General features: G+C 37.0%; 4 protein-coding genes across 5 annotated transcripts in view; 3 read left to right on the top strand and 1 right to left on the bottom strand.

The window, feature by feature from the left end:
- Positions 1–12,120: 12,120 nt before the first annotated feature.
- Positions 12,121–16,061, bottom strand: jund (JunD proto-oncogene, AP-1 transcription factor subunit). The gene has a single exon (XM_081373564.1). The coding sequence runs from the start codon at positions 15,914–15,916 to the stop codon at positions 15,077–15,079; it is 840 nt and encodes a 279-aa protein (XP_081229690.1). The 5' UTR covers positions 15,917–16,061; the 3' UTR covers positions 12,121–15,076.
- Positions 16,062–19,922: 3,861 nt separating this feature from the next.
- Positions 19,923–34,648, top strand: pgpep1 (pyroglutamyl-peptidase I). Of its 2 annotated transcripts, XR_014030722.1 has the most exons (6): positions 19,923–20,086; positions 21,308–21,360; positions 23,059–23,175; positions 26,516–26,748; positions 32,474–33,037; positions 33,281–34,647. XR_014030722.1 is itself a non-coding variant. In XM_081373743.1 (5 exons), the coding sequence occupies exons 1-5, from the start codon at positions 20,056–20,058 to the stop codon at positions 32,664–32,666; spliced, it is 627 nt and encodes a 208-aa protein (XP_081229869.1). In that variant the 5' UTR covers positions 19,923–20,055; the 3' UTR covers positions 32,667–34,648. The 2 variants fall into 2 exon arrangements, 1 of the variants encoding a protein (XP_081229869.1); XM_081373743.1 differs by having other exon boundaries at positions 32,474–34,648.
- A 745-nt stretch (positions 34,649–35,393) lies between these two features.
- upf1 (UPF1 RNA helicase and ATPase) lies at positions 35,394–68,241 on the top strand. Its single transcript, XM_081373404.1, has 24 exons — positions 35,394–35,833; positions 37,664–37,800; positions 38,825–38,914; positions 39,015–39,182; positions 40,204–40,384; positions 41,314–41,475; positions 45,491–45,578; positions 45,832–45,930; positions 46,562–46,670; positions 47,804–47,963; positions 50,179–50,297; positions 52,614–52,778; positions 53,007–53,121; positions 53,967–54,110; positions 55,300–55,513; positions 56,191–56,308; positions 56,900–57,056; positions 58,658–58,800; positions 58,894–59,068; positions 59,749–59,830; positions 60,185–60,346; positions 61,072–61,295; positions 63,109–63,231; positions 65,800–68,241. The coding sequence occupies exons 1-23, from the start codon at positions 35,663–35,665 to the stop codon at positions 63,226–63,228; spliced, it is 3,303 nt and encodes a 1,100-aa protein (XP_081229530.1). The 5' UTR covers positions 35,394–35,662; the 3' UTR covers positions 63,229–63,231; positions 65,800–68,241.
- Positions 68,242–71,900: 3,659 nt separating this feature from the next.
- Positions 71,901–72,089, top strand: part of LOC308695312 (homer protein homolog 3) — a 35,678-nt gene continuing 35,489 nt past the window's right edge. Inside the window, exon 1 of the mRNA XM_081373427.1 lies at positions 71,901–72,011. The gene's annotated coding sequence lies outside the window, so the exon portion shown is untranslated. The remainder of the gene's footprint in view (positions 72,012–72,089) is intronic.

The following is a 72,089-nucleotide window of genomic DNA, read 5'->3' as shown; positions in this document are numbered from 1 at the left end:
TCTCTCCGTTCCAGAATATTTGGTTCATAACGTCAATCTTTGTTTCAGGTGTTTGTGCAACCGTGCCCTGAAGATTTAACAAAAGTCTGGGTAACGTTAGGCCTAAGTAAAAAAAAAAAAAGTAAGTAGGAATTAGGAAAGTATGTGAGAAGTGAGATCAAAATTACCTTGCTTGCTTCTTTCCGCCATTTCACCTCAGTGCGAGAAAAAAATGCATCGCTTCTTCTGTATGGAAAACGAGCAATTTTAATTGGTCGTCAGTTCACTGTGAGTCTGTGTATCGTAGCAACGAGCACAAGACTGCTGTTATGAATACAGTGGGAAAATAGATCTCGTGTATTGTTTATATATTTCGTGTGTGTATGTCTCTATGTGATATAATTATTATTTGATGCAAATAATTCTAGCCGGCTCAGCCAAACTTTATCAGATGGCGGCTCAATTTGGCTTACGAAATTATTGGCTGGCGGCGGCTGAAATTCTAAATGGCGCAAATGGCGGCGCCTGGCGGCGGCTTGGGGATCTAGATCAGCGTAGCAGTCTATTTAATCGGGACAAATAAATTGGACCCAAAATACGGGACGTCCCGGCTAATTCGGGACAGTTCGCAACCCTACTTTCGACAGACCCTCCAATCATCACGCAGAAGGTCGGAGCCCAGGCCAGCCCACTCCTCGTTCTGTGGGCGGGACATAATCGCAGCATTTATCCAGTGACCGTCTAGTTTCGAAGCACAGAAAAAAACTGTTCAAAGACGCCCCACTGAAGTCAATGAACGCTGGGCTTCAACAGGGAAATGCACTGTGACGCTACAGGAATGTTTGAGAAGGAAATCGAGTCAGCCGACCTGCTATATGTAACTGATTCTGAACAAACTCGTCTTTGAGATGAACGTTTTCTAACGTATTTTTAGTCAATAAGATGTTACACAATAGTACATATTTGACCATTAATTTTTTGACATTATAAGGGAAGCCGAGCTTCCCTTGCAGTCTTAAAGAAATCCCCACTGGTTAGGAGATGTGCTGTATGTGACAAAAAATGTTTCGGCCTAAAAAAACGCGTGACATCGCTTAGAGCACCTTTAATAAGAATAGTTTTGAATGTTCCCAGGGTGTGTGTCCCGTTTGAGCCTGGAATGAACCAGCTCTGTACATTTTGTCTCCAGATCTAAAAGCTTTGCCTAAAGGCTTTTTTTTTGCATCATGTAGTTTTGCATCTTCCGCATGACTGAACTATAATCAAACTCTACTCCAAAAATCTGCTGTTTTTGCATGTCATATTTCCTTTCTAGCTAAATTGAAAGCATTTTCCCGACACAAAAGAGCATCTATAATTAATGGACTGTTACTCCAAACGTCGGTTATGACCATTTGTTCACCTCGACGTCTGAATGAGGTCGAATCAGCTGCCATTTCTCTTACTAATGCAGAGGCTTTTGTTAAAACTCTCTCCACGTATTCAGAATTAGTCCTGCTTTTGAGGTTATTTTTTGATCAGCCATTATGATTTCTTGAGTGTTACTGTGTTATTTCCACAGACTTATGTTCCTATGGAAACCAGATGAAGGATATTATGCACTGTGTCGTATTTTCCTCTGTTCATTGAGGTAGTCTAAGAGAAAAGATTTTAGCAAAGTAGTTTGACATTTTATATACATATATATATATATATATATATATATATATATATATATATATATATATATATATATATATAAAACAATACAAATTTTTAATTCATCCAAACCGGTAGTGTGTGTGTGTGTGTGTGTGTGTGTGTGTGTGTGTGTGTGTGTGTGTGTGTGTGTGTGTGTGAATTTCAGCATGGGATTGCATGTATTGCGCATAATTTCACTTTAAATTTCACATAAAATAATGTCAATATGCCGAGTTTAACGTAAACACAGTTAGTTCTTATGTTTTAAGTGAACGTAAACAGTTGAGAAAGAAAACGCACGTGTAACAGTATAATGGATCCGTGTGTCAGGTTTTAAAGTGACAGCAACCTATATTTTAATTTGTTCTTGATGAATGCAAGTATTAGCTACTTCTTATTACTTAAAGGTCCCATGACATGAAATTTTCACTTTCTGAGGTTTTTTAACATTAATATGAGTTCCCCTAGCCTGTATATGGTCCCCAAGTTTCTAGAAATTTCAATCGGTGTAAATCGAGCTTTTGCTATCTTTCTCTGCCTTTGAGAAAATGGAGGCTCAACCGCGCTGATCTTGAATCTCCTCCTTGTGACGTTATAAGGAGGAATGTTACCTCCCCTGTCTCTGCTTTGCCCGCCCAGAGAATATTTTCCGCCCATGAGAAAATGAGCTAGGAAGTAGGAACGCGCGCGCGATTTTAGTTTGTCCACGAGAGATATCATGGCTTTTGAGCAAGCGAAGCATAACAATTGCTCAATAATTGGATGTCAAATGAACACCGAAGGGTTAATACAGAGCTGGGCTTGCTGGACGTCTGAAACTAAAGTCTGGATCACTCTCTTTGGCTCAGCTACACACCTCGGACAAGTAAGTCAACTAATGATATATAAGTGTGTTGCTTTACTGTTTATGGTTGCCTAGAGACTGTTACACGTAGAATGTGGCTGTCACATTAGCTATGCAGCCATGCAGTTTATGTGTGTGAATACACACACTGTAACGCGAGTGTTGTACACTTCTTTGTTACTTGGATAACCGTTTTCCTGTTGGTTATACGGTGCGCGCGATATCCGCATTTCAAGATCGCAGAGCTTGATGATGTAATTGTAATAAGATAAATTACAGATGTTACAGATCTCTCATGAAAAAGCAACAGTAGGTTAGCGTTAGCTACATGATAATAACTGTAAACCATCCGAATAAAGTACCGTATCCAGACATAATATTTTAAACTAACCATTCGGAAACGTCCTGCTGGAACCGCTGAGTTGTTGCTTCTCCATCCGGATCAGATTCTGGGTCAAACTGAAATGCTTGAACGACTGCGTGTCTTCGTGCCATTAATATATCCAACGTAAACATGCACGGACCGGTACCGTTGCGCAAGATGGTCAAGGCCACACCCACCCTCCACCTTGCGCCGCCTTTATCCTCCTTATTAGTATTTAAAGCTACAGACACCGAAACGGCCTGTCTGAAGGAAGCTCATTCTGGGACTGGCTTATAGTGGCTATAATTCTACACCGAGGCTGAATTTTTGAAAAGAGATTTCAGATACAGTACTAGAGACCACTAAGGCCTATATTAAAGCCTACAAAAAGTAGCATGTCATGGGACCTTTAAAATATATTATATTTAAGATTTTGGTCCATATTGTCATGATATCATCCATGTTGTGAATCTCCCGTTCCTCCACATCCCAAAGCTCCTCTATTAGATTGAGATCTGTGGAGGCCGTTTGAGTTTAGTGAACATATATCCAGGGCTTGACATTCACTTTATTGCTCATCAGTCACTGTGGCTAGTGGTTTTCCAAAGTTACGAGCCACTCAGTATTTTCACTGGCCACAATTTTGACATCGATACCATGGGGAAAAACTGCCATATAGATATTTTTAATATCATCTCATAATTTTTCGCAGCCGGGATATTAGGCTACTGTCACTTTAAGACCTGACGCACAGATCCATTATACTGTTACACGTGTTTTCTTTCTCAACTGTTTACATTCACTTAAAACAGAACTGACTGTGTTTATGTGAAAACTCGCCAAGATCGACATTTTGACATTATTTTGTGTGTATTTGACTGTTTAAGTGCAATAAGCAGCGAAACTGAACTGAACTGAAGTGAAATTATGCACAATACACGCAATCCCACGCTGAAATTCTCTCTCACACACACACACACACACACACACACACACACACACACACACACACACTACCGGTTTGGAAGAATTAAAAATTTGTATTGTTTTGAAAGAGGTTCCAAATGTTCACCAAGGCTGCAATTATTTGACAAAATACAGTAAAAACATTAATATTGTTAAATATTATTACAATAAAAAACTGTTTTTGATGTGAATATATGTATCTATATCCTGTGATCAAAGCTGAATTTTCAGCATCATTACTCCAGTCTTCAGTGTCACATGATCCTTCAGAAATTATTCTAATATGATGATTTGAAGAAACATTTCTGATTATTATCAGTGATGAAAACGGTTTTGCTGCTTCAGATTTTTGTGCAAACCATCATACATTTATGTTTCACGATTCTTTGATGAATAGAAAGTTCAAAAGAACCGCATTTATTTGATATGTTTTATAAGTAATTTTTTCTAACATTATAAATGTTTATAGATTTTTTTTCTAAATAAAAAAAAACAACAAAACTATTTATATTTGCAAGATGATTTTAAAGAACAACAGTGAGGAGAAAAACAGGTTGAACAAATGACTGACCATTAGAAACAGATGATTGAGATGGAGATGATGAAGAACATGATGATGATGATGATGATAACTATAGCAGAATGTGAAGTACATCCGTCTCGTCTTGTGTGTCAATGATTGTTCTGTTCTGTTCGACTGAAAAGACCAGTGAAAGGACAAGATGTCACCTTTCTCTCTTCTGGTGGTGAACATCTCATGGGGACCGAGAGAGACAGGACATCTCTCAGCTTGATTCTCTATTGCATTTGATCCAGAGCACAAAATTATATATATATATATTTGAGAATAAAACCAGTGGAGACAAAAAAAGAGGGGAAAGAGCAGAACAGAAGTGAGTGGAGAAAAAAATCACTGAAGCAAATTAAATGACAAAAACGTCTTCATGCACTTGCAAGCATTAACCCTTTATGATATGCAGAATGTTCTGAAAATTAATATCTTTCCTCTTTGTGTATTTTTTTTAGCATTTTAACACTCCTCCATAGGATGAATCGCTTCTCTGTCCTTCAGCGAAAGTCATCTACTAAATTAATAAATGTAAGTGTTTTCCCTCATCACACTTTTTTGAGATTATTGATGAACAAATTGGCTAATATAAAATGGTCAACAAACAACAAACTGAGTGATTCATTTTCTTATTGATTTAATATTGCCTGTAGTTCATCATTGCTCTCCAAAGGGACACTCGTTTTCTTGCCGTTTTCGCATTTTGAAACATAAAACCAATCATAATTGTGTTCCTTCTGCATAAATACTCAAATATCCAGAGTAAAAATCGGGTTGTAATCATAATAGAATACAACAATACTGCACAAATAGTATCAATATAATATGTATAGGCCTACTGTACATGGTTAACTAAAACTGAAACTAAAACCATAAAAAATAAGATAAAATAAACGTTAACTGAAATAAAATATAAAAAACATAAGCTTTTTTAGCTCAGCTATAGTTGCCAAGTTAGGCTACATAATTAAGGTTAACTTGATGTACTAAAACAACAAAAAACTTAAATAATATTAATAGAAACTATATATACAGTATATTTTTTTAAACAGAAACACAGCCAAATTGATAATACTTAAAGGCACACTATGCAAGATTTGTAACTTAATATAACAGCTTCGAAATCATTTCGATGGTAAACGAACTCGTAAGCATAAGCATTGCGGTAAAGCGAATCGAATCGGGGGGGACGCCGCTGGCAAAACCAGCAATGCATGTTTGAGCGGTGGCGCTCCGCCAAATCTAGCGAGAATCACGACTTGTGTTACGCTACGACGTCACATACATCAACAACACATGAAGCAGCCTCTATGGAAAACACTAGCACGCATTTCAGACGTGAATCATGGCGACGAAGAAAATTCTGTCGAAAGAGTCATGGAAAAGAAAACGAGAAACTATTTACGACAATAACGTTAAATACAAGTACTCCACAGCGACTCTAGGGGTCGCTGTTTGACAAAAACGGAAATTGCATAGTTTGCCTTTAAAAAATGTAAATAATGAAACATATAAAAATGAAAACTGATTCAAAATAATAATAAAAACTAATAGTATTCAATGATACTAAATATATATATATATATATATATATATATATATATATATATATATATATATATATATATATATATATATATATAGTGCACATTTTCTGTATTGAATAACCAATTTCCAAAATGTAGAATTCTGTATCCCACAATACAGTGCATTATCTTACACCTCCTAAAGTTCATAATTTTATTAAAAATGTGAAATAACTGTTTTTTGAGGGAATAGCTGAACAGAGCATGTCAACATTTCCAACACAGAAAGTTTTTTTGAGTTTATGTCAGATGGATTCAGTCGGGTCCGACATGAGACGTGGTTCTCTCCAAAAAAATAATAGGATACTTTTAAATACATAATTTAATAAAGAACAGTGTGTCTCATTGAATTTATTATTAGAGACCGTCTTTCTAGATCAGTGTCTCTCTGATTCTGAAGAGAAGCTACTGATATACAGAAAGTGACTGTAAAAGGAACAGGACAGGACGTCCAAAGAGCTTTTCTGAAAATGGCATTTCATTATTTGATCTGAATTAGACTGTCTCAAAGAGATTTACCTTTAAAAAAAACACATTATTTGAGAAGGAATGGCTACTTTGTCAATACTTTCTCACTGTCATGTGACCAGGGCATTAACAGATGTACAGATACAAATAATTTTATTTAGTTTAGGAATAAGTTTAAAGTTCATTGGAATTGTAAAGATAATATTTTCAAACTGATTTCCAAGAACACTGGCAATTATCCATTCATTTATCTTAGAAAAATAATGAGAAACTCTGATATCCTTTTCCATATGATGAAATCTATTATCCAATAGATTTTTGACTATTTTTCCAAAAAGTTGTGTTTTTTTTTTTTTTTTTTTTTTTTAAGTGCCTATTATGCTTTTTGGGATAATAATCCCAAAGTAGTGTGCAATAAAGCTGTTTGTGATTGTAAAAGGTCTGCAAAGTTTCACAGATCAAAGTGCAGATAAATGGAGTTATTGTCTCCCGAAAGAGAGAAGCGATTCTGAACTGTAACAAATTAGCATAATTATATCCTATGATCTTCATTGGCTGCCGGTGAACAGCATCTACTTAGCTCCGCCCTCAAACACTGTAGTGTATCTGAGACTGGAAGAGATGAGATTGATATGGTAAAACTCACGCCATCATTACTGTTCATATGTTTCCATCCACCTATTTATATGCACATTTCTGGATATTGCACCAAAAAAAAAAACTCTGGATGGAAACGCCAAGAAGTGCATAAATCCTAAAAATGAGTATAAATTTATTTATTTTTTATCCAGTATAGAAGACTGCGATGGAAACACATTAACCGAATGAATCCTTCAATGCGCAACAATAACTTTGCCTCAGCAGAGGCTGTGATTGGATAACTGGACTAACCAGCGGACCAATCGTATCACAGCATCTCAAATGTTGGTTTGGTGATTCTAAAATCAAGTGATGGTTTTATTCTCTTGAACAGATGGGATGGAAATGCTGCTTTATTCGCAAATGTTTTATGCGATATTTAAATTTTGCGCATAAGTTAAATATGCAACTTTGGATGGAAACAGCCACTGTGTGTATCAAGAGCTGAGATTCAGATATGCTAATCAGCGTTTCAGAGCAGAGTAGACCAATCACAACAGACTGGGCCATCTGACCAATCAGAGCAGAGCAGACCAATCACAACAGACTGGGCCGTCTGACCAATCAGAGCAGAACAGACCAATCACAACAGACTGGGCCGTCTGACCAATCAGAGCAGAGCAGACCAATCACAACAGACTGGGCCGTCTGACCAATCAGAGCAGAGTAGACCAATCACAACAGACTGAGCCGTCTGACCAATCAGAGCAGAGCAGACCAATCACAACAGACTGGGCCATCTGACCAATCAGAGCAGAGTAGACCAATCACAACAGACTGAGCCGTCTGACCAATCAGAGCAGAGTAGACCAATCACAACAGACTGGGCCGTCTGACCAATCAGAGCAGAGTAGACCAATCACAACAGACTGAGCCGTCTGACCAATCAGAGCAGAGCAGACCAATCACAACAGACTGGGCCATCTGACCAATCAGAGCAGAGTAGACCAATCACAACAGACTGAGCCGTCTGACCAATCAGAGCAGAGTAGACCAATCACAACAGACTGAGCCGTCTGACCAATCAGAGCAGAGTAGACCAATCACAACAGACTGGGCCGTCTGACCAATCAGAGCAGAGCAGACCAATCACAACAGACTGGGCCTTCTGACCAATCAGAGCAGAGTAGACCAATCACAACAGACTGGGCCATCTGACCAATCAGAGCAGAGTAGACCAATCACAACAGACTGGGCCATCTGACCAATCAGAGCAGAGCAGACCAATCACAACAGACTGGGCCGTCTGACCAATCAGAGCAGAGCAGACCAATCACAACAGACTGGGCCGTCTGACCAATCAGAGCAGAGTAGACCAATCACAACAGACTGGGCCGTCTGACCAATCAGAGCAGAGTAGACCAATCACAACAGACTGGGCCTTCTGACCAATCAGAGCAGAGTAGACCAATCACAACAGACTGGGCCATCTGACCAATCAGAGCAGAGCAGACCAATCACAACAGACTGGGCCGTCTGACCAATCAGAGCAGAGCAGACCAATCACAACAGACTGGGCCATCTGACCAATCAGAGCAGAGCAGACCAATCACAACAGACTGAGCCGTCTGACCAATCAGAGCAGAGCAGACCAATCACAACAGACTGGGCCATCTGACCAATCAGAGCAGAGTAGACCAATCACAACAGACTGAGCCGTCTGACCAATCAGAGTAGAGTAGACCAATCACAGCAGACTGGGCCATCTGACCAATCAGAGCAGAGTAGACCAATCACAACAGACTGGGCCGTCTGACCAATCAGAGCAGAGCAGACCAATCACAACAGACTGGGCCGTCTGACCAATCAGAGCAGAGTAGACCAATCACAACAGACTGAGCCGTCTGACCAATCAGAGCAGAGCAGACCAATCACAACAGACTGGGCCGTCTGACCAATCAGAGCAGAGTAGACCAATCACAACAGACTGAGCCGTCTGACCAATCAGAGCAGAGCAGACCAATCACAACAGACTGGGCCGTCTGACCAATCAGAGCAGAGTAGACCAATCACAACAGACTGGGCCATCTGACCAATCAGAGCAGAGCAGACCAATCACAACAGACTGGGCCGTCTGACCAATCAGAGCAGAGCAGACCAATCACAACAGACTGGGCCATCTGACCAATCAGAGCAGAGTAGACCAATCACAACAGACTGGGCCATCTGACCAATCAGAGCAGAGCAGACCAATCACAACAGACTGGGCCGTCTGACCAATCAGAGCAGAGCAGACCAATCACAACAGACTGGGCCATCTGACCAATCAGAGCAGAGCAGACCAATCACAACAGACTGGGCCATCTGACCAATCAGAGCAGAGCAGAGCAGCTCTCAGAAAGGCGGGGTTTAGAGAGACTGAATCCTTGATTGAACCTTTTCAGACACAGAGAGAAAAGAGCTGACGCGGCAATGGATATTATGAGACTATTAAAGTGTTTTTTGACCTTGGATGCATGTAAACCTGTTGTAGGAGACTACAAAACAAGCCTTTAGAATAGCATAATAGGTGCACTTTATATAATTTGATATAAAAACGTTCAAAACAGCAAGATTCAGAAAGCATGTCAAACAATGACGTCTTGTATTGACTCTGAACATTAAACGAATACACACATATCATATATATGAAGTCAAATGCTATTCATTATTTATTAGATATATTGGTAACACTTTATTTTACAGTGTCCTTGTTACATATGTTACATGCACTTACCATAGTAATAACAGTAAATTATGCATAATTACATGCAACTAACCCTCAAGCCTCAACCAAACCCTAATCCTACTCTAACCCTATAGTAAGTGCATGTAGTTGCTCAGTACTTAAATATATAATTACAGTGTAACATAATTATATGAAAATAAAATAAAGTGTAACCGATATATTAAAAATATTCTAACAGTGAAATACTGCAAGCATTTTGTCCTTCCTTCTTCGTTTATCTTTTTGGCGTGTAGTTTCTATTGTCTAGCGAGGGTCATGCCATTGTTTAAATGAATTCATCTGTGTATTTGGCTTTGACAGGTGGCCGTTTCAGGAATAACTTCAGTAAACGCACATAATAATCTGATGGAGCGCCACTGAAAGTCTTGAATGCTTGGATGCATTAACTCAAGGGCAGACGCAAAAAAAAAAAAACAAGTTCATGTCCGAACAACAGGACAAAAAGCAAATATTGCCATGAAAACAAATAAAATGTGCTTTTTCTGGTTAAGTGATTTCTGTCACGGTGAATTAAGGCTGAGGTGTCATCATAAGCTCAGAAACATTTGATGTAATGAGATGTGAAATAACAGCAAACAATGTAAGAGCTTCTGTTATACCCTTTCTGGACAATTGAGCTCATTCACAGCAGGTTCACCAGTCAATACTCTTCTCTATCTACTGTGTTTGGTGGAAAGCTTCACAAAAGAGAGTATAAATCAAATGTTGTAGGCAGGGAAACCAGATATGATATGGTGTTGGTCTCTCCCTACTGGACAAAGAACATACTGCATTAATGCAGTAATACTTTGTCAACTTCACTGTAAAAAAGGGCTTAATTCTGACAGTAACTTCTGTTTTCCTGCCACATTTGTTCTATACTCTCTTTTGTGAAGATTTCCACCAAACACAAGATAAGAGTAACTCTAGTTTAATTACCTTTCTCTTGAAAAATATTACTCTTAATTTTCTGTAATTTAATTACAGTTACTTCTGATGCAATTGCATTAAATACTGTATAGAATTAAACCTAAATGTAATGTCTAATGTTAAAATGTATGTTTTTTTGTATGTAACTTTCTCTCTTTAAATACTTTGGCCAATTCAAGAATAATTTATACAATTTGATATTATTTATTTAAAATAATTAAAATAGTTTTTTAATGTATCCTTGTGTTGTTCAACTGGTTGAGGTTAATATGGGATTTAAGAAAGTGAATAGTAATAAGTAATGCAATACTAATATAATCTAATTAGACTGTTGCAGATGTAATTAAGCTAGTAATTACTTTTTTTAGAGTACGGTAACTTACATATGGACATGAATTCATTCTGTCTGCTTTAGACCTACTTGATTTATCATCTGTATTGAACGTTAAAATAGCAATGTGCAGTGTAAAAAAAAAATTGCTGCCTCAAATATTAAGTACAATCAACTTTTAACTTAAATTACATTAAACTAACTTAAAAAAAATGAGTTGAATCTTGTATAACTTATATATTTTTTTAAATGTATTAAAGTCCCCCTGTAGTCAATCATTTTATTCCTTAAAATTCACCTTTGATCACCAAAATTACATTTAAAAGTTTTTTCCTTGAATTTTGTTTTTTTGTCATGCCTTAAAATAGCTTGACTCGAAATGAATATGTTGACATGAACTCTATGAATATGCAAATGAGCCCCGCCTCCACTCACTCACTCAGCTCAGAGATCCACTGGTTGACGATCACACGTTGATCTGATTGGTTACAAGGTAGTTTGTGACGTCAGAAACACCAGCGATTTCAAAGCGTGTTTTTGAGACTGTCTTTGGTTCACTGCAGTTTTAAGGAGGAAATACTCAGCAATGCTGTCGACTTATGAATTTACACATGGTTTGTCTTAAAGCGCATTAAAAACACCACATAGACACATAAACAACTTTAAAAGCTGGATTTTCACCACAGGAGGACTTAACTTATTTTGATGAGTTAAAAGCAATGCAAAAACATATGTTGCCATAATGGTCATATAATTTTTTTACAGCGTGGGTTTTGATGTTCAGTAGTTCATTTGAACGTTTTACTGGCCTAAATAAATAAATTTGAAATTAAACCATGACAGTGGGTTGTGCTTTATAATACAAATGCACATATGATGCCTCTTCTTATAGCATGCAACCATGCATTTACTTGCTGCATAGTGTACTTGTAAGTAGAGTTTTACTATTTATTAGTTGTTGTATCATGCCTAGACCGCTAGAGGACGCAGTTTCAAACTTTTCTACAAACGTTTAAATACGACTAGGTCTATATATGTATGCATGAACAGAGGGGGTATAAAATTGCCACAAATATATAATTTAACAAGTGAATTGAACGGGTTTAATGACATTAATGTACACATCATCACACTAGGAACGTATGAAGGCAGTACAGGACACGTGACATGTGGAAAGTTTACATTTACAGCACGACACACGTAAAATCCAAAAGAGCATAAAATAAGACATTGTGTGAATAGTTGTATATAAAATAGATACAGTCGTTGATTAATAAGAGCTTGTCGTCAGATAAGGCCTTAAACATGAAGCGTACATGCATGACATCTTTGTTGTGTTTGGTTGCACTCATTTTGAGCTTGTCTCGAGCATGCAAAAAAAGTACAGCTGCTTAGATCTTCTCTCATGAGATCAAATGATGTAGCATAATTGCTTCCGTGAGTCCATTTGCTACAAAATATTGTAAACATATTATACATCAGCACCTGTAGTGTCCGCTTCAACAGTTCAACGAGAATGAATGGTCACTGGAAGGGTGAGATCATCAGTTGTGTGACCTTTATGCATCAGTAAATGGGTAGTTGACTTGTGACAGCAGCTCAGAATAATGTTAGCTGTTCGCTAACACACAGTTAGCTGACTGACTTCATCACATCCACATGATATGAAATCATTACACTCCCAGGCTGCTGTTTTAATACACTCCATCACTGGGCACTGTGAGGTTTGATGCACTCACTGCAATGTGATATTGCTTGTATACAACTCTTCATATTGAGTATCAAACATTTTTTTTGTTGGTTGTTGCTCTGCCGAAGAAAATGGTTCCAGAAAAAGTCCTCTGGATCAAGTGAGAACTGTCAACATGCTAGTGATACAGTGCAAGTGAAATGAATTCAGTGCTCTTATAAATACTCACTAGACTGCTAGTGTGATCCAATTAGTGTACCAGAACTGTTGTAAAGGCCTAAATATATTTATAGTTAAAAAAATATAAAACACGATTGGTCAATGCAGCGTTCCAGTAGTGCTAATATAACATAGAGAAACAGCTATGAAGCAAACCTATGGAGGCTTGATTTCGCCACTGAATAAAACATAAAAAAAGTAAGGTTATTGCAACTTTTTATCTTAGAATTATATTTTTTTCCCTCAGAAGTGTGAGATATAAACTCGCAATTGCGAGGAAAAAAGTCAGAATTGAAAAAAAAAATTAATCGTGAGATAAAAAAAACTCGCAATTGCGAGAAAAATAGATTTGCGAGATTTAAACTCACAATTGTAAGAAAAAGTCAGAATCGCGAGAGAAAATTGTAAACATTGTGAGATATAAACCCGTAATTGCGAGAAAAATAGTCCGAATTGCGAGATATAAACTCACAATTACGAGAAAAAATAGCCAGAATTGCGAGATATATACTCGCAATTGTGAGAAAAATTGTCAAAATTTGCTAAAAAAAAATTGTCAGAATTGCGAGATATAAACTCACAATTGCAAGAAAAAAGTCAGAATTGCGAGAAAAAATAGTCAAAACTGCGAGAAAAAATAGTTCGAATTGCGAGATATAAACTCGTAATTGTGAAAAAAAGAAGTAAGAATTGCGAGATAAAAAGTCGCAATTATCTTTTCAATTTCTTTATTCCATGGCAAAATCAATTTTCCATACAAAGCACCTTTTAGCATATCAGAAACATTTGTTTTGTTGCATAGCAACATTCAGTCAAGTCTGGGACTGTATTTTTATCGGAATGACTGCAATTATTATAATAACAATTTAATAAAATATCAAAGCACCGAAATTAGTTCCAAAAGAAACCAAAACACAATCGTGTTGCCAAGCAACGCACAGACTGACAGTGGACTGATACAAAGAGGGAACTTTCAAGTTATGTTTTAGGAAAACTTTAGGAACGCTGCTTGTCCAATCAAAAATAGATATGAAATAAAAAAAGATATAGTTCCGGTCCTGGATGATTGATCAATCGCTAAAATATGATGCAAATCAGCATACAATCGCACAATCCTTAATTCCGTTGCATTGCAACATTCTGTCATGTCAGGGACTATATATTTTGGCGGAATGGTGGCTCTTTATGATGGTTTAACGAAAATAATATACATTATTATAATAAAAGCAACGAAAATAGCTCCAAAAGAAACCGAAACAGGATTGAGCGTCTCGTGCTACCAAACAATACACATCTGGCTGATACTTGGAGTGAACTTTCCAGTGACATTTTAGGAAAACGTTATACTGCTTGTCTAATCAAACAGATTTATTTATATATATTTCCAGTCCTGGGTGAAGATTGATCACTCGCTATGACGCGAAACAACAACCGTAAAATGACGCTTTGTGAATTAGCTTAATAAAAATAACGGTTTAATTTAAATGAAATGTGCATACTAATAGTATGATACTATCCGTCCTAAATAGTATTCGAAATTAGAATTAGTGTGTCCCAAATCGTAGTATGTTGAAATGAGTATTCCAAAAATACCCAGATCTACTTTTTTCCGGTCAGAATCCGAGATCCATGCCGCGTTGGACGAGGATTCGATTAGAACTACAAACACCAATAAAAAAGTGTTTAAAAACTACAAACATGGCGGGTGTGCGAGTCTGACGGTTGAGCAGAGAGGTTTAGATAAAGGGGTTAGGCCAGTATCTAACCTGATGAAAATATATGTATTCAATGTTATCCACATTATATTTAATCTGCACCAACATTGTGAACTTCTGTAAAGGATACGTTTGGTCATTAACTTTCAAATGCATAATTATGCAAATTGCGAACACATGAAAGACCCACGACATATCAACGTGACAACGTTTCTCTCCAAAACGATAGGAAATTAAATATAAAAAAAAAATGTATGTGGAGGATTTTAACTGACAAGATGATTGACAGGGCAGTATCACGTGACTAAGCGACAGAGCTGTCCGTTAAAGACGCAGTTGTGACGAAGTAGTTTGTCCCAATAAAGTTCCCAATTGTCTTTTTTATTATTATTAATAAGCTTGAACTTGATTAGGCAGCAACTGACAGCCGTTATTGACGTGGTTCATCACTCTCTGTTTTAACTGCGCCACTTGCTCTCTCAGCACGCTCGCCGTGGACGCGAGCTCCGTGTTCTGGTTCTTCAGGGATTTCACTTTGTCTTCCAACCGGGAAATCCGCTCGAGTTTCCTCTTGCGGCATTTGGAGGCGGCGATCCGGTTGCGCAGCTTCTTTCTCTCGGCCTTTATGCGCTCTTGTGTGTCCATGTCGATGGGGGAGAGCGGAGGACTGTCTCCGAAGCTTTGCATGTCCGGAACGGTTTGCGGTTCGTCCTTTTGCGGTTGTTGCGTCGCCATTGGGTGCGCGGGCGGCGGCGGAGGGAACGGAATCGTGTCCGTTGAATAGTTCACCGTTGTACTTCCGTACGCGTTTAAGTTCGTATACACGGGCAGGTCCGTGGGCAAGGCGAGGTTAGAGCTGCTGGTGAGTCGGTTTAGCGTCGGTGGAACACACGGTCCACCGTTCAGCTGGTTCTGCTTGTGTAGGTCCTCCAGGGCTTTGACGAATCCCTCCGCGAACTCCTGCTCGTCGCTCACCGACTTCGGGTAGACGAACTGCGAGGTCGGTGTGGTGGTCACCATCCCGTTTGACTGAATAATCAGCCTTTCCAGCTCTGGAGAAGCCAGTTTGAGGAGCCCCAAATCGGGTGAATTAAGAATCCCCTCGGCATCTCTCAAATCTGGCTTGAGGTTCGAGCTATTCTGGTCGTCTAGGTTCAAACTCATGTCTTTCTTCATCATAATGCTTGATATTCCTTGGATATCCTCGTCTGGGTAAAGGCTTGTTCCCATCCTACTACACCCAGTGAAGGGTGTCCAAACGACTCATTTGATCGCACAAGTATTTCCTCGAACGTTTATTTTTATTCCCTTGATCGATTTATGGTATTGTTTTACGGTATTGTTGTTTCTCCCTTGCGCGAGGTGTTCTCTATGGGCGTCAGTACGCATTTGCAAGTTTTCTATCCCTAAAAATTCCATTATGTCACTTTAGAACGCTCAGATTGGCCAAAGATGACGTTTTCTTCCGGTTTCATTTGCATAAAGGGCGGCGCTCGCCGCTGTCGCCACAGAGACGGCGAGTAAACGGCAAACAGTGCGGTGCATTGTGGGTTGATGTCATAGCGAACGTAGAGAGCGCGCGAGGGTGGGGAAACAAGGCAAGCCTGGCTGGTAGAAAATGTTCCCTTATTTTTGAACATGTTGAAGGTCTTTGTATGCTTGATCAAGTGTTCCAGCTCCACTCTAGCTTTTTTATCTGATGGAATAATCCACACTCGAGTAGTAGACTGAGTTTGAAATAGAGATATGAATATTTCCTATTCATTTTATGAATCCCAAGTCTTAAACTTGGTTTCTGGTGTCCCAGTTTTGCCCAGACTTGTTGATCCCACTGTACATAATATACACTTTAAATATTAGATATTTAAACGTAATCCTATATATGCACAAGCCACACTCAAAACTCAATTTTTTTAAAAGCTTTTTCCCCCCCAAGATTATGCAAAAGTGCTGAAACTGAAGTGAAAAGGATATTGGCTACTCTATAAAAGCATTTTAAAAATGTTTATGAAACATAATGTTTCAATAGCCTGTGTACATACTTTTAGGTCGGACAATAAAACTATAAATGCTTATAAATTGCGTAATGCTTACAAGAGAGATGAAAGTCTGCAAGTGCACTCAAATAAATTAAAATAAGCCTTTTTTCAAGATTTATGCATTTCAATTAATGGTAAAATTACATCGAATAATCCTTACATTATTCATATTATGCATTAAGAATTTTAAATGAGTAAAAAACAAACCTAGAGTTTAATAAAACATTTTGTATAAATCTTAATAAAATGAGTGAAATAACCATTTACTTAGATTTATTTTTATTTTTTTTACATTTAAGTGTTTTATTAAGCTCTAGTTTTTTTACTTATTTAAAATGATTCATAGTTTGAATAATGATTACTTAATGATTTATTGAATTTTACTATTAATCGAAATGCGTAAATCTAAACAAAAAGGCTTATTTTATTTTATATGAATGCACTTGCAGACTTTCATCATAAGCATTACGCAATTTATAAGCATTTATAGTTTTATTGTCCAACCTAAAAGTATGCTGGATAATATACACAGGCTATGCTGTTGAAACCATTATGTTTCATAAACATTTTTTAAATATTTTGTATATATTTTGCACTTTTGTCATACGAAGAACATATTATAATAATATATTAGCAACATGAAGAGTATTTTAATGTTTTCATATATATGACATAATGGATATCTGTTATATTCATACTTATGAAAGAAGATACTCCAAATAATTTGCTTTTAAATGCATTTAAAATCTTAGTTGTAATTATAACCCAGATTTTGATTGTGATTTGAACACAGTTGATGTCAAAACTCACTTCATATTAGACGAAATGTGGATTTGGTAGCAAACTTGTTGCAGTTCAGTTTATTTTATTTTTATTATGTTTTAAGCTTGTGTTATTTATCACTAGTTTATTGCATATGCATTACTACTGCATAATGTATGCAAAATATAAATAGTTGCAAACAAAACGTTGTTGCATAGCATTTTGTTTTTTGCCACTGTACAAATATCACTTAATGAAGGGAAGGGAACATGACAACTTTATTTAGAAATCCTAATCTTGAGGGATGTGAAGATGCTTTGAAGTTAAATTGCATTCATGAATTGAATTAGCTGCTGTGTGGATTTCTATAAATAACACTGCAGGCGGTGAGACTGAGAAAGAAGAGCGTGGATAAATGCGCAGATCTGAATGGGAGGCGATGACGTCTGTAGACCGACAGCATCATCAGCATCATCATCCGTTGCCATGGCAACACTGACATGGGCTCTGACGCAGAGGCAGGTGAATGAAGCGGGGGTGAAGATGTGCAGAGCATGTGTGGGTGGAAGAAGAAGAAGAACAGACTGATTTTTACCAGCAACGGATGAGGAAAAATAAAGAGGGTACAACGGATAGTTATGCACACTGAAAGCCATTATTGTTTAGTCAAAAACAACGTTTTACTATATAAACATACATATGTGTATGTATGTGCGAATATTAGGGGTGTATAACAATATGTATCATGTCAAAATATTTTGCAATACAAAAATGCATCATTGTTTCATTGATTGTGGCAATATTGTGGATAGTTCACCCAAAATAAAGATTACTGTGTGAGGAAAAAAATTCACGTTTTCAGAGTTTTAGTGTCAGTAAACTACTATATATAATGTATAATAATGCAATGGGGGAATATTTGTGTAAAAAGTGGCCTGTGTTATTTCAAATATATCTAGTCAGTGACAGAGTAAAGCATATTCATCTAAAATAATTCTGTATTTTCAGCTTTAGAATCATCAGTATTGTTATTCTGGTGTCTCTATTGTCCTGTACATTGGGTTTCCAGCACCAAGTCCAAGTCTATTCATTTACACACAGTGTAATATCAAATTTAGCATTTTAATCGGCAGTACATTTTTTGTTAACCTTTTATCATTCTTGGAGTATCGCAATAATATCGTATCGTGATATAGGCCTATATTGAATCGTGACATGAGGGTATCGTCACACATATACACAGATCTTTGAATTACCTGTCAAAGATCTGTGTATGACCATCAAAAGATCCCTATTCAGCACGTTATATTATGTTAATCTTGTTAGCATTCATTTTCAATGAATTTCCTGCATATAGGCTATGTGTGCATCCACCTCCTCACTTCCTGTGTTTAGCATCATCTCAGCGCCTGAAGGAACCACTGTCTATGGAAGGAACTTCTGCTGATTAAGTATAAACACCTCAATGGGAAGCCATTCTTTTAAAGATACAGGGACCGGCTAAAACAAACAGGTTTGGGCCAGATCTCAGTTATGGGTGTTGGCACACATGTCTAAACCACCAATCACTCCACAATTAAGCAAGTCTATGCATGCTTTATTGATGTATGTTTAGGCAAATATTATTCTAAAGGACAAGAATTATTTTGCAGAAATAAATGCCTCTGTGCCATTTTGTTTCCTGCCTAACTTTATTTAAAGTGCATGGTAATGTTCAGCTAGATAGAAACGTTTGCCAAGACAGAAAGTTTGAAGGAGTTTTAATTGTAAAAGCTTGAAGTTTTTCAGTTTGAAGTAGTTTGAAGTTTAAACTAGTTTTAAAACTTGAAGTTAGAAGGCTATAGTACAGTCTATCAGTCTAAAAAAATCATGCTAGCAACATGCTAAAACATGCTAGCAATGTGCTAAATCCTGCTAGCAATGTGTTAAAACAATATGCTAATTAACAATGTCATGTTGACATAAAGTCACGTTTAATTCATGTTAGAAACGTGCTAGCAATGTGCTAATTCATGTACAATAGCATGTTTTAGCATGTTACTACATGATTTAGCAAGATATAGAACGACATAGATAGATAGGTAGGTAGATAGATAGATAGATAGATAGATAGATAGATAGATAGATAGAAAGATAGATAGATGTTTCAATTAGAATTTTGACAGTTGGAGTTTGAGCAGTCTTGGCTCATTTGAACATTCCGTCAATGTTAGTCAATGGGATATTTACGATTATTTATCGTCTTGGCAACATAATTATTAAGATAATAAACAAACGTACAACATATATATTTATATAATCATATTCGAGGATTTATATAAAGTGGTGATAGTTTTTATTTATTTATATTTTTTATAATTATTTTAGCAACTGAATGATTCCCGAGGGTAAATACAGCCAGGCAACAGATGGCGCTGCTGTGCGCCGTTACCACTGATCTCAGTTCAGTTCAGACAGAGAGGAAGAGAGGAAGAGTCGTTGATCATGATGTTCGTTGTGTCAGTTTGTGAAGATCTCATCTGATGGTCATTCTTCTGTTCTTGATCGAAACTCGCTTGTTTGTCAGTGATGGACCAGAAGAAGACGGTGATCGTGACAGGTAAACTGTGATGGAAGTCTTGGTAGCGGAAAACGGAATGTTTTTGATGGATCATGTGGTTTTTGTTTTAGTTTTAAGAGTTTTTCTAGTGACAGCTGAGTCTGCGTCTCTTGTTTTGTTTTCTTGTCTTGTCTTTTCGTGGCTTGTCTAGTATTGTCTTGTCTAGTCTTGTCTTGTCTGGTCTTTTCTTCAGTTACTGTATTGATATACCATGTATTTTACTATTACTGTCTGTGATACTCATGTTTTGATCATTTACCATGGTAATACAAAGTTTAATTTACAATTTTTATATTTATTACCATAGTAACGTTACTGTTTTGGGACGTCTAACATTACCATGTTCGATTATGTTTGTTTGGACATTTACTACAATACTTTACTAATGCATTCTTCGAAGTGTTTGGAGTCAGTGTTATAATATATTTATATTTTGATTAATATTTATATCAATTATTGTTTTCTAAATTATCAATTATTTTTTAGTATTTTTTTATTTCAATTTTAAGTTTTTATTTATTTGTTGCTCTAAGTTAAACAGATTTCAATTAGTCAAGGCAACATTTCTGATTTTTGTTTAGTTCACATTTTTTTCATGTAATATTTATATTTTGGTGCAGCTTTATATATAAATTAACAAATTTGTTTTTAATAGTTTTAGCTTCCCATAATCATCCTGTTTGTTGTATATGACTGTATGTACTGTAGTATAATCATTCAGTACTATAATATATTAAAGTAAACGGAATTTACCATCTGATCTCCATCATCATTGCACATTTAAATACTACTTTTTTTCCTGATGGAACTGATAAAAAATATGCAGTTACTTATTAAATCCGGTCTTAGACTCTGGACTCCAGCTTGTCCTGAGAGCATGTCGAGGTTAAAGGGTGTAACGGTTATAAAAGAGAAGTTGATGGTAATGTACAGTCATCCGCAGCTGAGAAGTCTTGTTTCACTCTTAATATTGGGTCATAATTACTGGTTGAGTGCACATTATTCTGCCGATCATACGGCTAATTACCAAATAAATACGTTGACATGAAATATTGATTTGATTTTTCATTTCTTCTTCAACTGTTACTCAGTTTAGTGGCATTATTCAAAATGTTTGACTGTAGATTGACACCATTGACCAATCAGAATCAAGTATATACTGTATATATATAAAAGACAGTTACATGTGCCATATGGTTGTGTTTCTCTGTGTTTCTGTAGGTTTTGGGCCGTTTGGTGAACATGCGGTCAATGCCAGCTGGGTGGCAGTACAGGTATGATATTTGCACCTGTAGGAAATGAGCAGATCAGATCAACCATGAACTATGATCTGTACTTATGTTTGTTTATGCATGACTTCCGCATAACTGTAAACTTCAATTCAATATAACTTAATTTGTATAGCGCTTTTTACAATACACGTTGTTTCTAAGCAACTTGTTTCAATGCTACAATTCTGTTATCAGTCAGTGATGAGTATCAAAGTAATGGCAATAATATTCATACGTTATGTGGTTAGTTAATGTCATGTATTCAGTAAAACTGACAGAATGAATATGTTAGGCAGCAGTTTCAACTTGTAATGATTACTAGATAAGGATAATATTTGACAGTTCTGGAGTGTTTGCAAGTATTGGCGGCGCTGTCTGAAATCTTCAACAAAGGTTGGATCTAATCTGTAGACAGAAAGCACAGATGACATCTTTTTAAAGTGCCCCTATTATGCTATTTTAAAGGTTCCTAATGTTGTTTTGTAGTCTCCTGCAACAGGTTTACATGCGTCCAAGATCAAAAACACTTTCATTTTCTCATAATTTACATTGCAGCATCAGCTCTTTTCTCTCAGTGTCTGTCTGAAACGGTTCGATAAAAGATTCAGTCTCTTTAAACCCCGCCTTTCTGAAAGCCTGCTGTACTCTAATTGGTCAGATGGCCCAGTCTGCTGTGATTGGTTGACCGCTTACAGCACAAGTCAGAAACCAAATGCTCATTATCATATCTGAATCTCAGCTCTTGACACTCAGTGATATGAACAGTAATGATGGCGTGAGTTTTAGCGTATCAATCTCATCAAAGTGGATTTGCTTTGTTAGCAGAAAACAGCGTCTTCTCCACATGAACAACACAAACTCTTCCAGTCTCAGATACACTACAGTGTTTGAGGGCGGAGCTAAGAGGCGCTGTTCACCGGCAGCCAATGAGAACCATAGTTTGGCATTATGCAAATGAGTTCCAAACCTACAGGTTCAGCTGGAGTTACTTACGACTCGTTTCAGTTCAGAATCAATTATTTCTTTCGAGAGACAATAATTCCATTTATCTGCACTTTAATCTCAGAAACTTTGCAGACCTTTCACATTCACAAACAGCTTTATTACACACTGCATGAAAGGGAATATCCCAAAAAACAAAATAACACTATAGATAAAAGCCAAAGTAAGGTGAAAAAGGCTAAATATATCTTCAGATGGCCCAGATACCAGTGTATTAACATAAGGAAAGTAATAATATAGTACTGAAAATATGTAAATACAGAGGAACTAAGTAATTGTACAAGCCAGTTGTATTAACCATCAGTCTAATATAAATTCAGACAGATTATATATATATATATATATATATAACACTTTAACAACTTTTTAATTCTGAAACAATCCGCTTCTCAGTTTATAATGAGAAAAATACCATAATTACATGTGTACATTTCAGTGTTTCAGAAGATCTAAGCACTGTCTCAGACTGTGCTCAATATTGATCATATACACAGTTTGCAGATCTCAGTATGAACCCAAACATTTCTCATCTAATGTTCTGAGCTGCTGTCTACATATGTCTGTGAATGAATGTCTGTCGACTCGTTTAGGTAAAATTTTTGCTCTTCAGGAATCTCAGGAAAACTTTTGAGACAAAGTTGATTCTGTATAAGATGAGAAGCTGTAACGTTTTCTTCTGTAATAATGTCCTCTTCTCAGGAGCTGGAGAAACTGGGTTTGGGTGACGAAATAAACCTTCGTGTTGCTGAAGTTCCTGTGGAGTATCAGACCGTCCAGAGTCTTCTGCCGTCTCTATGGAAACAGCACCTCCCACAAGTAGCGTAACTATATCTGCCCGAAAAATCACACTTGCTCGCGCTAAAAAACCTAAAACATTTTCTCATAACCGCATGTTTGTTTTGTATCAAATGAGTTTATATCTGTATAAACGAGCGCTGCCAAATCGATGAATTGCATCTAACAAAAACGTTTGTGTGTGTGTGTGTGTGTGTGTATATGTACGGACATACGTATGCACATACATACATACACACACATACATATACATACATATATATGTGTGTGTATGTATGTATGTATATATTTGTGTGTGTATTTATGTATGTATATATTTGTGTGTGTGTGTCTATATCTTATATATATATATATATATGTGTGTGTGTGTCTGTGTGTGTTTGTCGGTGACAGTTTAAAAATCGGAAAAAGCAACTGCTTGTGTTTTTGTCTGTATAAACAAGCGCTGTCAAATCGTTGAATCCCATCTAATATAACCGTTTGTGTGTGTGTGTGTCTGTATGCATGCATGTATGTATATATTTGTGTGTGTGTGTATATCTTTTTATATATATATATATACAGTGAGGAAAATAAGTATTTGAACACCCTGCTATTTTGCAAGTTCTCCCACTTAGAAATCATGGAGGGGTCTGAAATTGTCATCGTAGGTGCATGTCCACTGTGAGAGACAAAATCTAAAAAAAAAATCCAGAAATCACAATGTATGATTTTTTAACTATTTATTTGTATGATACAGCTGCAAATAAGTATTTGAACACCTGAGAAAATCAATGTTAATATTTGGTACAGTAGCCTTTGTTTGCAATTACAGAGGTCAAACGTTTCCTGTAGTTTTTCACCAGGTTTGCGCACACTGCAGGAGGGATTTTGGCCCACTCCTCCACACAGATCTTCTCTAGATCAGTCAGGTTTCTGGGCTGTCACTGAGAAACACGGAGTTTGAGCTCCCTCCAAAGATTCTCTATTGGGTTTAGGTCTGGAGACTGGCTAGGCCACGCCAGAACCTTGATATGCTTCTTACAGAGCCACTCCTTGGTTATCCTGGCTGTGTGCTTCGGGTCATTGTCATGTTGGAAGACCCAGCCTCGACCCATCTTCAATGCTCTAACTGAGGGAAGGAGGTTGTTCCCCAAAATCTCGCAATACATGGCCCCGGTCATCCTCTCCTTAATACAGTGCAGTCGCCCTGTCCCATGTGCAGAAAAACACCCCCAAAGCATGATGCTACCACCCCCATGCTTCACAGTAGGGATGGTGTTCTTGGGATGGTACTCATCATTCTTCTTCCTCCAAACACGTTTAGTGGAATTATGACCAAAAAGTTCTATTTTGGTCTCATCTGACCACATGACTTTCTCCCATGATCATCCAAATGGTCATTGGCAAACTTAAGACGGGTCTTGACATGTGCTGGTTTAAGCAGGGGAACCTTCCGTGCCATGCATGATTTCAAACCATGACGTCTTAGTGCATTACCAACAGTAACCTTGGAAACGGTGGTCCCAGCTCTCTTCAGGTCATTGACCAGCTCCTCCCGTGTAGTTCTGGGCTGATTTCTCACCTTTCTTAGGATCATTGAGACCCCACGAGGTGAGATCTTGCATGGAGCCCCAGTCCGAGGGAGATTGACAGTCATGTTTAGCTTCTTCCATTTTCTAACAGCTAACGACCTCAAACAGGTGCATCTAATTTAGGATAATAAATGGAGTGGAGGTGGACATTTTAAAGGCAGACTAACAGGTCTTTGAGGGTCAGAATTCCAGCTGATAGACAAGTGTTCAAATACTTATTTGCAGCTGTATAATACAAATAAATAGTTAAAAAATCATATATTGTGATTTCTGGATTTTTTTTTTTAGATTATGTCTCTCACAGTGGACATGCACCTACGATGACAATTTCAGACCCCATGATTTCTAAGTGGGAGAACTTGCAAAATAGCAGGGTGTTCAAATAGTTATTTTCCTCACTATATATATATATATATATGTGTGTGTATATGTATATGTGTGTATATATGTATATATTTGTGTGTGTATTTATGTATGTATATTTGTGTGTGTGTGTGTATATATCTTTATATATATATATATATATATATATATATATATATATATATATATATATATATATATATATATATATATATATATATATATATATATATATATATATATATATATATATATATATATATATATATATATAGTGTGTGTGTGTGTGTGTGTGTGTGTGTGTGTGTGTGTGTGTGTGTGTGTGTGTGTGTGTGTGTGTGTAACACAGTGTTGCTGAAGACGCGCTACGCTTAAATACTACGTAAAAAGACTCGAGGCCCAGAGAGAAGGAAATGAAAAGTGGAATAAAGTCGTTATTTTTGTTTGTTTTTGCGCACAAAAAGTATTCTCGTCGCTTTATAAACTTAAGACTGAGCCACTGGAGTCACTTGGACTATATTAACGATGTCTTTAATACATTTTCTGGGCCAGCAAGTTATAGTGTCCATAAGCCTGCAGGAGGAGTGAGACAACTCTCAGATTTCATCAAAAAAATCTTAATTTGTGTTCTGAAGATGAACGAAAGTCTTACGGGGTTGGAACAACAGGAGGGTGAGTAATTACTGACAGAATTTTCATTTTTGGGTGAACTAACCCTTTAAGAATCTCTTAATATCCTTTTAGATTCTGGTTCTTAACAAACTTTTACTTTAGTTTTTTTATTTTTAAGGCCCAACATGTTTAATTTCCAGAGATATGGGGATTTCAGTGCGGCTCCATGAGTAAATTAGTCAATTGTGCACATTTTTAGTGGCCAGAACCCAAATATGGGTCACTTTGCATACATATCTACTTTTTTTTAAAAGAGGAATATTTTTTGCAAAGTTTATTTAAATAGCCTAAATAATAAATGCGGATCTCTTGGCTCACTGAGCCGGTTCAGCGCACAGATCACGTGATCATATACGGTGACGCTAGTACAGGGATGTTAGCATAGTATAAAATACGGATACTGCGTTAATTATTTTTAATACATCAAACCACAGAAATCAACATCATTTTTGACAGCCCTATTAAAGGCACAATATGTAAGATTTTTGGATTAAAATGTCCAAAAACCACTAGAACAATGTTATATATTTTGTAGACTTGTGTACTTGCATTATCCCAAATGTTTCCAAGAATGTTTAAATCCAGAGAAATAAGCAGTTTTAACCAGGACACTGGTTAATTAAATTAATTATTTTTAATGCATTAAACCACAGAAATAACACTTTTTTGACAGCCCTATTAAGAACATTTTATAAAAAAATTAAAATAAATATTTTTAAAAGCTTTATTTTTTTCTTTCTGCTTTTTCAAAGTTAGTTGTCCACGTTGGCGTTTCGGGGATGGCCACCACAGTAACACTCGAACAGTGTGGTCATAACCAGGGTTACATGCGCCTAGACAACTGCCGGTTCTGTCCCGAGACCCGCTGCTGTATGGAGGGAGGACCCGACTGCATTCCCTCTGTCATAGACATGGACACGGTCTGTAAGAGGGTCAACTCCTCTGGGCTTGGGGTCTCTGTGTCTGTATCGAAGGACGCCGGCAGGTATGGACGTTTCTCTAACACGCAGTAAAATGCTGTTATTCTTTTTTCCATGTTCATCTTTGTTTAGTGTGTAATGTTGCTGAGTTCTTCTCTATATCAGAGTCAGTGTTTCTGAACTCCTGAAACGCCTCCATTGTAGTCTTGAGTTTCTTCCGTGAACGAACACGTCACAATATTCCTCATTATAATAATTCATATGCAGAATAAAGGGGCGGGGCCTGGTTGAGTTAGTCAGTAGTGTGTTAAACTGGCGGTTATGGTAAGGGGCGGGACATTTCCAAAACACACTCGAAGCGCTCGACCAATCACAACACACTGATCCAGCTGACCAATCAGAGCACAGTGTGCTTTTCAGAAGGAGGGGCTTCATAGAGACAGGAAGTAAACAGAGCGTTACTGACAGACTGGGAAGAGAGGAGCCGCAACAATGGAGAATATGAGGAAAATAATCAACATTCAAGCAGGAAACAAAATCAAGACTGTAAAAATGACATAATATGTGCACTTACAGTCATAAGTTTACTTGATACCTTGCAGAATTTCAAAAACGTAAATCATTTTAACATTTTGCATTAACAAATGTTTACATATAGTCCACAAGACATTTGTTTTTAAATCGCGCTGTTCACAAGTTTACATAGTCTAGATTCTTAAAACTGTGTCATTGCTAAATAAAAAAACATTAACATTAAACAAATTTTTATGATTTTTCTTAAAATGATTAAGATTTAGCAGATTCTGCAAGGTATATGTAAACTTATGACTGCAGATTGCATGTGTGTTTTGTACTGTATATTCTCATTGTATTTTATCTACGTTTACATGAACACATTTTGTTTCAGTCGGAGTAAAATCATTCCGATTGATGAATCCGAACATAGTGTTTACATGAACGCTAAATAAATTGATCAGGTTTATATGTCACAAGCTTCAAGCTTGGATTTGATCTTTTGACATGCTCACACTGCACCAGTATACAGCTGTTAGCGCATTATAACCAGCCTCCTACCATTGCTTCTTATTAATATTAATCAGATTTAATATTGATCTATTTTGGGTCCTAATTAGAAGACGACAAGCACATTTATCATTATCGCCCCTTCCCGCATCTGTGGATGAGAGACCGAAGCAAGGACTGAACTGCAGCTCTTCACAGATGACAAGTGAAAGGAGAATTTTAGATTGACACGACAATATATTTAACATAATTCATTACACCATTTCTGTCATTGCATATGCACAGAACTTTCCGGTTTCGGTTTTCAATCCGATCAGGTGTTTACATGTCCTATCGAACGGATCACCCTTTACAATCTGAATTCAATTTCAATCGGAATTGGCGAATTAATTCCAATTGATGTGACTTGTTTTTAATTCCAACTGTGCTGCTAGTGCGATTTACAAACAGATAATTATGGTTTATGCAAACGCAGCTAATGAAAATAGCTGACTTTAATGGCATTTTACTTCTGTAATCTTACTCGTTTCTATGTGACAAAGTATATTCATTAAAGGGGTGGTATAATGCTCTTTTCACAAGATGTAAAATGAGTAAAATAAGAGTGTGAATGTGAAGTTTTAGCTCAAAATACTATTTTATAGTGATAATATAATAATATTTTTATATAGCATGTTAAAATTGTCACTTTTTGAGGGTGAGCAAAAACGCACCGTTTTTGTGTCTGTCCCTTTAAATGCAAATGAGCTGCTGCTCCCGGCACAGGGGGCGAAGCTTCAAGAGCTTGTGTCCTTTTACCTCACACACACATGCACTGAAAATTTCAAAACATTTTGAGCCTTTTATGTTCAAACTGGACTCAGACAATGATGGAGAGACTCAAGAAGAAGTGACAACATGTAGAAGCAACAGGACATTTCTGAATGTTTATTTGATGAATTTATGAAGCTTATGTGTAGTTATCTTCTAGTCATCGATTAGCATATTCTGTCTTGATAATCTATAAATCGTGTTCAGGGGGCGGGGTTTATGTAAATTCTAGGGTTGGTGATGTCACTAACCCAGGAGGAATGTGGTGTAGTCTCTACCAGCCGTTTGTTGTAGTCCTTAAAAAGCCATTTCTTTAAAAGCAAATATCTCCCTTTGCTTTGAGCTTTGAGCGTTGTAACTTTGCAGATGTTGTTTATGCTCAAACAGCAACATTACACACTAACTAAAGTTAGAAAAGTGAAACGATAATCAACCACCCCTTTAAGAAACAGTGAGCAAAAACATGGGTCAAGCCCAAAATGCCTAAAAACTTAGCTTTTAATTGTCTTAACCACAAATTATTGATCAGGAAAATAGTTACAGTTAAGCAAATGCACTACTTATAAAGCCATTGCTGTCTCAGAAAAACAAATATTCCCCCGAATATGGGAAGTTGTGTGTGGAGTAATGAATCGCATGGTGAAATCTTCCAAAATCTACTGAGAAATATAATAATAAATGCATCTCTATCACAGTGAAGCATGAAGGAAGAGTGTCTATTTAACTGCTGGAACTGATGAGCTACTTAACTGTGAAAACTCATTTAATGATTCGAAGCACAGGAGAATATTGCAGAACGGCTTGCTTCCCACAAATGCAAATTTGTTATCTAAAGAGGAATGATCAGATGTCATTTTGAACAAGACAATGCTCCTGCACAAACTGCAAAGACAGCCAAGAAGTGGCTCATGTTTTCGATGGTCAGAGTCCAGATTTGAACCCTTTAGTGAATATTTGGTTTCACATTAAGCTCAAACTAACTGGGAGACATTTATTAACTACTCATGAACAGTTTGAAGGCATTAACATCGAGGGAACAACACTGACTCTTCTTCCTGTAAAAAAAACAGCAACTTTATCTTCAGTATTTGTGCAATTCTTGCTTATTTCCCGACCAGTGATTTGTGATTAAAATGGTTAAAGTGATAGTTCACCCAAAAATGTGTCTATCACTCAAAAACCTCTGAGTTTCATTCTTCTGCTGAACACAAAAGAAGATATTTTGATTTTGAAGAATGCTAACCAAAGAGTTGATGTGCTCCAGTGACTGTCATAGCATTTTTTCTTACTATGGGAGTCAATGGGGTCCAACAACTGATTGGTTACCGACATTCTTCAAAATATCTTCTTTTGTGTTCAACAGAGGAAAGAAACTCAAACAGGTTTGGAGTAAATTATGACAGAATTTTCATTTTTGGGTGAACCAACCCTTTAAGACCATTAAAAGACCACTAACGGGCAGATTTACTAAACAGGGTAAGTTAGAATGGCAAGAGCAATTCCAAAACAGTGCCGATGGGATTGGAAAGTTCTGTGTGTGATCTACTGATGTGCAAATTAAAGAACAGAAAAGGCATGTCTTAAACCAGACGCTAACTGATAGATTGCGTTGGTCATTATGGTCATTTGGTCATTATGGTCATTATGATCATTTCCATAATGACCAACGCAATCTACCAGTTAGCGTCTGGTTTAAAGGATTAGTTCACCTCAAAATGAAAATTTCCTGACACTTTACTCACCCCAGTGCCATCCAAGATGTTCATGTCTTTCTTCAGTGGAAAAGACATTAAGTTTTTTGAGGAAAACATTTCAGGATTTTTCTCCACACAATGGACTTCAATGGCAACCAAGATGTTGAAGTCCAAATCAGTGCCGTTTCAAAGGGCTCTGAAGTGCTTCAAAGGGCTCTGCACGATCCCAGCTGAGGAATAGGGTCTTATCTAGTGAAACGATTCATTTTCTAAAAAAAAAAAAAAAAAAAAATTAAATTGTATATACTTTTTAACCACAATTGTTCATCTTGTGCTGGTCTGCGACGCGCCACGTATTACGTCATCACGTTGGAAACGTCCCGAAAAATAATAATAATAATATATTAAAACAAAGATGTCTGACGATTTTAAAGTTGGAGGAGAAAATGAGATGGAATTTTTCGCCCTTCCCTACCTTTTTGAACCGGAGTACACAGACAAACAACTTGGATAGATGACGTGAAGCGTGACTTTCCAACGTGATTACATAATGCGTGGCGCGTCGCAGACCAGCACAAGACGAACAATTGTGGTTAAAAAGTATATACATTTTTATTTTTTAGAAAATGACCGATGGTTTCGCTAGATAAGACCCTATTCCTCAGCTGGGATCGTGCAGAGCCCTTTGAAACTGCACTGATTTGGACTTCAACATCTTGGTTGCCATTGAAGTCCATTGTGTGGAGAAAAATCCTGAAATGTTTTCCTCAAAAAACTTAATTTCTTTTCCACTGAAGAAAGACATGAACATCTTGGATGGCATTGGGGTGAGTAAATTGTCAGGAAATTTTAATTTTGAGGTGAACTAATCCTTTGAGACATGCTTTTTTGGGCGGTAAATAACGGCGCAAACACCAGTAAATTGAGGAGCGCAAACCTTAGTAAATCACCTTCCATGATCATTTAAAGGGGTCATGAACTGGCTTTTTTATATTTTTTATATTGTTGTCTGAGGTCAACTTATGACGTTCGTTGGTTTTTACATTCAAAAACATCAAAATGAATAAGTAATAGGCTAGCTTGAGCCTAGCTCCTGAAACGCTCGGTTTTTATGGGCGTGCCGCATTGAAGACTTGGAAGTAAACGCCCACTGCTATGATTGGATAACAGTTTTGCATATTATAATGAGTTTCATGTAATGCGCAAATCGGTGGGCGGGGCTAAACAGGAAGTGTTGAAGTAGGCGTTGATCTTCTTCTGCGGAGGCGGGGTTTGATACCCTTTGACCTCATAGATCCCCACAAAAGCTGTCGTTCGCTGTGCCTGGTGTCAATAAAAGCTTTTATTGGACTAACAAGGAAGTTTTCAGTTCTGAAACTTACAGGATATGCTTATAGTATGATGACCTCTTATATGTCAAAGGCTCAAGGAAAATTTGATTTCTCAGTTCATCACCCCTTTAAATATTCTCCTCCCATAAATTTTGCGCCTTAAAGGGAAACTTCTACAAAAATGCATATGCAATAATATCAGCCACAAAAATAACCCTGTCCTCGCCTTTCCAGCACTGATTTCTCACTGCGTGTCTTTAGTAAATCATGACAGTAGTTGTTTAACTGGCGCCCTGGCACAAGCTGTTAGTAAATCTGGCTCTAAATATTTTGCCATTTTTGGCTTGGCCCATTTTGCCCAGGAATGTAGAGTGAGGCTTGATTTTATCCATCTGGGATTAATTGGATGGTGAAATGTGAGCCTGAGAACTTGTAAATGGTGTGACTCCAGCCATCTGACTCAAGTTTTGGATCAGAGCTTTATAAAAACAACAACAACCTGGTAACACTTTATTTTACAGTGTCATTGTTACATATGTTACATGTAGTTACTATAGTAATTATGCATAATTACATGCAACTAACCCTCAACCAAACCAAACCAAATACAGTTACACTTTATTTTAAGGTGTCAGTGTTACAGTGTAATTATATATTTAAGTACTGAGTAATATTAAGCAACTACATGTACTTACTATAGGGTTAGGGTAGGATTAGGGTTTGGTTGAGGAGGGTTAGTTGCATGTATTTATGCATAATTTACTGTTATTACTATGATAAGTATATGTAACATATGTAACAATGACACTGTAAAATAAAGTGTTACCCTAAATCCTAACCCTTTAATTACTCAGTACTTAAATGTATAATTACAGTGTATCAAAGACACCTTAAAATAAAGTGTAACCAAATCCCCCATCCTCTCTCCTCAGGTATCTGTGTGACTACACCTACTACACGTCTCTGTTTCTGGGCGACGGCAGATCCGCGTTTGTCCATGTTCCTCCTCTGGGAAAACCGTACAGCGCAGAGGATCTGGCTCGCGCCCTCAGAGCCGTCGTTCTGGAGATGCTTGAACTGATGGAGCAAAACAAGGGAAAGAAACACTGTCTGCACGACCAGTGAGAGTCTCACACCACGCTCTTGTTTGGATTCAAGAGTTCATGCGCATTTGAAGACTTCGATATCTCAACTTGTGTGCTACACAACACTTGTGTGTTCAGCTGGTGTGAGAATCGACTCGTGTGCTAAACTCAATGCTGCAGCCGGGCTCAAATCATTAAGAAAGCACTTTAATGGGGTATACTTGAAACATGCAGAGATTTGGTATTATGCATAAAACAGACGTCATTCTAATGCGAAAACCATGTCGAAACTATACATTTTACATTTGCATCACAATATACATGTATGTCTTGCAGTACATTTTCAAAAATAATGTATTTAAACACTTTCTCTCGCCGTCTTGTTTTTAGATTTGTTATTTAACAGATTAAGTGCTAACACTTTACAATAAGGTTTCATTCGCTAACATTAGTTAACTAACATGAACAATACGTCTACAGCATTTATTAATCTTAGTTTAGACATTTTTAAGCTCAAATGTTGAATCTTTAAATGCACTGTGAACTAACATGAGCATTGTTATTAATTAACATGAACAATGGTTAATAAATGCTGAAAATATTTAGTGCTTATTGTTAGTTAATACATTAATGTTAACAAACCTTATTGTAAAGTGTTATCACTCAAGTATGTGTGTAGTATTAAGCGTTTCAAATCAGGGTTTTTATAGTTAACAAAACTAAAAACATAATTTTAAATATTGATTAAAACTATAATCTCAATGACGGTAAACTAACACTGTTTTAAACGTTACTATTATCGTTTGCAGCTTTCAAAAATACCCCAAACACACACTGGGAAGGGAGTATAAGCATCCCAGTTTATTTGATCACAGACTACAGAGCAGGTGGAAAGGCTGGTTTAAAATTATGACGAAGTAAAAACAATGTTTTGCCTGCGGGACAGTGATATAAAGACATAATAACTATGTCTTTCTGGTTATTAAAGTGCCAAAGTGAGTAACCAGACGTTTAGGATACAAGCATCAAACCTAACTGTACAATCCAAGTGTGTTTTTCACCATTTTAATCATTTTATGTACAGAGTTCCACATAAAGACACCTAAATCTGATGCCTTTTGAGTAATCCAAGGTCTAATGCTATCAGAGCTGGCTGTGAAGACATCAGCGGTTTGGCTTTTGTTAATTATACGAAATGTGAAGTCGTGAGATGATTGTAAGGTGATGTCTGTCTTCTCTCAGTGGACGTTGTTTGAGATTTTCTTCTTATATTGCTTTCTTACTTTTTGCAAAATGCTGGAATTTTGGACTATGTAGAATTTTGGTCCAAACTAAAAGACCTCTTTAAACTGCTAATTGACGGTTAGCACATTCATTGCATTACATTATACATTGCATTGCATTAAATTACATCACGTTACATTGCACATTGTATTGCATTACATTAATTACATTATACATTGCATTAAATTATTACATTACATTATACATTGCATTAAATTATTACATTACATTGCATTGCATTACATTATACATCACATTAAATTGCATTATACTTTGCATTGCATTAAATTACATTATACATTGCATTGCATTGCATCACATTACATTATACATTGTATTAAATTACATTACATTATAATGGCTCAGTCCATTATATGATTTTTATAAAAAAGTGTTTTAAAATTGCATATGGTTTTAATTTTCTTTCTTTAGCTTGTTTTTCTAAGGTTTTTACTGGAATATGAGTTATTAATTACAACATACTGGACCAAACAGATGATGCTGTGAATCTTCATTATTTTAATGTTGCCTAAAAACACTGTTATTTTCAGCATGTCCTTGTTTCCACTGGTCAGTTGTATTGTATTAAGTGTTCTGACATCTGTTCAAGTGTATACATTAATATTCCCACATTCTGGTGGACGCTGTTGTGTTTCCTCTTTATGTTTGTGTTTCCTTATTCTTCCACTTTTGTTTTATAAACTGTAGCTCTTAATAAATGATTTCTGCCTTAATTTTATTTAATTGTTTTGTTTTTTATCTTAAATTCATAAAATGGATGTGAATTTTTACATTACATTTTTATATAGGAAAATGTATGAGATCACTAGTGAAATTGTGTTTTGCATGTTCTAAAATCTTGCATTACCAATTTTATCAGCATATATTATAAATATATAGGCCTATTAATATGTGTACATTGAAAGTGTATTAAGAGGTCAAAATATTTCACTCTTTATTCACCTTTTGATATCTGAAGTCAGATACATAAAAACACAAATATTCGATAATTACATACAAATATTAAAGGTTATTAAATATTATTATGTTGTTAAAACGTAATGCATAATATTTATCAAAGGATTTATATATTTAAAAAAAAAAATATTTCAAGACACTGCCCATTCACATCTTTATTTTGTCTTGCAAAACCAAAATATTTCGCGCAAGGCAAGTTTATTATAGCACATTTCATACACTATGGTAATTCAAAGTGCTTTACACAGAAGGGAATTAAAATAATCACAAAATAAAAGCAGTTAAAAGTTATAAAAGGAGTTAAAATAGTAAAAAGATGATACATAGATAAACTTCTCATCTGGCAAAACCGGTGTACCATATTTTCCCATGGTGATAAAAAACAATATAATATTTCAGAAAGGGCTAGACATCTATTTCTAGACGATGTGTCGTTGAGAGAAGCTCTAAAATGACAGCTAAATGTTTACAAAACAGACATTTCCTGTACAAACAGCAAACGTGTGTACACGTCAGCGGGACTGTGCGCTCTACGTCGGTTGCGCTCGCCCGTGACGTCACCGCGCGTCGCGCTCTCGAGTGGGAGTCGAATCTTTCTCCGGAATCGTTTGCTTTCATTTCTGCACGAGCCCGTCGCGCGCGCTGCCGTTTCCTTCTCTTCGCTTCGAATCAAAACAAACGTCGCCCGACGCGCTTCGGTCGGTTATTCTCCCGCATCTCGGACGGATTATTCGGTGTTTTCTGTGAAAAGGCGGTCAATAGAGCCGGATAAAGATGAGTGTGGAGGCGTACGGGCCGAGCTCGCAAACGCTCACCTTCCTGGACACAGAGGAAACGGAGCTTCTCGGGGCCGACACGCAGGGCTCCGAGTTCGAGTTCACCGACTTTACATTGCCCAGCCAGACCCAAACCCAAGGCCAGACCCAGAGTCAGCTCGACAACCAGGTATAAACGCATAAAAACACACAAACGAGCTTTAAATCAGGCGGGCTAGAGCGCGTTTGAGTGCAAATATGGCGAGCTAGCAGGCGTTAGCCGCGCGGTAGCGTTAGCAACGATAGAGCAGGCCGCCCGAGAGAGAGAGAGAGAGAGAGAGTTGTCAGAGGGACTTTTGTCAACTACATTAATGTTTTAACTATTTTTATTTACTAATAAGTTCAATCAAATATACTATCCTGTATGTTATTATTGATGATGAATGTGTTATGTGAAATAGCTTGTTTTGGTGGGTTAGCTGCGGATCCCAGGTGTATTTTCGTACTTTCTGAGGGACTTTTGTGAACCACAGTGGAGTTAATAGTCATCTAGAGTTCTTCATATATGAAACCGCACGTGTTATTACAGATAGCTTGAGTTGGCTACAGCTGTCATGTGTGCTGTCAGATATTTGTTTACTATGTTGGTGTTGTTATTATTATGTAGTTCTGCCGCTGATGTGGGATGTATTTATGTAGGCTACTTTAAAGGATGCATGGCGTTATTATACAATTATGCACTGTATTTGAGCATTTATGAGGTATTTTAGGGCTTGTTTGTGTCAGTTGCATCTCATATGTGTTATTTTGTGTTTCTTTTGTGAGCTACAGTGGTGTTAAATGAATATGTTTCGAGTGTTTCATTGTAGGGCTTGTTTTGGTCAGGTAAGTTAGATGATTTGGTGTGTTTAAAGGTGAATGATTTAGCTATATTGTTTAATGTTTGCTCTAATAAAATGTTTTGTGCATTAAAGGTTAGTTCATCCAAAAATGAAAAAATATCTTATAATTTACTCACCCTCAAGCCATCCCAGATGTATAGACTTTCTTCTTTCAGCCAAACACAGAGTTAGCCTATATAAAAAATATCCTGGCTCTTCCATGCTTTATGATGGGAGTGAATGGTGCCTTAGAGTTTGAAGCCCAAAAAAGCGCATCCATCCATCATAAAAGTAATACATATCATACGGCTCCAGTGGGGTTAATAATTAAAGGCCTTCTGAAGGGAAGTGATGCTTTTTGTAAGAAAAAGAACTTTATAAACTATAATCACTGGCTTCCGGTAACGGCCGTAAGCGAGTCTAGTTCCTGCGGAAGAGTTGACCTCTGACCCGACACATGACGTATTGATGAAAGCGGAAGCGCTGAGGATAGAGCAAAACAAAACGCCGGTCATGAATTAGAAGTGTAAAACGAGAATTGTAGGAGGAGCTTGAGTTTGTTGCCCGGCCGGACCGCGAGAGATGTCAACTCGTACCTAAGATTACGGTCAGAGGTCACTCTTCCGCCGGAACTAGACTCAAGTACGGCCGTTTACCGGAAACCAGTGATTATATAGTTTATAAAGTTACAAATATGGATGTTTTTCTTTAAAAAGCTTTATTAACACATTTTTTAAGTGCTTTTTTACGCTTCCAAAACTCATACCATTCACTCCCATTATAAAGCTTGGAAGAGCCAGGACATTTTTTTTAATATAACTTAAAAAAAATTGTTTGGCTGAAAGAAGAAAGTCGTATACATCAAGGATGGTGAGTCTCTTGAGATGATTTTCATTTTTGGGTGAACTATTCCTTTAAGTACATGAGGCAGCAGAGGAAGTGTCATTGTTTTAGTAAATCAAGTGTGTATTTATGCTCGATTTAATAGCATTTGCGCTGCTGGTGTAAGTTGCAGATGTGTGTGATTTGAGGGTTATGTGCATTGTGCAGTGGATTGAATATCCTGTTTTCACTTTCGTGCTATTTAAAGATTTGTTTTTGTAGAGAAATGTGTTTAAAGTGAAATGTTGTGTGTTCAGGTGAACGGGCCTGACGGAGTTCTGCCCAACGGAGAAGATGCAGTGGTGAAGACCAGCCAACTTCTGGCCGAGCTGAACTTTGAGGAGGATGAGGAAGACACTTACTACACTAAAGATCTGCCGGTGCACGCCTGCAGGTACTGAAGATGATGATGATGATGACACACCTGTCCTAATCTCACGTGCCTTAATTATGTGTCTATAGAGCTTATGTAGCCCCGCCCCTTTTCAGCGCCGCGCTCGCTGTCTTTTGTCTTCCGGTCTGTATTTTCACAGCGATTTATGAACGAACGGCTCATTATTACAATCTTCCCGGTCTACTGACATTTGTTAAGACATCTGCTTTAAACATTACAATCCTCATGATAACTTTTGCTAACTTTACAGTAAGTAAATCCACTTCACCCGCTAATCACTCCTCGACAGCGATGCCGTAGAGATATACAGAGCATGACACTATTGCGTGATTTGATTCTCTGATCACTCACAGCATTATTTGTATATGACACTGTGCTGTATAATTGACAGTTTTCCCAGACAACTGCAGTCGGCCAATCATTTATACAACAAACAAACTCCCACAAGGCTAGCATGACTCTTCTGATTGTACAGTGTACATTATGCCTCATTTATGTAGGCTAGGTCATTGTAGGTGGGTAGTTATTTTATCAGTAAGATTTTAGGTCAAAATGACTTTGTAAAGAAAAGTGTATATTTACAGATGATTTAACTTGTCATTATTTTAATGACGGCACAGACTTTTATAATGTTTATATAGATTTATATTTCAAATAAATGCAGTTCTTTTGAATTTTCTATTCATTTTCTAAGTTTCTACATTGATAATAATCAGAATATTTTTTTGAGCAGCAAATCAGAATTATTTCTTTTGGCTCTGAAGACTGGAGTAATGATTTAGCTTTGTATCATGGGAATAAATTACATTTTACAGTATATTGAAATAGAAAAGTCATTTGAAATTGTAATAATATTTCACGATATTACTGTATGTTTAAGTAAATGCAGCCATGGTGAGTATAAGAGACTTCTCTCAAAAACATGAATGAATCTTACCGACCTTTGAATGGTAGTGTGTCAGTGTATTAGTAGTACGCTACAGTAATCATTCTGTGGGCTGGTTTTTGTTTTGTATGTTTGTAGCTACTGTGGCATCCATGATCCAGCATGTGTGGTTTACTGCAACACCAGCAAGAAATGGTTTTGCAATGGCCGGGGCAACACTTCTGGCAGGTGAGGCCACCTATTAGATTACGTTTGTGTTGTTAAATTCAATCCAAAGCATTGTTAACACTTAAAGGCCGATGTCTTATGTCACACTTGTGTTCTTTAGTCATATTGTGAACCATTTGGTGAGGGCCAAATGTAAGGAGGTGACGCTGCATAAGGACGGGCCGCTGGGAGAGACGGTTCTGGAGTGCTATAACTGCGGCTGCCGTAACGTCTTCCTTCTCGGCTTCATCCCGGCTAAAGCAGACTCTGTCGTGGTGCTTCTGTGCAGGTGAAATTCTCCACTCGTTCATTCTGATTCACAAACTGCTGTTTCTGTGGATACAATCATCACAGGAGTTTATTGTGATTTATAAAATTGATGTCTTTTAAACATCAGTAAATAAAGGGAGTTTTAGTCATTGTTTATTACAACAACAATACAATTAAAATAGGCTCTTTCTAGCTTTGCCTTTATGGTATGTATAAGACATAATCTGTAAGCTTTACAAGGTTACCTGGCTTAAAGGATTAATTTACTTCGAAATGAAAATTCTGTCATCATTTACTCACACTCAAATTGTTTCAAACTTGTATGAGTTTCTTTCTTCTGCTGAACGCAAAGGAAGATATTTTGAAGAGTCTCGGTAACCAAACAGTTGGTTTTCCTACTAATTTTTTTTCCTACTATGGAAGTCAATGGGGTCCAACAACTGTCTGGTTACTGACATTCTTCAAAATATCTTCTTTTTGCGTTCAGCATAAGAAAGAAACTCATACAGGTTTGAAACAATTTGAGGGTGAGTAAATGATCATTTTGAAGTGAATTATTCCTTTAAGGCTATTAAACTGTTAATATTGAGTGTCTAAACTCTTTCATGTGTGAAGGTACATGCTTACTGAAAATGAAATGGAGGAAGTCCCTAATGTTGCTTGCATTTAAATTTTTACATAATGAAACTGGGCGTGAGTGTAAGAAACTTTTGCACTTTGTGCCTCGTGTGCTAGCATAATTGCTTTTAATGTGCTTATGATAATGTAGATAAATGCACCAAAAAAAAATGATTTTTATGAATTAAGTTTTAATCAATAGTATACATAAATAAGAGCAGTGCATAAAACATTATTTTCCGGTTTTTCTTGAGATTGATTGCACTTCATGCTGACTGGTTGAATTATTAAAAATGTTTCATGTAAATTTAATCACACCACTTGAAGCTGTGAAACCACACAGTGGTTGTTGTTAAGTGCATGTTGTTAAGCGTGTGCTGTCGCTCCGTCTCATGGGTGTGTGTGTGTGTTTGTGTGGTTAGGCAGCCGTGCGCGAGCCAGAGCAGTCTGAAGGACATTAATTGGGACAGCTCTCAGTGGCAGCCGCTCATCCAGGACCGCTGCTTTCTGTCCTGGCTGGTGAAGATCCCGTCCGAGCAGGAGCAGCTGAGGGCCCGTCAGATCACGGCCCAGCAGATTAACAAACTCGAGGAGCTCTGGAAGGTACAGTGATTTACATCTTTCAAGGGATGCATTGAAATTTTGCATTTTGGGCGAAAAAGAAAAAGGGGCGAAAATATGCCGCTGTGTTCGGCGATCAGGTTTCACTCTCGAGCAATATTTTTAGTAACTTTACGAGCGGCTTTTTCCGATTCATGTGTGCGCCGTGCTCTCCGTTCTGTGTGTGCACACCTGCTCAATGTTCCGCTCCGCGTGTGCACTCTGCTCTCCGTTCTCTGTGTGTGTGTGTGTGTGTGTGTGTGTGTGCCGACCTGCTCAATGTTCTGCTCTGTGTGTGCACTGCACGCTCTGCTCTGTCGCTCATGCCCCAAACTCTCTACTCATGTACCGATTACGCTCACCGGCATGATATTTCTCTGTAGTAGACTTGTGTTTGCAATATCCCTACTGTGCTGTAACATGGTATAGCTGTGCTGGACAACGCTGGTAAAATGATGCTACCCTCTCATTCACTGATCAGCTGCCTGCTCACATGCTCTGATAATAATGATATATGATAAAAACAGAGTCTGTTGCATAGAACTGAATGAAGAATAATATATAGATATATTGATATTTGATATTGTTTTAATATAGGGCTATTTTCTGGCCAATTTTTGTGTTACTTTACATAAAAGTGTGATTATTTAATTTTATTGCCTTGTAGTTTTTTTAAATTCAGATTCAGTAAAATTACTGCATTTAATTTAAAAGTCTAATAATAATACAATTATATTAAAAAGTAATTTAAAATAAGAAATTAATTAATTAGTCAGTTTCGGTTTTCGGCCAAGTGCATCCAGACGTTTTGGTTTCGGCCCAGAATTTTCATTTTGGAGCATCCCTGCATCTTTCTTATGGAGTGAAAACACTGCAACAGTGCAGAACCGTAGTGCCGTTTTGAGCATCCTAATCTTGTATCATGTTTGTAGGAAAACCCAACAGCGACCCTGGAAGATCTGGAGAAACCTGGAGTGGATGAGGAACCTCAGCACGTTCTGCTACGCTACGAAGATGCCTATCAGTACCAGAACATTTTTGGGCCGCTGGTCAAACTAGAGGCTGACTACGACAAGAAACTCAAAGAGTCCCAAGTATGAAAACCTTTCTGCTCTTCAACTCTATTCCTGTGTAGGGATGTCCTGAGCCGATCATCAGCATTTTTTTTTAACTGATCGGTATCAGCTATCCTTAGCCTGATCTTTTATTTTACACCAGCTGTCTACATTTTCTGTTTGGCGATATGGACCTTCAAGTGGGTTTGCCAACTGTCATTAAAAGGAAAAGAAGAAGCTCAAATGTGCATGCGCGAGGCTCGAGAACCAATGAGGTCTGTTCTAGCGAGTCACGCGCATCTTTGAGCTTCCGTGTTTAGCGTCTTTAATCTGCACTTTTGCAACGAATCACTCGAAAGTCATTTATTTACTGTTAATGACTATCTGAGACGTCATTGCCTTGACACGTTGCCGTGGGTTGAGTCTTGATGCGGATTTGATTGACAGACTGGCATTCAGTCCTTTTCATTTTCTGTTTGGTTAACTTTCTGAGTGAACTCGGGAGCGCAACCATGCCCATCCATTTTTTCAGCTCTGTTAGTTCTGGAGGTGTTTTTCCATTTATTTTCTTTAGACATTAAAAAAAAAAAATCTATAAATAGTTCTACGCCATGAACAAAATCAACCAGCTCTGAGATGAATCTTAAAATTGTTTGAAATGTGTTTGAAATACAAGTGTCAAGTGAAAATCAAAACACAGACAAATGCTCAGGATGTAATGAGCATCTGTGAATGATTTAATCAAATCCACAATAAGGATGCAATTTAAAATTATTGACCAAACTTTTGTCTCTTACGTGTGTAATATGATGTGTTGGAGGTTATTGCAAAATATTTAACAGGGCTTGAATTTTGGTACGGGTATTGCGCATAATTTTACTCATTCCCGCAGATTTCTGTCTTATAAGGTGGGAAATTCTTTCAAACATTTATTCATTTAGCTTGTTGGTTGAATGAGCAAATTAATCCACACAGATTATCAGATCAAATGTGACCTTGGACCACAAAACCAGTCTTATGTGTAATTTTATTAAAATTGAGATTTATACATTATCTGAAAGCTGAATACATAATCTTTCCATTGATGTATGGTTTGTTAGGATAGGACAATATTTGGCCGAGATACAACTATTTGAAAATCTGGAATCTGAGGGTACAGAAAAATCAAAATATTGAGAAAATTGCCTTTAAAGTTGTCCATTTCTATTGGCGATAGTGCTGCATCCATTCACAAAAATAAATGTTTTATATATTTAAGGTGGGAGATTTACAAAATATCTTCATGGAACATGATCTTTACTTAATATCCTAATGATTTTTGGCATAAAAGAAAAATCTATAATTTTGACCCATACAATGTTTTGTTGGCTATTGCCACACATATACCCGTGCGACATAAGACTGGTTTTGTGATCCAGGGTCACAAATCAGTCATTTGAAAACTGTTTAACGTAATTTCGCAAACAGCCAGAGTGATTTAGCGCTGGCGCATCTTCGCTCTCTCTTTCAAAATGAGCACATGGCTTCACATCACCTCATCATCTGTACAAGCGAGCTGCACGCTGCGTTAAAAGACTTTGCCCAATCGAGCCTGTTGCGTCGTTACTAAAGTTTTATCATATGCATGACTTTTAAAGCATTCGGTAGTAGAGGTCGACCGAAAGTGGATTTTAACGGTACCGATATTTAGGTTTGACCGTACATGTCGATAACCGATTATTTAACCCATTTTTTTTTTTTAATGGACATTTGGATTAAAAACAAACATAACACTCTAAGTAAAACAGTGCTGAACTGAAATGTGCTAAATGAAATAAATATATAAATATGAATATGTTAAAATGAGAAGTTCTACAGAATGAACTCTAAAGAAAATAATTTAAACATTAAAATGTTACAGGTCAAATGTGTGTTTCTTTAGCTATAACTTAGAAACATAGCCTATGTAACGCTCTCGCTCTGTATAATGCCAGCAGTCTCTTCTTCATGCTGTGTAATGACTGCGCACACTTCTCAGCCGATCCAGCAATGGACGCATCCCGGAAAAACTATCGGTGTGGATTTTTGCCAATAACGATAGTTCCACCGATCAACTATCGGTACCGATATATCGGCAAAAGCGATGAATCGGTCGACCTCTATTCTGTAGTACTTGCACGATCTCTGAGAGATGGCTCATACCCCAGAGCACACACACATAAAGCTAAACTGAGTGCTTTTTTGTGGTTTATTGTGCTTAAAAGGTCAGAAACACACAAAATGATGTCAAAAGTGATATTGGATCCGTGCATTAGCTCTTAAAGTGACAGCAGCCTAATATACCTGCTGCTGTCTGTGTCATTAATGTCAATCAAAGAACAAAATATAGTGAGAATTAATAATCTGTACTTAATTTATACAGCAAAATAATTTCAACTATACAATGAACTACAATTTCTGTAGTATTCCTGTACCTGAATACTGTTAGTCCTTCCTGAAAACCTTAAAGAACTCTTTATTTAATTTGTAATGTTATTTTATTGTATTTATTTGTGCTTCTGCTTGTATTCTGCTGGTTCTTGTTTATTTTGTAAATTAAATTCAAGGTTGAAATCAAGCTTCCTCGTGCTGTGTAAACTGATTCGCAACTAAATTACCCCATTGTAAAAACAGAAATGCAAAGTGAGCATACATTTAGGGGTTAGAAATGTAGTTTATAATAAAATAAAACTAGTTGATAAAATTAATTACTTGAATAGTACATCCTCCATAACGTAACCGATATTTACGTCTCGTACGGTCTGTAAACTCTTGCGTTAACAAGGCAATGACTGACGCATTTGTATTACATTCCAAAGAGCTCCAATATCAGCCCCACAGTTGAAAACGAAACCATATCCGTACCAGCTGGGCCGGATCGGCACGGAACGGAACGGTTAAGCAACAAGAACGGTTGGCCCGACGGTGGAAAAGCGGCTCATGATTTCCGTTTCTGTGATAGCGGTGCCGACAGTGTTTGGATGATTTCTGTTAAGTATTAGTATTAATTCAGTATACATGATTTTTTTGTTTTGTTTTTTATAAAAAATTAAGCTGAAATCACACTGATTTGTGGTAGAGCTGCACGATTCTGGATAAACTGTGAATCGTGATTTTCTTCAGTTTAAAATAGACATTGCGATTCTAAACAGAGAACTAAACAAAATAACATTTACTTGAGGTTCTAACAAACTATTTTCACTATCAGACTATTTAAAAGTGGTTAATTAAATGAAGTATTTATAAAAAAAAAAAAAAAAAAACGGGTTGAGTGAATGATTAAATGACTCCCTCATATACTATTTGTTTTACTTGTTTTATTACTGGATGATTCAGCATTTTTGAACAAATCTCTTGAATGAATGATTCAATGACAAATACATTTCTAACAGTCACTTGCCGCCACCTACTGGTGTAACCTACTCAGTGTAATCGATAAAATCATTATTTGAAGTGCCAGGTTGCTTTTAAAAGGTGATTTACTTTATCATGATCGCTACCGTAGACATCAGTGTTTTTTTAAATAAATTTGTATCTTCTTCTGTGATGATTTGAATATTTGCAACAGAGAAATAACGAAACTGTGTGGTTGAAAAGACTGTTTGTGAAGTTGTTTCTGCCAACGCAGATCTGAATATTCTGGTGTGATTTTGTCAAAGTTTGTTTAATAGACACAGTATCTTTTAACGATTAATCGTGCAGCTCTAATTGGTGGCTTGTGCAGAAGCATATATCATCTCTTTACATCCGAGCTCATATGTACGTCTTGAAACATTATACATCATTGCGTTATTGCACATTATTACCAAAAAAAAAATGATGTTGAGAAAATGGATGGGATTTTTATTCCTGGAACAAGGACGTTCAGATGTTTTTGGGTGATCTTTCCTTGTACATGTGTTTCTTTTCTTTCTGATAAAGAGAGGTTGTTTATAAGTGGAATAAATCATGTGTTTTTAAACGTATTTAAAATGTGTTGAAAAATATTCTGCTGCTAATGTCTTCTCTTTGCTTTTCTCCTGTCTTTTTACTGCAGACTCAAGACAATATAACTGTGAGGTGGGATTTGGGACTGAATAAAAAGCGGATAGCTTATTTCACTCTGCCCAAGACGGATTCAGGTGGTAATATTCACTTTCAACATCTTCTGTGTCTACCAGTGGTTCATATCCATCCCATCCCTAACACCGTGTCCCATGCATCCCTCATCGATGTGTGCACGGACATGTCTGCCCGAGTGTGTGTGTGTGCACGTGTGTTTGTGTTGCTGTAGTGTGTATGTGATGGATATATAGCTCTATTATCGTTATTAGAACATAAATCCAGAAGATGTGGTTTATCTGACAGTGTTTTCTCTGTGGTGGTGATTTTCATCAGACATGCGACTGATGCAAGGAGACGAGATCTGTCTGCGCTATAAGGGAGACTTGGCTCCTCTCTGGAAAGGAATCGGACACGTCATCAAAGTCCCGGACAGCATCCTTTCAACAATGATTATCCAACTGGCTGCTGCACAATGACAACTATTATTATAAACTTCTATTGTGGTTTTATAATGTCCTTAGGCACACATTGCTCATACTTATATTTACATTTATGCCTTTTGGCAGACGCTTTTATTCAAAGCGACTTACATTGCATTTCAAGGTACACATTTACATTCTTATCAGTTCTGGCTTTCCTCTGGGAGTCAAACCCATGACCGTGGCGTTGCAAGCGCCAACGCTCTACTGTTTGAGCTACAGGAAAGCCTCAAATCATTAATTTAGGATTAATGATTTGATAAGCAACCACCCAGAACACCCTATCAACTGCATAGGGTGTAATTTTTTAATGTATCAGGTTTTGGTGAAACGCTGGCTATGGAGTCCATTACACATTTCAGGGACAATAAAGTATATTTCATAGCATAATTGAAATGCTATGAAATATAGCATAATTGAAACCACTCAGTAAATTCTAACAGCTGCATAGCAAAATTCTCACAACATGCTGACATCGTGACAGTTTTGCAAACACCTAACCCTTTATATTAGCAAAAAAATCACTGTTTTGATTTACAAGTACCAAAGTATCATACAGTTGATTCCTTAACCGAGATTGTCAGATTATGGAGATGAGATTGCCATCGAGCTGCGCAGCAGTGCAGGTGCACCTGTGGAGGTGCCGCACAACTTCCAGGTGGACTTCGTCTGGAAGTCGACATCTTTTGACCGGTTAGTCCCACTATCACGTTTTAATACTTTCACCAGTCCATTAAATCTTTTTGTTGCATTTATACGGTGCATGTTTGCTGCCTGCATGTTGATCCAAAACGGTGTTTTTTCTTTTATGTTGATGGCATTATGAACTGGTTTTATCCACGCAACAGAGTTATTTAGTGTCATTGAGATATTACTTTCATTTTAATTAATATTTTTAATTAGTTTTAATTTTTTATATTTTCTATTTTTAATTTGTTTTATAGTTAGTCAGTTTAATTTAAAAAAAAGTGTCTATAAAATGTATTTATTTAATTTAATTTAGTACATCAAGTTTTTCTTTCTTTCTTTCTTTCTTTCTTTCTTTCTAATCTTTCTAACTTTTCTTTCTTTTTTTCTTATTTTATTTTTGTTAACTTATTTAGTTAACTATAATTAATAACATAATAATAATCAAATTTATTTATAAAGCACTTTTCAGGTATAAAATGCAGTTCAAAGTGCTTTACATAAAAATTATAAAGCCTTATCTACAGCAACATCACATTCAATAAAAACGTGCATCAAACTTTAAAAAAATTAATTGCAACAGTATAAAATACTAAAAAATAATAAGCAATCAGCTACAACACATCTAATAGAAAATTCTGAAACATATAGGAGACGATTTATTATAAGCATAATTCAGAGTAAGTAATTCAATGCCACAATGTAATTCAAAGATACATTTTTTACTTTCTTTTAAAAATACTAAGTGTACTAGCTTCCCTAATATCTAGTACACTCAGTATTTTTTAAAGAAAGTTAAAAACGTATCTTTTTACTTTGGCATTTAATTACTTATTATCTAGTACACTCAGTGTTTTATAATACTATTAATAACCCTGGCATGCGATTACAATAAATGGAGACTCAAGCTTTCTGTCCAAAAGATCATAAGTGATTGCCAAATGCATTTTTGTCTTATGGACTTTTTGTATGATACTTTTATAGATCTTGTGTATCTTTTTTTATTTATTTTTTAAGCTTGATACCTTCAGTCCTGATTATTTGTAATTGAATGTGGGAAAACAATTACTTGAAGTGGTCTAATGATCTGTGAACCTAGTGGACGCGAAGTTGAGCTTTTTGTTTATCATGTCATGCAGAATGCAGAGCGCCCTGAAGACGTTTGCTGTGGATGAGACCTCTGTGTCTGGCTACATCTACCACAAGCTGCTGGGTCATGAGGTGGAGGACGTTATCATCAAATGTCAGCTTCCCAAACGCTTCACTGCGCAGGGCCTGCCAGACCTCAACCACTCGCAGGTACAGAGCTTCCCAAACTCCCCTTCACCTCATTCGGCCCTTTGACTACAAGCTTCTGAAACTCCAGTTGTTTTGGCACAATGTAGGTTTATGCTGTGAAGACGGTACTGCAACGCTATATATATATATATATATATATATATATATATATATATATATATATATATATATATATATATATATATATATATATATATATATATATATATATATATATATATATATATATATTATTTTTTTATTTTTTTTTTTTCCACATACCTATTGACTAGTGCTGCACGATTAATCGTATCGCAATCGAGATGTCAAGCCTACGCGATTATATGACGCAAAATGTTGCGATTTTATATTAAATAAACAAATTAGCGCTGTTAACGCACTTATTAATGCAAATGCTTTTAAACCATTCATGCGCGATAATACATAAAAGAACGAGCTGCCTGTGAACGTCCTCCACACACACACACACACACACACACACACACACAGATAGACGCGCCAGTATCAAGTTCTCTTTTGCGGTAGAACGAACAACACTATGTATGCCAAAATGAACGCGCTGCCTGTGAATGTCTGACTGTGAATATCGTGCGTGCGCACAAAACAGCATGACAGAATACAGTTCTCTTTCGAGCTTGAACGAACAATAACACACACAATTATGCCAAAATGTCTTTTTGTCGAGTGTCTTCATAACATAAGAGTAGAGTAGTCTTATGATGAACATGAAGAGTTGTGATGGCTCGTGAAAGATTGAGGCGCGTGTGAGATCTGCGTCTCTGACAGCAGCGGCTGGTCTTAAAGGGACAGTACACAGTAGCCACTAATTACATTTACATCTGTCACTAAAGTTATTCTATTTTTTCATTTTATTTTTTGCTTTTTTTTTATTATTATTTTTCTTTACCCCTGACATGTATGGTTATATGTACTCTTGTATGTAAATTATGTTTTGTTCTTGTTAAAATGCAAAAAAAAATAAAAAATCTGTCGCTAAAGTTAATCAAAGAACAAAGGGAACAGAGAAAAACACTCACTGCTCTTGACTAAAGAACTTTTTTCTTTAGGCTGATTATCACTAATCTGTGTGTGCATTTATTTTCCTTGAGAACCAAGCAAGTTGACCATTTGTTTATTATATCGCATATCACAATCGTAATCGCAATATTGACCTCAATTGTCGCAATATGACATTTTCCCCAAATCGTGCAGCCCTACTATAGACTAAACACGTAATATGCATGTGCACACCGTCACCGTTTAGGCCGTGTGTCCACCAAAGCGTTTTTTCACGTGGCTGGTGTATTTTTCCCATTGTTTATAATGTGAGCGACACTTTTTTTAAACGCCATGAGCGTGACGATGTGCTGAGCATTTTTTTCACCCTGCCGTTTTTTACTGGTTGCCAAAAGTTGAAGAATGTTCAACTTTGGGTAAAACGCAGCGCTCATCACTGTCAACTCAACCGTCCAATCACAGTGGAGGAGGGGCGGGACTAATACCACACTGACCAACCGCCACATTCTACTTGTACAACGTCAACAGACGACAACAACAAGCATAATAACGGAACAAAATAATTTAAAACAAGAGCCAGAGAAAGTACGTTACATTGTATCGACATTTTAATATAGAATCAACACAGAAACAAAATATGTGAAATGAGATACTAGTAACACTTTCGCGGATATTCCGTATCATAGCAAGCAAAGCGTCTCAACTGGACAAAAACACGCTATGCTGCCAAAACACTCTCAAGCGGCCATAGCTAGCTTAGCGTTTTCAGCAGAGCGGACACACGGCCATATTCACGTTTTTTAAGTTTACACGGAGATGATTACGTTTTTCAAAATTTTTCACAACTTGCATCTTGGAACCTATTTCAGAATTTGCGTTCTTGAGCCGCCAAACACAGTTGTTGTGCAAATGAACAGCCAGAACACATTAAAAGTTTTCTGCTTTCAGTTAAAACGGCGTCGTGTAATCGGCCCATAAGTTAATAACTAATGATTTTCGCAACGGAAGTGAAACAATCAAAAACTAACTTTATCTGAACAATAACTTTATTCTAGAGCTGCTGTAAAGCCAAAACAATCTCTGTTACTGTAATTTCCTATTATCACTGTAAAGCTGCTTTGTAAGATCTATATTGTTAAAAGCGCTGTATGAAGGTGACTTGACTTCTGAAACTCATTGACTCACTGGCACGATATAGGTTTATGCTGTGAAGACGGTCCTACAGCGACCCCTCAGTCTGATCCAGGGCCCTCCAGGGACCGGCAAGACCGTCACCTCTGCCACTATTGTCTACCATCTGGCCAGACAGGGCAACGGGTAAGACACGTTCTCTCATGGTACTGGTAGACATAAATGCCACCGTGTATTTCCAGTGTGTTATACAATTTCAACATGAAATGGGAGTTAATTTGTATAATACTAGGGCTGGAAATAATCTATTTGAGATTTTTCTGCTAAAAATTGAGATTGTGATTTTTAAATATGAATTATTTCCTTATAATTATTTGTTAACACTTTACAATAAGGTTCGTTTGTTAACATTAGTTAACGTGAACTAATAATGAACTGCACTGCATTTATTAATCTTTGTTAATGTTAATTTCAACATTTACTAATACTTCATTAAAATCTTGTTAACATTAGTTAATGCACTCTGAACTAACATGAACTAGCAATGATGCATTTTTATTAACTAACGTTAACAAAGATGAACAAATACAGTAACAACTGGATTGTTAATGGTTAGTTCATGTTAGTTTAACTAATGAACCTCATTGTAAAATGTTACCTCATTATTTTTATTGTTAGCACTTTTCAATAAAGTCTCATTAGTTAATGTTATTTAATGCGTTAACTAACAATGAGTAATACATCTGTCACAGTATTTATTAACATTAATTAATGAAAATACAACTATACATTGTTATTCATGTTAGCTCTGGTCCAATAAATAATATTAACAGAGACATATTGTGATTTTAATAATATATTAGTAAATGTTGAAATTAACATTAACTCATTTTAAAGTTCCCCTGTGGTGAAATCCAGCTTTTAATGTTGTTTATGTGTCTGTGTGGTGTTTTTAATATGCTTTAAGACAAACCATGTGTAAATTACAGTATTTTCTCCTTAAAACTGCGTTGAACCAAAGACAGTCTCAAAAACACGGTTTGAAATCGCCCTTGTTCTTTACGTCACAAATATGTTATAACCGATCACATCAACATGCGTGCGGGCTTTAGCATATTAGTAACTGTGCTGTGAAGCAGGGGAGTTTCAAGTTATACCGGTATATTTTTCTGTTGATATGAAAAATCTGGTACATTTAACAGTATAGCAGGTGAATTATGTATATGATGTATATTATGATGAACTATATGCCTTTCTCCACTGACGTTCAAAGCGTTTCTAAGGATGCTGAGTCTCAGATGGTGAACGGGAACATGGTTTGTGTAACGTTGTATAAAACGCATCACCATTCTGATAAATCTTCTTGTAGACGAGCCTGTATAACTCGCTCTTCCACTTCTTCCGAATCAGTTTCTGGTTGAAACATTTATGGTTGAATGAAACCAGTATTTCCACTTGACTTCATTATTACAGTGAAGTTGAGCAAGTGAATCTCTGAGCTGGTGTGAGTGAGTGGAGGCGGGGCTAATGAGGCAAGGGTGTGGAGTTACATTCAAGCTATTTTAAAGCAAAAATTAATTTTCCCAGGAATATTTTTTAATTATGTCATTTTGGTGATCAAAGATGAGTTTTAAGGGATACAATTATTGGCTACAGTGTGTCTTTAATAAATGCTTTAGTGTTTTTTAATTTTCAAGTTAACTAATGTTAATAAATGGAACCTTATTGTAAAGTATTATTATTATTATTATTAATAAAAAAATAAAAAAACATGAAATATTACTTTAGCATTATTTCACTTTAAAATAACAACATTGGCTATTTAAGAAAAATATTATCCTTTTTTTTTGCATTAAAATTACAATAATAATATTTCAAGTATCTCAGTTTCTTAATTTTTAAACATTAAACCATCAAACCTTTATTTTGACGTAAATCCGCAGGGAGCCTTTAAAGCTTGTCTTTTGTTGATAAACGCTTCTCATTACAAGTCTGGGAAGATGGTTGATCCAGATTGCGTTCCCAAATGCACATTAAAGCGGCTCAAGCCACTTTAAGCCGTATCACGATTACGGTTTTATTTCAGGTTCATGCTCATATTAAATCAGAATCTTAGCACACAGATGTTATTGTCTACTAAAAATGTCATATTATATAATTTGGTAACACTTTACAATAAGGTTCATTAGTTAACTACCTTAGTTAACACAAACTAAGAATGAACAGCATTCATTAATCTTAGTTAATATTAATTTCAACATTTACTAATACGTCATTAAAATCAAAGATTGTATTTGTTAACATTAGTTAACTAACATGAACAAACAATGAATGGCTGTATTTTATTAACAAAGATTAATAAATACTGTAACAAATGTATTGCTCATTGTTAGTTCATGTAAGTAAATACACTAACTAATGTTAACTAATGAACCTTATTGTAAAGTGTTACCAATAAATGCATATTTGATTTCAACTCTTTTTTAAAAAATTTTAATTTAGTCCCGTGCTGGTTTGTGCTCCGAGTAACATCGCCGTGGACCAGCTAACAGAGAAGATCCATCAGACGGGGCTGAAGGTGGTCCGTCTGTGCGCTAAGAGTCGTGAGGCCATCGACTCACCGGTGTCTTTCCTGGCTCTGCACAATCAGATCCGCAACATGGACAGGTACAGACATTTCTGTTCTCACGGAGTTCAAGATTTAAAAAAAAACACTATTAGACCTTTTATTTGTTTGTGCTGTAAGTGGTTTAAGACTGGCATTACTATTATTATTGCTCAGATTAGGTGTTTCTCAAAATCTACAACCCTTAACTCAGCAATGACCATTTCAGTTTTTGAATGCTGCATATGTTAGACAATGTGAGGATTAAAGTTTGCCTGTCATTTCTACAGCATGCCAGAGTTGCAGAAGCTGCAGCAGCTGAAGGACGAAACTGGCGAGCTGTCGTCGTCTGATGAGAAGCGTTACCGAGCTCTCAAACGAACCGCAGAGAGAGAGCTGCTCATGGTACCCTTCTGACTTCACTTTAAAACACAGATAGACACCGAATGCTGGAATATTTCATTGCGAAATCAAGCGTTTCTAGAGTCTGAAGTGGATTTTTCAGTGCTTTGTATTGATGCTGCAGGCAGTGGAAAACAATTATGCATGTTTTTCTGTGGTGCTGCAATTTAACAATTTAACGATACACAAAAATGACAGTTCGGTATGCATGTCGGTTTTGAAGTCACGGTTTGGTTTGGAGGGAAAAACACAACATAAAACAGCCTTTTTTCCCCATTTTTTTATTAAAAAGAAGTTTACTGAACTTTAAAAAAGTATTTAAAATATTCCGCAACGCTCTTCATACTGCATTTTATGCAGTTATTGAGCTTCCATTCTTTTGTGCAGAGACTGTCAGGCCAAGCCCTTAGGCAAAATGTAAATACTTGCATGACTTTCTAACATTTACAAATTAGGATACAACCATAAGATATAAGTTATGTGTCGAGGAAAACAAATGCATTAAAAATAGCACGCATATCTGGCATGCCGTTTTATTTTTTTGAGTTACCGGTAGTTTGAAGTGCGTAATATAAAGCACCTCTCTTGTTTAGGACAGCGTGGATAATGCACTTTTCCCGCAACAGCTAACTTTTTATTTTGTCAGATGCTTTCGCAAAAGTTCAGCACATACAGTTGTTAAAACAATGCTGCTTTCATTCGGTACACATGCGTGCCGAAACCGGAAAACCCGCACCGAAATGTTTCAGTATGAAAGCGTGTCCTGTTACACCCCGAACATGACATGATCCATCATGCCAACCCCATGATAGAGGCCTGCAAACATCTCATTCTCTCTTCTTTCTCAGAACGCAGATGTGATCTGTTGCACATGTGTGGGTGCGGGTGACCCTCGCCTGGCAAAGATGCAGTTCCGCTCCATTCTCATCGATGAGAGCACCCAGGCCACGGAGCCCGAGTGCATGGTGCCCGTGGTGCTCGGGGCCAAACAGGTAACGTCATAACAAGCCTTAATCCACAACATAACAAGCATGTAGGAAACGCGCTATGCAAATAAACTTGATGTGCCTTACTTTGCCTATCAAGCACAAACTTTGTTAAAGTTGAATGTGTGGAGAGATAAAAATTGAAACCTATGAGATAAAACATTTCTGTACATATGCACAGGCCAGTCATTTTTAATTTGCCAACAATTGACTTGTTGGAAGATCATTAATGATCTCATATACAGTGTTTTTCCACTGTACCACATTAAAGGATGGGATTATAGGGATTAAAGGAACACTCCACCGTTTTTTGAAATAGGGCTTATTCACCTTCTTTCCTACATTTAGATAGGTGGGCAAATGCATTTTTGTCTCAGTGCATGCATTGTTTTAGTTTGACAGGGTCGGCGCTAGCTTAGCTTAGCATAATGATTGGAATCCTTTGTTGCCAGCTAGCATGTCCTGAGTAAAAGTGATATAAAAAATAATAAAACCCACCTAATTACTTCTTGTGGCCTGCGTATTCACAACAAGTACAAATAGTGATGCAGATTAACACTAGGCGATTTCCTAGGCAGATATTGACTTATATATTAAGGACTATATTAGGGGGAAGCACTGCTACTTGGGCGTGATATCTCTGCGCCCAAGTAGCAGTGCTTCGCCTGTGCTTCCCCCTAATATAGTCCCAAGTCAATATCTGCCTAGGAAATCGCCTAGTGTTAATCTGCATCGCTATTTGTACTTGTGAATACGCAGGCCACAAGAAGTAATTAGTTTTTTTTTTATTTTTATATATCACTTTTACTCAGGACATGCTAGCTGGCAACAAAGGATTCCATTCATTATGCTAAGCTAAGCTAGCGCCAACCCTGTCAAACTAAAACAATGCATTCACTGAGACAAAAATGCATTTGCCCACCTATCTAAATGTAGGAAAGAAGGTGAATAAGCCCTATTTCAAAAACGGTGGAGTGTTCCTTTAAACTTTTATATAAATATGTGTGTGCACTTTGCATGCTTAACGTTAATTTCATTGTGTTAGTCGCTTTGGAATATTAATTGAGCAGGTTTCAGAGATTAAATTTTTTATTTATTTTTTATTATATTCCGGAAAATACGGTACTTGAAATGCATGTATACACTCTTGTATATTTTCTCTAGTTGTAACTGTCCTGTGCTCTCTCTCTGACAGCTGATTCTGGTGGGTGACCACTGTCAGTTGGGTCCTGTGGTCATGTGCAAGAAGGCGGCTAAAGCAGGTCTCTCTCAGTCTCTGTTTGAGAGGCTGGTGGTTCTGGGCATCAGACCCATCCGTCTGCAGGTGCAGTACCGCATGCACCCGGCACTCAGCGCTTTCCCTTCAAATATCTTCTATGAGGGTTCTCTGCAGAACGGGGTCACCGCTGGTACGTTATTTTCGCTTTGCATATAGTTCTCACACGGTTGCATTAAGTTCTATCGGGTCAGTATAGATAGATTTGTTTTGTTATACACTATGGGTCACAATTAAGATATTTTTTTAATGCATGTTTTGATAGAAGTCTTTTCTGTGCACCAAAAGTGCATTTATTAGATCACAATAATATTGTGAAAAATTATTACGAAATAAAATTGTTTGCTATTGTAATATATTTTAAAATGTAATTTATTCCTGTGATGCAAAACATCACTTCTCCAGTCTTCACTGTTACAAGATCTTCCAGAAATCATTCTAATATACTGATTTGGTGCTCAATTATCAATGTTAAAAACAAGTTTTCCCGCTTAATATATTTGTGGAAACGTGTGTTTTTTATTTTATTTGTTTTTTTAGGATTCTTTGATGAATAGAAAGTTCAAAAGAACAGCGTTTATTTGAAATATAATCTTTTATAACATTTTTCAAATCATTTTGTAACTGTTTTGCAACATTAATATTAAACAAATGCATTTAAAAAAATATATTAATCTGCCAAAAATTCAGCTTCAATAAATTACATTTTAAAAATATATTAAAATAGAAGTTATTTTAAATTGTATTTATTGACCGATAGTATATATTGAAATTTTGCCGCCACATTAATAATGTTGTGTTGCTCTCCAGCGGATCGCATCAAGAAAGGCTTTGACTTCCAGTGGCCTCAGCCGGATAAGCCCATGTTTTTCTATGTGACTCAGGGTCAGGAGGAGATCGCAAGCTCTGGCACCTCCTATCTCAACAGGTACGTTTGCATGTGATATCCCTTTCTCGAAAAGACATGCACCACAAATATCTGATGCACATTGCACACAAAAATGCCAAGAGCTTTCTCAAAACGGCAAGACTTTATGCCTTTTCTGGAAGTCAGGCTGAGTCTAGTCACTGGTCAAATTTGGCCAAGTTTGCAAGTTTCATAATTGAATATTTCTCATTGAATATTTCCATCAAATAAACAATACATCTCCTGGCTTGCTCCCTGGGGGAATCATTATGTGTTGACCTTATAGCAGTTCCTGATTAAATTACTTAGAGGAGGACGATATGAAAAATCTTTACCACAGTAAAATTTTCAACCTCAGTAAAGAACCGAATCATGTTATAATCTAATTCTGTCTGAAATCAAAAACACTTTTTTTAATAGTTGACTGCTTCCTGTAAAAATGTGCAAATCAAATGCAAAGCAGAACAAAGCAGAATTTTATGTTGATGAAGTCTGGTTATTTGTGACTACTGGAATAGCAGAAAACTTTGAAAATTCATAAACGCTCTTTACCAGCATTGGATAAAGCTCATTCACAGGGTCGGTCTGATAAAATCATGTCTCTGTTTTCAGGACTGAAGCTGCTAACGTGGAGAAGATCACCACCCGTCTGCTGAAGGCCGGAGCCAAACCTGACCAGATCGGCATTATCACGCCGTACGAGGGCCAGCGCTCTTACCTGGTGCAGTACATGCAGTTCAGTGGCTCGCTGCACACCAAACTCTACCAGGTACAGAGTCAAAACCGCTTTTAAACATGCTTGCAGATGCATTTCAGCCCAAGCTATTGAACCCAAATCTGTTCTGGGGCTGGATTCACTAAATAGTTTTAAAAATAAAAATCTATTTCCTTCTTGTTTTCTGACTTAAGGCGAGACACGGCAGGCAAAAACATCGTTGTTGTTTTTTTCACTGGTCAATTTTGAGATTTGGGGATATTTGTCTTCAATAACATGTCTTCTTTCAGACTTGTGGTGAAATAAAGTCCGAAATACACATTTAGGTCTTTATTTTACTACACTTTGTCTGTTTGCGTCTGTAGATTTCTCATAAATTCAACAAAAGTTGGCTTTCTAAATCATCACATAGTTATGAAAGCTCAGTTAGAAAGCTCTCTCTCCTGTACAGTGCTGTCGGATCCAAATATGGTCATTTCCTTTTTATCAGCAACCAATATAAATCTTTAAAGTCCATTTTCTCAAAATGACTTTTCTCTCATACTCCAAGTCTGAAATCTCCACTTCAGTGTAAATCTCCACTATACACCAAACTTTCCAGTCTTGTACCTAGTTATATTATGAAGACATTTACAGAGGGATTTGTAAATATATTATTCCTAGCCTGATTTATATAACATTTTATTCCAAAAAACATGGCAAAAATCTATTTTTTAAGGCTATTGACAGTATATTCTGATTTACAGGATATCAAAAGTAGATATCCATAAATCCCTCTGTAATATTTTCCCCATCTAATATGTGAACACAATGAAAAAATAATTTTGAACCTGGCTTTATCCAGTACTCAGATTTCGGGTTTTTTAAATATATGCAAATTAGTGCATATTTAATTAGATAATGCTAATTTGCATATTTAAACATTAAATAACAGAAAACTTGTAATACATTTTTTTCTCATCTTAATGTAGGTAAATCAACTGGGAAAGTTTCATGGTGATATCTGCTAGTTAAACAATTTACCCTATTCACCTGTAGTGTCTCGCCTTCATAACTTTATAAATAATTTCTATTCCCAAAAAACTTCTTAAGAATGTTCTTTAAAAATTTTTTAATTTAAATTCTTAAAAAATAATCAGCAACACTTTACTTAAAGCCTTTATATATATTGCATTATAAAAAATGCATTATGCCTTGTATTGCACCTTACAATGCATTGCATGGTCTTAATAATAATTGCAACTACAGTTATAATACACCTTTAGAAAGTATAATGCATGTTAAAAACAACCAATTTCAGATGTAACAAGGAATCTGTGAATATTATAATGCATTTTAATTTAAAAATAAAATGCATCATAACGTACATAATGCATTCCTTTATAATGCATTATACATAAAGGCTCAGTAGAGTAAAGTGTTACCAAATATTTGAGAATTTTTCAAGAATTACTGGATATATCTTTACTTCTTAAGAAAAATTCTGTGAATATGGACTCCGATTCTTACATTTAGACTTTGGCAAAAATTAGGGTGAGAAGAAAAGACCATTTCCTTGCATTTGCTTAAATATGATGAGATAGAGACACAGGGCTGTGGATTAATGTCTGTTTGGCATACGGTGATGTAATGTATTGACCTCTGTGTGTCTACAGGAGGTGGAGATCGCCAGTGTAGATGCGTTCCAGGGCAGAGAGAAGGACTTCATCATCCTGTCTTGTGTCAGAGCTAATGAGCACCAGGGCATCGGCTTCCTGAACGACCCACGTCGTCTCAATGTGGCGCTGACCAGAGCCAGGTAACACCAGCAGATGGAAAATGTGTCTATAAATAATGTAGGAGAATTGCTTTGATTATATGCACAATTTTATGTGTGTGTGTGTGTACACAGATATGGCGTGATCATTGTGGGAAATCCTAAGGCTCTGTCGAAGCAGCCTTTGTGGAACCACCTGCTGAACTACTACAAGGAGCAGAAGGTTCTGGTGGAGGGTCCGCTCAACAACCTGAGAGAGAGTCTCATGCAGTTCAGCAAACCACGCAAGCTGGTCAACACCATCAACCCTGTGAGTATAGACGACATATCAAGATTTCCTCTGGCTCAGAATTAGTCTTTTACGTACATGACATGCTGGTTAGTTACAGTTTCATTTTAATAAAAAGCAATTGCATAATGCAGCGTGAAAAAAGCATTTTAAGTGCTTAAAGTCTCCCTGTAGTCAATCATTTTATCCCTTAAACTCATCTTTTATCACCAAAATTACACATTTTCTTGGGAAAAAAATCTTCATGGCTTATAATATCTTGAATGTAACTCGACACCCTCGCCTCATTTATTATTCGTGGTTCTATGAATATGCAAATGAGTCCCGCTCAGCTCAGAGGTTGACGATCACACGTTGATCTGATTGGTTACAAGGTAGTTTGTGACGTCAGAAACACCAGCGATTTCAAAGCGTGTTTTTGAGACTGTCTTTGGTTCACTGCAGTTTTAAGAGGAAATACTCAGCAATGCTGTCGACTTATGAATTTACACATGGTTTGTCTTAAAGCGCATTAAAAACACCACATAGACACCTAAACAACATTAAAAGATGGATTTTCACCACAGGGGGACTTTAAATGCATCTGTAACATCTCATTTTCACATTATCACTCCCAAAGTGACCAAAAAATTTCAAAGGAAGAACCAAAACACACATAAGTAGCAAAATCCTCCTCCTAATAGTGGAATTGTGGGTTTCAGGGAGCACGTTTCATGAGTACTGCCATGTATGATGCGAGAGAGGCCATGATTCCTGGATCTGTGTATGACCGCAGCAACACTGGTGAGAGTATGATCATAAGCTTAATATTGTCATAATCATTTGTTAACAAACTCATTTCTTCAATGACCTCATTGTTTCTGCCTTAAATTATTACATTGTTTAAATTATAAATTTTTTGCTAACTGTGTGATTTTGTATATGTACATTTCTGAATAAATAACTTAGACAGTTACCTCATAACAGATCACTTTAAATTGTAATGTGGAAGCTAAAGTCCCAAAAAGTCAGCGTGTTCCTTTAAGCATCCGCCAGATGATTCCTGTGTTATTCTGTTGTTGTTTTTAATGATGAACCTGCTTTTGAAATGTTTATTTTGTGAAATGTAATTTGTCGCTCATTGTCTGTCTTTTACAGGTCGTCCATCTAATATGTACTTCCAGACCCATGATCAGGTTGGCATGATCGGGACCGGACCGAACCCTATGGGCTCCATGAACATTCCCATCCCATTCAATCTTGTCATGCCGCCCATGCCTCCGCCCGGGTACCTGGGCCAGGTGAATGGACCCGCTGCAGGTGAGAGAAAACACCCCAGAAACACTCAATTACAACTGTTTTTGAGCAGGAAACACTGACTAACATTATAAGTGGACTTTTTTTGTTCAAAACAATTCCACAATAGTGTAGAAATTGGCCTTTGGAAAAGAGATGGAGAATAACGTTGTGAATAGAGCAATAAGAGGTGAAGCAGAATCAAATCACGATCAGGGTTATTATAGTTAACTAAAACTAAAAGCATTTAAAAAAAAATATGTTACTTTAAATTAAATAAATGCTAACTGGAATAAAATATAATAAACTTATTTTATTTCAGCTAGTTGCCAAGAAAACATTTCTCATTTTCATTTATCATGATGTACTGAAAGCTAAAATAAAAATCATTGATAGACATGTAAACCTAATTTAAAAAAAGCTAAATTACTAAAACTTCAACTAAAAAGAAAATGGAAAATCTAAAAATAAAAGCTAATTTAAAATATTTTAAAAACAAACGCTTTTAAATTTAAAGGAAAAAATCCTTTTTCATTTAGTTTAACTCGATGTGCTAAAATAACTAAATAACTAAAACTTTTAGACGTATTTTTTAAACGCACCAAAATTTCTTTTTAATTACTGAAAATTAAAATGGAAAACATTAAAATAAAAGCTGATTCAAAATATTCACGAAAGCTGTATTAGTATCTTAATGACAGTAAAATAACTCTGATCCCGACATTAATCCTTTCTCTCGCTGCTCACAGGTCGCGGTGCTCCTAAAGGTAAGACCGGGGGTCGTGGAGGTCGCCAGAGGAACCGTGGCACGGGGAACCATGGCAGTGGGCAGGCCAACATGCCGAGCAGCCAGGCCAGTCAGGATCTGGTGTCCCAGCCCTTCTCCCAGGGTCCTCTGACCCAGGGCTACATCACCATGAGCCAGCCTTCACAGATGAGCCAGCCTGGCCTGTCCCAGCCTGAGCTCTCACAGGTACACACACTTTAAGGCCCTTGCACACTGAGGCCGAAATATTCGCATGTTAAAAGATAAATACGACCTCACATTATGTCAATCACGGCCTGCGAAACTTTCACCCGTCATTAAAAAAAATCGGATCGGGTTAGAATTTCTGCGTGTTTTTTTTTTTTTTCGCATCCGTAGCAAGCATTTACATTTACATGTATGCATTTCGCAGATGCTTTTATCCAAAGGGACTTACATTGCATTTCAAGGTACACATTTACATTCTTATCAGTTTTTGCTTTCCCTGAGAATTGAACCCATGACCTTGGCGTTGCAAGCGCCAACGCTCTACTGTTTGAACTACAGGAAAGTAGCTCATTTTGAGAGGTGTTTTGATAATTCAGAGCCGATGAATATGTAAAAATGCATACAAAAATTTCAGACTCAGTGTGAAACATCAGCATTTGAGTTTAAAGTGCCCATGTTATGCTCGTTTACGAGTTCATACTTTTGTTTTTGGGGTCTGCTAGCAGTGGGGAAAGTTACTTTTAAAAGCAATGCATTGCAATAGGGGCTTTCGCACCAGAGGAACCATCGTCGTAGTTCCTAGAACTAATGGTGGAAGTACCCGGTTTTTGGCGAACCCCTTTTGGGGGAACTAGAATAGCTCCTACTTCAGAGTAGGGTCTAAACCAGCACAATGCGAACTACCTGTACTGTAAGTGTGCTCTGATTGGCCGAACACATGCGAAACACCAGCACCCGCCATTTTAAAAAAGAGCCAAGTACTAGGGATGCACTGACATTTTTTCAGACTCCCGAAACGAACTCCAAACAAATTATTGGGACCATGTCTGACAGGATTTTACCATTATTCTTTAGTATATTTCAGAGCTAAATTATCTTAAATGTTGTCACAGGCTCCTTTAGCCGTGAATATATTCACACAGACCCATTGTCTTTTCAAGATCCCTGTCAATTTGTTTAACCTCTTAAACAGGATGTAGTGCAAAATGTGATTATTTTTTAAAAAGACATGAGCTATTATTGCCCAAATCATAAATAGCCGCGTTTCCATTACCCTTCAAATTGTGAATTTAAACTACACCCAATAGAAACGCGTCAATTTCGCTTAAAACTCCCATATATCGCAAAAAAACGTTTTTTACGCTCGAATGAGGTGGTTTTACAGGCAACTGGAAAAAGGAATATATTGGGTTTTTTTACATTTACAGGTCACCTGGCGTACGTAAAAGTAATTCTTTAAAGAAATGCGTGGTATGTTTGTGCAGAAGACAAGACAGAGTTTTTTATTAAACTCATAAAAGAAAAAAAGTATCATGGGAATACTGGATTCTCAACAACAAAGAAATGCCACAATTCATCAAGACCTTGAAGCAGAAATGAGGGAGAAACGCTCAGAAACACCTCATATGTGCCGCTCACAAGTATAAGGCGCTTTCCTTGCCATTAGTGCTTGAATAACACGCCTATTAAAAATAATGGCTAGCGCGGTGGCTGGGATATATGTTATATATACATCTGTTTCCATGATTTTTGGAATGACTTAAAATGACGTTTTAGTTGCATAACATTGATTAAAGGAAACATTGTCGTTTCTGCAATAGATTTTTATTGAAAATATAGAAAAATATTTGTGCAAATCTGTAATGCAAACACGCCTAATGAAGCAAACAGCAGTTCTCAGTCAAGATCAGTGTTTTATTTATGAAACGTAATAGCTTGAATATGGTTTGCTTATTGAAGTTCCACTATTGTATATAAGATGTAAGCCACTTGAGTCTATGTTACAGTTGTGTGGGTCTTTTGTGTGAAACAGGACAGCTACCTGGGTGATGAGTTCAAATCCCAGATGGATGTGGCGCTCTCCCAGGATTCAACCTACCAGGGCGAACGGGCTTATCAGCACGGAGGAGTGACTGGACTCTCACAGTACTAGAGTGTAAGACAACAACACACACACACACACACACACACACACATCTTAGAAGACCACACATACACTACCATTTAAAAGTTTGGGGTCAGTAATATATATATATATATATATATATATATATATATATATATATATATATATATATATATATATATATATAGTAAGAAATGTGTACTTTTATTCAGCAAGGATCCATTAAATAGATCAAAAGAAGTGATATTAAAGGTATTTATAATGTTACAAAAGTTTCTATTTCAAATAAACGCTGTTCTTTTGAACTTTGAAATTTTCAGTTTTTTGAGCATCAAATCATCCTATTAGGATGATTTTTGAAGGATCATGTGACACTGATGCTGAAAATTCAGCTTTGATCACAGGAATAAATTACATTTTAACATGTATTACAATAGAAAACAGCTATTTTAAATATTGGTTATTTTTGATCAAATAAATGCATGATTGGTGAGCATAAGAGACTTCTTTCACAAACAATACAATCTTAGCAACGCCAAACTTTTGAATGATAGTGTACATTAATTTACTCGCCTGGTTGGTGTGATTGATGCCTGGCTAACCTAGACACCAAAAAAAAAAAAACATATTTCATATTATGTGCTGTTTTTTGTCTACACACATGAATCAGATACTTAAGCCCTATTCGGACTGGACTAGTTTAGCATGGAGAGGTGGGGTAAAGTAATAATCACCAGAGCTTCTCTGTGATTTTAGTCCCGTCCGAATGTGCATCTCAGTAATCATTACGCACAATGTCAGTAAAGATTACGGCGACTTTTACGTTCAGTAAAAAGGTCCGGAAAAATGACCTCAGGTGATACTAATCCCGTGCGAATAGACCCGCTGTAAATATGTACGTAAATATTTCCTCATTTCCTGTTTAAAAGTAGTTTTCCACGGTTTTCCAACTATGGAGATGCTTGAAAAGGCATTCAGTTGCGTTCTAGTGCTGGGACGAGTCTGCGGCAAAACTCAAGTGTTTAACACACACCATTCAGATCAGAGAGAAGATCGAAAGCACTTGTAATGGTGAGTTCACACCAAACACGAATAGAGCGTCTGGCGCGAGTGATTTCAATGTTAAGTCAATGCAAAGACGCGTTTACGTGCGTCTGGAGGTCCTGCGGCACGAATGAGGCGTTTAACGTGGCGAGGTGGACACGAATTCGCCTTATTCGCGCGAATGAAGCGAATTGATCATCTGGCGACGTAACGGCGCGTGAATGATTTTATTTGGTGCTTTTTGTACATTTTCGCGTTTGATGCGAATTTGTGTCTGACGCCTGAGTTGAAAAATCTGAACTTTGGCGTCAGTTCGCGTCGCGTTAACCAATCAGGAGCCTGCTTGCTGCTGTCACGTGGTGAAGTAAAAACAAATTAAATCTTTTATCACATACAAACTTGATTTCAATATATGAGACATTCCTTTTGTATTGAATGCTATTTATTCCATATCTAAATCCAGATTATATGAAACATTATTATTCTATTGTAAGGACAACCAACATACTTTAGTGTATAAGAACATAGTTCGTGTCTGGACAGTGTTGTGTGGGAAAGAAAAAAAAAATCACAGGACCGGTTAATTACTTTCGGAGGCTGGCTCCATTTATCATCAATATAAAAATAAATTACAGATTATGTGGGTGAGGGCGAGAGTGATCCTCGCTTCAATGCGGGACAACAGGTCATCAAACTGAGCGTGGGACAGGCGGAAGCACCGCTGAGAGCGGCCGTCATCCAGGCGCAGCTCCTGGAGCAAATGGTGAAACTTGCCCCCTACCCCTACGACCCCTACGCCGCTTTTCTGCTTTCCAAAGCAAATACAAACTCTCTCGAGGAATGCTCGATCAACATCAGCCATTTACAACACAAACAGACAACCGCCTAGCATTTGCCCCGCCCACAAGAAGCGGATTTCGCCTCAGACGCGCGTCAATTTCGCTTCAAAGTTTTGCTTTTTACGCGCGTCCAGAGCGAAATTGACTGGATTCAAATTTTCTAGCGTCCAACTAGACGCGGTAGACGCGAATTTGATGCGCTATTCGCGTTTGGTGTGAACGCACAGTTAGAGGCACGAAACATCTCATCTAAGTGCCTATTACCAACACAATCCAATCTGAAGTTCATTAATACATCTTTCGACCGGACATAACTGTTTTATATATATATAAATATAGGTTATATGTGTTTGCGCACGTGATATCAGGAAGCAACGTAATACAGGAGTGACGGCGGTGCGCAAATCGAGTTACTCTCCCACTTCTGCTAGTTTTACTGAGATCTCTTATCCCGTGCGAATTGGCCATTAATATTACAGACGTCCTGTGGTAAAATTACATCACTCCATCTACCCTTGTGAAGTTAATTCCCGTCCGAATAGGGCTTTTGTTACTACTGCAGCACACCACAGTATTATTATTATTGTCTCACTGTTAAAATGATGGGCTAATATATTTTAAAAGTGTTTTTATTTCATAAAAGCATTCCAGTTTGCTCTTTGTCTGGCTATTAATGCATGTAATAAAACATGTGTCTCTCTGCCTGTGTCCGCAGGTTGTTGGAACAGGAGCTAGGCCTGTGCTGAGCTTAGTTCATCAGCATTTTAAATATGGGTAAATATAAAAAAAGAACAAACATGGATGCCCGTTTACCACTGTTACAACTGAAGCACCATGGTGTGAGAGCAACAGGAGAGAATCAAACCAATCACAGGAGGGGAGTAAAGCTGGACAGGACGAAAGAGAACGTGTGAGTGGCGGATTACATCCACCATTCGTTGAGGACGGGGAAGGAGAGGGGAGACGCAGTGTTAGGAGGAGACGAAACACGAGATCTTCGATCTGCAACTCCGCAACGTGGAGGAGGCTCCTGGAGCGCAGGGACCCTTCCCGGCCTCCTCTCTCTCTCGCCTGGCTGCCGACGTCAGCCTCAGGCCTTGCCCTGCCAACAGAGGGAGGAGTAAAAGATGAAGTTCTCTTAAAACTTACCTGCAAAAACCACGCTTGCTCTGTCGTCTCCACGAGCTGAGAGAGGGGGTGACGTATTTAAAGTAATTATAAACGCTTTTCAAGCAGCTGATTTTGGGGGAAAATAGTGTTCCCCTCAAAGTTGAGATCTGACATTCAGGTTCTGCCACCGAACATCTCTGAGAGAACGGACGAGTGTTTTTTGCGTTTAATTTCGCGTTTTCCCCGAGCACGCTGGTCTACAACGAAAAGGTGCTAGGGCGCTCTGAAGGACGATTCAACTTTGAGGAACGTTTTCCGCCTGAAGAAGGAGGGTAAGAGGTGCCGTGTATCCGAAGGCCCGTCACATCTTAGCCGCTCTCTGCTAGGTGATTTGCGAAAGCAAAAAAGGGGTAGAAATGGCTTTCTCTTTTCTTTTTAAAACGTTCGGTCTCTGCAGAGCTGACGCGGACGGGGCCGACGGATCTATCCTTTCTTATTTTCCTCTTTTAAAAAATGTTTTTTTTTTTTTTTTTTTTTTGTTTAACTAGAATAAACACAGTGAAGTAGAACCACTCAATTAGCCTGCTTGATTTAGATGTGGCTTATTAAATCTCTTACCTTGCTACAAAAAAAAATACAAAAATTAAAAAATCAATCAAAACCAACAGGATTCTTCCCTTGGTCAGTCAAAAAATAGTCACAATCAGGTTTCCAAGGGTTAGAAACTTCAGATCATCAGTTGCTGAAATGTGATTTATTATGAGATGAGACACGTGTCAATCACAGTAAACCCCTCCCACTTCTATTCTGTCCAATCAGGACGCCATCATAATATTGTTGCGCCCCAGTCGCTTTAGTTAAAGGTGAAAATGAGCGGTTGCACCTCAGAGAAAGAAAGCAGGAGATCGGAGACCCATGCGAAGGACAGACAGGTGAGATTCTCGCTGTTTTTGTGTCTGACCGTAAGAGGCGCCGTCGTGCTCTCTTGCTTTATGATGATGATGATGATGTCAATGAGAGCGGCGGTAATCGCCAACCAGAGGGGTGTGTGTGTGTGTGTATGTTTCCAGACTGCCCTTCCTCATTATTATTATCATTATTATTATTATTATTAGTGATAGATTGTAGGTTTGCTTTGTTTTCCCCCCGTTCTAGTTGCTTATTTGCTTTTTTTTTTTAGTTTTTTTTTTCCTCCCCCTTCTTAGTAGCTCATTTTTATTTGTACGATCTGACGTGAATTTCTCGTAACCTCTCTGTGTGGAAATTGCTCCACTTTATTTGGTTTCCACGGACCCATTCAGAGTTTTATGGCAGCTTTTTTAACATCTGTTTCCGACCGATGCCAGTCGCCTCAACTTTGTACTTTTACTTTGGAGTGTTTATACCTTTTGCTGTCACTCCATATTTGCAACACTTTTGACTGTTTAATATTACTTAGAAGTATCACCCACTCGCATTTTATAAGCATCAAGCCACAAATCTATTTTAAGCTCACATGCTTTACTTTTTCTTTGCCCACAAAGACAATCATGATTCATTCATAACCAACGTTGCAAAAATGTTGTAACACAGACGTTCTGTATGTGTTCTGCTCAGCGACTGATATTCCGTCTTTTCCATGTTAACCTCTTCTTTTAGAGTGAACCCGTTCTCTAAAATTCCTTAAAACAGTTTTGTGTTCACTTTTCATACTTCAACTGTAAATATATCAATGCTCAGATTTGATATAACATCAGCCAAATGGTTGCCAATGACAATGAGATATTCAGGCCAAGGTGATCCATAGTGATATATATATATATTCTGGTTATGAACAGAGTATGATGAAGAGATCATGCCTGAAGTGCTTGAGAGGATCCGCTGCGAAAGTTGCATTCAGATATCAGATTTGATGGAAATGTACAATAAATTAACTTGCATTGAAGAGGGACATTGGAAAAATATCAGGATATTAAGTATAATTCAGGATTTTGTTTTGTGGAAAAAGTTTTCACCCCCCACAGTATGTACTTGTAACTTTACAAATAAATGTTGCTTTCTTTCACCCAATGCTTGTGTCTTTGCTTCATTGTCTTAATTGTGTATGATCTACAATTAAACTGTACGAAATCGTTATTAATCGCTTTTTTTATTGCCAATGTGTGAACAACTTGTAGCGAAACTTAAAAACGAGACCTTCCCCAACTTTCTATGTTGACTATGAAAGTCTGACTGATTTTTATGCGAAGGACTCGGGGCGTTTTTGCCGCGAAAATGAAAAGGATATGACGTTTACGCGCTCCTGAGAGCTTTTCTTTCCTTCAAACTTAATCAAACTATCATAACAGTGTGATTTTAATTAGCTCATCTGTTGACATGATGCGGGTGAATCGCATAGATCATGTAACGTAAACATCCACATCGATACGATCAGATGCTTTCTTAATGGCGGCTTATTGAGAGGATTTACATATTCATGTAAATGTCACTCGCGGATGTTGTATTATCGCTGCAAAGGCATTTCCAGCTTTTATTTACTTCTAAGCGAAGAACAAAAAAGATCAGGGGCTTGAATCACGTTCAGTCTCTTGTACTTTACTACAATTGTGAGCACGAGCAATAAGTGCTGCTGCAGTTCTCATAACGGCCACCAGTGTCGCTAAGAAGCGTTTCTTCATTCTACAAATAACCTTTAAATATTTGACTTTACTTTTACCACTGGTGTTTTCTATATAATTATAGTAAGGAAGTACACTTATTGTGAGCCTTGTGTCTGTGCTCAATGGAAGCTTGTTTCCGCCACAGAATAAAACATTTTAAAATATAACCTAATTGCGACTTTTTATCTCACAATTGCGAGTTGGCAGTTTTGACTTTATATAACACGCAATCTCGCAATTCTGACATCTTTTCTCGGAATTGTGAGATATAAAATGTCAATTGCAAGTTATAAAGTCCAGTTCTAAGGGAAAAAAACACTTTCCTCAGAATTGCGAGTTTATATCACGCAATTCTAAGATAAAAAGTCAGAATTGTGAGATAAGTCGCATTTACCTTTATTATTTTCTGTTCTGTGGCGGCAACAAGCTTCCATATTGCTCTGTTTAACCGAAAATGAGAAAAGGTTTTACTCGATGCAAATGTCATACAAAATTTATATTTTAATGATGTGCATTTAGCCTTGATGAAGGAATGTTAAATACTATAATTAAATTACTGAAAGAACATACAATATTTTCTTTAAAGCTAATTTAAAGTGATTGGATTTTGAAAATAAAAGTGTTATTCACTGGCATGCTCTTAAGCCATGCTGCCTGGTGACGAAAGGTGTGTATATATATATATATATATATATTTATATTTATATATAAGTATTAGTATTAGTGCTGGGCAACGATTGATCGCATCCAAAATAAAAGTTTGTTTATAATATGTGTGTGTACTGTGTATAAAAGTTTGTGTTTCCATAATATATATGTGTGTACTGTGTATAATTTTGTATATATAAATACACACATGCATGTATATATTTAAGAAAAATGTGTTTATATAAAATATTTATATATATAATATGAATTAAGTATCCGGTGACGCAAATTATACAACTTTTTATTATTATTATTATTATTACATTTTGCTTTTTTGAATTGAAAATATGCTACAATTTCCTTGATTCATGTAGAGATAATGTATGCATACTTAAAAATAAAATATTATTTGCAAATACTTTAAATTATTTCACTAATAAAATAAGCCTTTCTTTTTCTTTATTACCTTAAATCGCTTTTTATAATTAATGAATTCCTTTAAAAATACCCAATTTTATTTTAATTATAAAAGCGATTTAAGGGAATAACTTTTTTTTTTTTTTTTTTTTTTTTTAAAGGCCTTTTTGTATAGAAAATATACTATAATTTCCTTGATTCAAAATGTATGCATACTTAAAAATAAAATATTATTTGCAAATACTTTAAATTATTTCACTAATACAATAAGCCTTTCTGTCTTATAGAACGCTAAAGACAGAAATATATATATATATATATATATATATATACAGTGAGGAAAATAAGTATTTGAACACCCTGCTATTTTGCAAGTTTTCCCACTTGGAAATCATGGAGGAGTCTGAAATTGTCATCGTAGGTGCATGTCCACTGTGAGAGACATAATCTAAAAAAAAATCCAGAAATCACAATATATGATTTTTTATCTATTTATTTGAATGATACAGCTGCAAATAAGTATTTGAACACTTGTCTATCAGCTGGAATTCTGACCCTCAAAGACCTGTTAGTCTGCCTTTAAAATGTCCACCTCCACTCCATTTATTATCCTAAATTAGATGCACCTGTTTGAGGTCATTAGCTGCATAAAGACACCTGTCCACCCGATACAATCATTAAGAATCCAACTACTAACATGGCCAAGACCAAAGAGCTGTCCAAAGACACTAGAGACAAAATTGTACACCTCCACAAGGCTGGAAAGGGCTACGGGGAAATTGCCAAGCAGCTTGGTGAAAAAAGGTCCACTGTTGGAGCAATCATTAGAAAATGGAAGAAGCTAAACATGACTGTCAATCTCCCTCGGACTGGGGCTCCATTCTGCACATGGGACAGGGCGACTGCACTGTATTAAGGAGAGGATGACCGGGACCTCCGTGTTTCTCAGCGACAGCCCAGAAACCTGACTGATCTAGAGAAGATCTGTGTGGAGGAGTGGGCCAAAATCCCTCCTGCAGTGTGTGCAAACCTGGTGAAAAACTACAGGAAACGTTTGACCTCTGTAATTGCAAACAAAGGCTACTGTACCAAATATTAACATTGATTTTCTCAGGTGTTCAAATACTTATTTGCAGCTGTATCACACAAATAAATAGTTAAAAAAATCATACATTGTGATTTCTGGATTTTTTTTTTTAGATTGTCTCTCACAGTGGACATGCACCTACAATGACAATTTCAGACCCCTCCATGATTTCCAAGTGGGAGAACTTGCAAAATAGCAGGGTGTTCAAATACTTATTTTCCTCACTGTATATATATATATATATATATATATATATATATATATATATATATATATATATATATATATATATATATATACACACACATGTTTTAATATCAGGCAATTTCTTTTATAGATTGCTATCAGGATGTGAAGAGAGTTTCAACCAGTATAACCAGAAACAGGGTGTTTCAAAGAACATGATACAAGTCCAAAAAAAGCATATGGTGCATGCTCAGAAAACACTGTTACCTTAGGCATTATGTCCGCAAAACATGGGAACGCCATGGTTTCAGGTTTGTAGAGTCTCATTAGGGTCACATCAGCACAAATGTCTGTATGATTAACGGCTCTTTACTCTAATCACTAGAGGGCGAGAAGAAGACGCAGTGAAGAAGCTGCAGTTCTGCTTCTGTCCACTAGAGAGCGAGTGTGAGTGTGTGTGTGACTGTGTGTGTGTGAGTCTCTTCAAAACCCGCTCGCGCACAGAGGCTCGGGACATCAAAGCCAAAACTGGTTACAAAGTAACAGTCGCGGCGCGTCATCAAAGTCGCTGCGGGAAACATCAGAACGCGGGAATCCCGTGTGTCCGCGCGCGCACCCACAGGAAAACACGGGAAAAGAGGAACTGACACGCGCCCGGTCATCACGTCCAGTTTCTGCGGCGGCTAGTGTTGCATTCGCTTGATGCCATGCAGATATAAAGCGTGTTCACTGAGTAGACGGACTCCACACACACGGATTACTGATATCTAACGATCTACAGGCTGTTGATCCACTACAGGAACAAGAGTTTGACATCCTGTGTGTTCACAACGACATGGGGTAAGAGGCATATTCGCATTTATATGAACTTAGGAGACTTCAACTGAACACAAACTTAAGACAGTCTGCAACTATGGC

This window comes from Scardinius erythrophthalmus (genome assembly GCF_964197995.2).
Source record: "Scardinius erythrophthalmus genome assembly, chromosome: 9".
NCBI lineage: Eukaryota > Metazoa > Chordata > Actinopteri > Cypriniformes > Leuciscidae > Scardinius > Scardinius erythrophthalmus.
This window is presented reverse-complemented; position numbering and strand designations above follow the sequence as displayed.

What these genes read in the sequence shown, in the direction of transcription:
- jund (XM_081373564.1), bottom strand. Translation starts at nt 15,916, where the DNA reads ATGGGAACAAGCCTTTACCCAGACGAGGATATCCAAGGAATATCAAGC.
- pgpep1 (XM_081373743.1), top strand. Translation starts at nt 20,056, where the DNA reads ATGGACCAGAAGAAGACGGTGATCGTGACAG. An exon ending in CCAGCTGGGTGGCAGTACAG is followed by an intron (nt 21,361 to 23,058) that starts GTATGATATTTG and finishes TCCTCTTCTCAG; the next exon opens with GAGCTGGAGAAACTGGGTTT. An exon ending in GGAAACAGCACCTCCCACAA is followed by an intron (nt 23,176 to 26,515) that starts GTAGCGTAACTA and finishes GCTTTTTCAAAG; the next exon opens with TTAGTTGTCCACGTTGGCGT.
- upf1 (XM_081373404.1), top strand. Translation starts at nt 35,663, where the DNA reads ATGAGTGTGGAGGCGTACGGGCCGAGCTCGCAAACGCTCACCTTCCTG. An exon ending in CTGCCGGTGCACGCCTGCAG is followed by an intron (nt 37,801 to 38,824) that starts GTACTGAAGATG and finishes GTATGTTTGTAG; the next exon opens with CTACTGTGGCATCCATGATC. An exon ending in GTGGCGCTGACCAGAGCCAG is followed by an intron (nt 58,801 to 58,893) that starts GTAACACCAGCA and finishes GTGTGTACACAG; the next exon opens with ATATGGCGTGATCATTGTGG.